Below are 63,573 nucleotides of genomic sequence, written 5' to 3' on the forward strand. Positions count from 1 at the left end.
GAGGTTCACTGATCTGACTCAGGGAAATCTGGGACTTTACTCTTGGTTCTCATTTCAAAGCTCCTAAGTACTTAATATTTCAAATTTAAGTTTTATTCTCAGTCACAGTCCTTCCAATATTAAGGTTATTATCTAAGTGTAGTCAGGACAGCAGACCAAACTAGCATCTGTCCCATCTGCATATATAGAAGGTCAGATCATCAGGAGGGCACACACAGGACACTGCTGAGAGAGGGGGATTCTAGTCTCCTTCCATACAGTCCAGTTTCTCTCTCTGAAGATGGTAAAGTCAAGGATGAAGAAAAGAAGGGATAAAAGAGGAAGGGAAGGAAAAAAAAACAGCCATGAGCATCCAGATCTTCTAGCCTGGCTTCAGCAAAGCTGGGTTCTGTGTGTGCCTGTGCAGACTCCTCTGAGATGTGCAGGTGTGCATTAGACAGTGTCTCCATGTTTGCAGTTGCTGCAGGAAAGACCCTGCGCTGCTGATTGGGACCCTAAGACAGTCTGGTATCATCAGCTCTGCTGTGCAGCAGGGGGCATCCACCTGCAGTGGCTGCTCAGGTGGCCTTGATCACCTGTCCAGGCTGCTTCTCTATTGAGCATGCCTCAGTCCCTTGTGAATGGATGGCTTGACCCAGACTAAAGGACTGCTCTTACCAACCTAACCGAAATCTGAGTCCGTGCACATCCCATGACTGTGCTCTGGCTGTTATATGACCTTTGAACACTGCGAGTTTGCTCCAAAATGCTTTCTTCTGTGTTAAAATACAGATCACTTACCCTAGGGAGCCTCAGAACATCACAACTTATACTTACCCTCTCCCCAGACAGAAAGACACAGCATCCTGAGAGAGTGCCCAGGTCATTTTATTCTTCTCCATAATTCTCCCAAGGCTATTCAGGGAAGTTGGGGCTGTTTTGTTTCAATGACTTACCCTCTACTTGGTCCTCTCTTCTGACCTTTTTGCCACCCCTACACACTTTCCCATCCTTATGTCCCTTTTGCCTTAAATCTGAATCCTTAATGTAGTGTTTATTCCCCTTGAGAAGATCATTTATCCATCACTGTCAGTGAGTTCAAGTTATCCAGCTGTCCCTGTTTCAGTGGAAAAAGACAACTTCAGGGTCCCTGCTGTGTGACTATAATCTTCCTGTTTCAACCATTTCTTTCTTTACTCCTAAGTGCACTCCTTTCTCTTACTGATTGTTCTCCCCACCATGTAAGTTCTTTGAAGGCAAGGGAGATGTCTGGCACCCTGATTCTAAGCACTTGAACTACGCTCATGATAAAGTTTGGGGTTAGAGTGCTCAGTCAACATGTGCCATTTTAAAAGTGGGAATGGGCAGTGCTCAAATTGGAGTAGAGCCCAGAAGAAAGAGGCATTAGTTTGCAGATCCTTAAATAGAGGGCAGAGGTAGTCGAATGAGCTAGGTGGTAGGACTTGAGAGGAAGCAGGACAGAGGACAATTGACAAGGCCACTAAGACCCTGCAGCACCTACACTTGACAGAGATGGATCAGTACAGCTCCAGGACCCCAGCAATAAGATCAGCGTTATTACCACTGTCCAGCCGGGGTTTCTAGTCTGCTCTATAAAGACCCACCAGACACCACCTTTCCTCTATCCCTTTCCTAAATCCCAGGTTCTGGAATTTCATTCCTGTTCTCAGTTTTGTCCTTCTAAAGGGGGCCTCTACATCCCCCACAACCCTGGACTGAGCCAGACACCCTCACCTGCCAATATCACAGTCTCCCAGCACAGTGTTCAAGGCTTCAGGTCCCAGAGTGCTGCTTTGCTGCCTTCCGTGTCCAGGAAGCCTCTTTATTCTCTGCAGGGTGTGGACTTCATGATCAGGGCCCAGGCTAGGGGAGGAGGAAATTACATGACCTCATCCAGGTCTGGCCTCTGCTTGTTTGGGACAGTTGGGGGTTGGGAAACACATGAGTCCTGGAAAAGAAAAATCTAGTGAGAACCTTAGGTCTCTGGTGGGCAGGGTAAAATGGGAGTAAGTTCATAGGATGCAAAGAGCACACAGTGGTTGTCCATGGTTGATCCCAAACCTCTGTTCAGTCCAGGAATTCAGCTGTGAAGGTGTTTGCTCCAGGTGTCCTGTTAAGTCTACCCTAGGGTAGACATACAGAATTCAGATGCTAACTTCTAGAAGGGACTGTTGTAGGATACTTTCATAGCACTCTGATACTCCAGAGACTTCCAATAAAGTTTACATTGAATCAGAGGTTTGAGTTAGCTACTAATTGACCAAAATTAGCCAAAGAGGTTTTGGGAACCAAGGACATATAGAGAGACACAGGAAATAGAAGGGAGGGATTTAGAAAGATTCTTTTCTGGATTGAGGAGAGACGCTTTCTGATCATTCAGGTTCTTACCTCAGTATCTGATTCCTGAGGTTTTATTAATAAAGAATAATTAGACAAATGCTTCAAGAGACTTTGCCAACTATGTGGGGATGGGGAAGTGTAGACTGTTCCATTGGAGGATTCCTCCTTTCAAAATAACAGAAATAGACACTGAGCCAAATTAGTACAGGGCATTGTGTCCTCCATCCCTAGACAGGACACATTGCATTTGCAGGCCCCCAGGAAAATAGACCTCTTCTAATTTGGTATCTTTGGTGTTCCAACTTCTTTAATTTTTGAAATTAAAGTAATATATTTTATATATTTGGATGTTTTGCCTGCATGTATGTCTGTGCACCAGGTACATGAGATCTCATATGTGAGAGTGTTTCTTAGATCCTGGGGATGTTTGTCCACCTGGCCATGCTGATAAAAGCTTAGAAACCCGGTGTCAGGACAGATGCATTTATATCTGAAATCCTTGTTTTTAAGGCACTGATTCATCCTTTCAAGTATATATTCACTGGCTATTAGCTTACTTACTCACATCTGTTTTTTCATTTGAAAAAACAGCCCCCAGAAGGAATGGCATTATTAGGAGGTGTGGCTTTGTTGGAGTATGTGTGGCCTTGGAGGAGGAAGTGTGTCACTGTGGAGGCAGGCTTTGAAGTCTCAGATATGCTGAAGCCATGCCTAGTGAGACAGACCACTTGCTGTTTCCTTCAAGAATCTCAGCTACTTCTCCACCTCCTTAAATGCCTTCAAAATATTGCTTTTGAGGAGAAAATGAACAACAGGAAGTGGAATGGAGCTAAAGCCCATGTTTAAAGAGCTAGATAGATTAAGAAATAGGAGAAACTGAATGGTGAACTCAAGGCAAGATCCTGTTCAGCTAAGTTTCCAACTTGTGAAAAGAAGTTAATGAGAATCTTAGAGCTGGGTGTGGTAGTGCATAACTTTAATACCAGCACTGCAGAGGCCGAGGCAGGCAGATCTATGAGTTCAAGACCAACCTGGTCTACAGATCTAGTTTCAGCCAAGCTTAGGGAGTAAGGGTGGAAACAGAAAGCTGGTGAAGCTGTAATTGAACATGGGGCTCTTTTTATCCCCATCAAACAGCAGAACTTGTGACCTTCAGCCATGTGGTTCTGCCTTTAGAGTTAAGGATAGAAGAAAGGGGATATGCCCCAGAGAACAATGAAAGCCATTGAGACCAGGCACGTGTTAAGGATGTCCCCAAATGGACGCCTAGAGAGAGAATTGTGTGAAGCTTTGAAGGTGAAGCCTGGATTGCCTTCGAAACCCCAAGATACTGGAAATGCCAGAGTTGTGGGATACCTGATGAAGAGAGCTTCTAACAGTGAGTAGAACCAGCCCAAGTGTGTTGCAGTCAACAAAGCTGAATGGAGTTGGAGATCTGAAGAGCATTTTGACATCAGACATGGAGATGCAGTTTTCCCAAGTGGTTTTCAGTCTTGCTTTAGTCCAGTATGCTCCCTTGCCTGTATTTAGAAGGGTAATGCATATCCTGTTCCATTATGTGTTGAAAGTATGTGACCTGTTGTTTGATTTTGATTTTATAAGAGATTACATGAATCTCAGAAGATACTTTGAACTTTAGACTCTTAAGTAACTTTGAGACTGTTTCGTGCTATGGAGACTTTTGAAGTTAACTAAAAGCATTTTTGCATTATGACATTGCTATGAGCCTTTGGAGGCCAGGGAGAGGAATGGGATGTTCTGAAAGAAAATGGGCCCCATAAGGTGTGGCATTATAGGAGGCGTTGCCTTGTTGTAGTAGGTGTGGCCTTGTGACACACTCAGTCTAGAAAGCCTTCCCCTCCTTGTGCTCTCCTTCCCGGGTTATGGGTGCCAAGCCTTCCACCAATCTATTCCTCCCAGAAGCTTCCTGGTGCCATTGACTTTTCCAGGGCGTTCATTTTCTGTGACTTGGCTTCATGTGTCCACAGAGGTTGCTCTCACTCCTTGTCTTCTAACCCCTGGCCCAGCAGGAAATGACTTCAGCTAAAGGGACTTCAGATTGAGGCTTTCTTTCTCATCTTGCTTGAGGGAAAGGTTGGGTCCTTTACGTGCAGCATCTGCTTCTGTCACCCTGTGCTCTCTACCCTAAGGGGATTTCAACATTTTCAACATTCCCTGTCCCTGTCTGTACTTTGACCAACAATTTCTGACTTCTTCTTCTTCTTCTTCTTCTTCTTCTTCTTCTTCTTCTTCTTCTTCTTCTTATTATTATTATTATTATTATTATTATTATTATTATCCTCCTCCTCCTCCTCCTCCTCCTCGTCCTCTTCTTCTTCTTCTTCTTCTTCTTCTTCTTCTTCTTCTTCTTCTTCTTCTTCTTCTTCTTCTTCTCTCCTCCTCCTCCTCTTTCTCCTCCTCCTCCTCCTCTTTCTCCTCCTCCTTCTCTTCTTTCTCCTCCTCCTCGTCCTCCTCGTCCTCCTCCTCCTCCTACTTCTCTTTCTCCTTCTCCTCCTCTCCCTCCTGCTCTTCCCCCTTCTCCTCCTCTCCATCCTCGTCTTCCCCCTATTCCTTCTTCTTGCCATTGTGCTTTCTTTGTGGCAAATCTAGCCATTAGGGCAAGAACCTGCCCCTGCCTCGCCTCCTGACAGTATGCCTTTCCAACTGGGCAAGCAGACACAAATAAAAGTGATTGCTGAACTTTGTCAAGACGGTATGACAGTCCTTAAAATTTTCCTGTTTCGCAAAAAAAGTCTATCAGATGTTCTAGGCCTGTAGCCCAAAGATGGATGCCCCAACATTATAGAGGAATTCTGTCATTTCTCTTAATTTTGGAAGTTGATTGTTATGCATTTCCTACTTACACAGTTAACACTACATCCTTCTCAGGACTTTGATGGGGTTGAAGGCTAGATAGTTACAGTCATAGTTGTTCTGAATCACGGACAAAGGTATTTTAGGTACAAAACTTTGGGTTCTTCTAGAGAAGACAACAAATGGAGTAATCTTTCTAAATTTGCCAGTTACATATGGACTAGACATTGAGTATGTCTTTCTTACTTGATAATTGCTCTTGTTGTATGCAGTTTCATTTGTTAAGGTTATTACCTTTTCTTTCTATTTTGATAATACTTGATAATAATTCTTATAGTATATAGTTTTACTATGTTAGAACCTTTCCCTTTTTATTAGACAAAAAGGGATAATTGTTACAGGATTTCTGCTTATATCACCAGTTCATTGTTCAATTAAGAAGAGTTGGAGTTTCCATTCAGGTGGCTCTGGAATGGACCCGTGAGCCTTGGAGGACCCAGGAGAGCAAGAGTGTGTGGCCTAAAGGGAAAAGGTGGGGCTGGAAGGTGGCATAGGTCCTTTTCAAGCCTGGAGGCCGGTATCAGCAGGTATTCAGGGTAACTTGTGATTTGGTTCAGGTTTTTCAACATGATCTTGTATATGAAACTCTACATTGAAGAGCAAGCCAGCTAGTGTGGCTCAGCATCTTCTCAAGCTGACATGAAAAGATATAGCACACCTTTCTAACTCCTTTTCAGCTTTCAGTATAAAACATGCTTCCTTACCTACTAGTGCAATGGATACCAGATTTCATTGTTTTTACTGCTACAAATATGGCTATAGACAGCATCCAAGGCACTGTACTTTCATGGACTAGAGGGTGGCATCACTAGTATAGTGACACATTATTTGTGTTTTAATAAATAAAGCTTGCCCAAATATCAGCAGGCAAAGCGGTCACACTAGCCAGCCATACAGACCAGGGAGTTGTGGCACACACCTTTAATCACAGGATGCAGGAGAAAGAGGCAGATGGATCTTGGGACTTCAAGGCCACCTAGGCAGCACAAAATTGATTCTGTCTAAAAGAGAAACAGAGCTCACACAAAAGTCACCCCAACACTTGGGATCCCATGCCTTTAATCCAACACTAGGGAGGTGGAGACAGGAGCTCTATGACTAGGTGGAAAGAGGAAGATGAAGGGGGAATAAACAGTAATGCAGGGGCGTGTAGAGTCTGAGGATTCGTGGAGACAGGATCTCATCCTTTTGGTCAGAAGATTTGGTAGAGGTAAAAGGTCTCTCTAGTGGTTGGCTGCTTTGCTTTTCTGATCTTCACACTGAACCTCAAAGTCTGTCTCTGGGCATTTATTATTCATGCTAAATTTGGTGCCCAATATTTGGGGTACAAATTCACACAAAAAAGGTATTTCCCTGTGGCTTTACAGCCAACAGCACAGGCCAGAGCTAAAAGCAGCTAGAGTCATTGCACTGCTGGCTAGGTTTTCCTTTTTTCTCTCCTGGCAGGCTCTTCCTGAACCCTCTTCTCAGGCTGCTGCCAAACTAAGTAGCTGTCTTGAAATCTTGTCAGGCTTTTGTTGATATATGTGTGTGTGTGTGTGTGTGTGTGTGTGTGTGTGTGTGTGTGTGTGTGTAAGACAATTGGGAATTCTTTAAGAGAGAAATTATTTAAAAGAGAGAGTTTTTCCCACATTAAAAATGGAACATATCTCAACTATCCCACTCCCCCAAGCTCTTTCCAATCCTTCCCTTCTCCCCCTACCTCCCCCTCTCTATCCCCCCCCCAGGACAGATATGGGAGCAGGGAAGAAGATATCTTAATTGAGGGAGCCATTTTGGGGTTGGCAAGAGACTTGGCTCTGGAGGGGTTCCCAGGAGTCCATGGAGATGACCCCAGCTAGGACCCTGGGCAGTGGAGGAGAGGGTGCCTGAACTGGCCTTGTCCCATAGCCAAACTGATGACTATCGTGAATATCACCATAGAACCTTTGTCTGGCAAGGGATAGAGACAGAGACAGAGACGCATATCAGAGCACTGAACTGAGCTTCCAAGGCCCAGCTGAAGAGAGGAAGGATGGAGAATAGAAGCAAAAAAGTCAGGACCATGAGGGGTTCACCCACTGAGACAGTGTGCCTGGGCTAATGGGAACTCACCAACTCCAGCTGGACTGGGAATGAATGAGCATGGGCTCAAACTGGTCCCTCTGAATGTGGTTGACAGTTGGGGCACACTTAGGGGCCAATGACAATGGCACTGGGATTTGTCTCTACTACATGTACTGGCTTTTTGGGATCCTATTCTCTTTGGATGCATACCCTACTCAACCTGGATATAATGGGGAGGGCCTTGGACTTCCCACAGGGCAGGGTGCCTTGCCCTCTCTTAGGACTGGAAGGGGTAGGGTGTTGGGGGAATGGGAGGAAAGAGGGAGGAGGGGAGGAAGTGGAAATTTTGATTTATATTATTTTTAAAGTAATAAAAATGGAAAAGAATCATTACAATGGAAGGATTTAGGTTTCTATATGATAATATGCTAGACAGTTTGAAAATGGCACAATTAAATGAGAGTATAACTAGTTTAGATGGATTTTATGTAAAGTCAATTGTAAATATTATTAGCATTATAATTTTTGTTTTAGCATTGAGAAAGCGAGTTAATCTCTGTGCTAAAATATAGACCTTGGGAAAACTTAATTAAAAAAATGATAGATATATTCAAATCCAGACAGGGATTTAATGGAGAACCAACTTGAGTGTGGCATAATAAGAATAGGGAGATCTGCTGTTATGTCCCCATTTTTATTTCTGATTTTGTTAATTTGGAGGCTCTCTCTCTGCCTTTTGATTAGTTTGGATAAGGGTTTGTCTATCTTGTTGATTTTCTCAAAGACCCAGTTCTTTGTTTCACTGATTCTTTGTATTGTTTTCCTTGTTTCTATTTTATTGACTTCAGCCCTCAATTTCATTATTTCCTGTCTTCTACTCCTCCTGAGTGAGTCAGCTTCTTTTAGTTCTAGAGCTTTCAGGTGTGTTGTTAAGTCACTAGTGTAAGATTTCTCCACTTTCATTATGTGAGCACTTAGTGCTATGAACTTCCCTCTTCGCACTGCTTTCATAGGTTGGGTATGCTGTGCCTTCATTTTGTTGATTCTAGGGAGTCTTTAATTTCTTTCCATATTTCTTCCTTGACCAAGGGGGTGATTCAATTGAGCACTTCTCAATTTCTTGAGTTTGTAGGCTTTCTGCAATTAGTGTTTTTGTTGAATTCTAACTTTTTAGCCATGGTGCTGCAATAATATACAGGGGGTTATTTCAATTTTTTGTATCTGTTGAGATTTGCTTTGTTACCAAGTGTGTAGTCCATTTTAGAGATGGTTCCATGGGGTGCTGAGAAGATGGCTTTGACACATACTGAATCTCTTACCCAAGTATTGTTGATTTTATTACATGAAAGAATACAAGGAAAATATTTAAAAATGCACAATAGTAGGTATTACATAAACATTGATAAAATGTTACTGCATTCTTCACTTAAAATTTATTTATTTTTAAGTTTGTCTGTATGCATGTGAGTCTGATTAAAGTCGCATTCACCATATGCATACAGGCTTCCGATTTCAGGAGAAAGAGGGCCTCAGTATCCCTGAAGCCTGAGTTAGAGGAGGTGATGATCTGCCATATAGAGAGTGGCTCCTATGCAACTGCAGCAAGCTCTCCAAAATTCTGAGCCTTCTCTCAAGCCCAATTATGGCACTCTTATATAGGGGAATCATTTATGCCACCTATAAGTGGCATAGCCTGTGTTATATGGCATCCTTAGATATGACCTTAACCACTATGACTATAAGGTCTAGTTAGGTGAGTATGTAACATGTAGAAGGCAAACAGATAAAGTAACCACTGTAAATGACCCAATTAAAATTCAAAAACAACATGGTTGATGAGAAAACAGACTTTATTTTGAAATGACCTTTAAGGGCTTCAAAGAATTATTATTACAGTTGGTTGTGGTGAAGCCCAATTGTCTACAGAAGCGTGACTCCTGTGAGGGAACATGTGGTAGTCCAAGCTAGCTGTCAGGACTTCTAGATAACTTGACAACATATAGAAAAGGCCAGCTGTTAGAGGACCACACTGTGTGCACCTGCCCCCAAGCCTAACACCTGGTGACTGGTGGACAGCAAAGAAAAGTAAAGTTAAAATGTGCATTAAGGGCCAATCACTAGGAAATCTGTGATCATCATCCACAGAAGTATTTACTATGATGTGAACAGGTTAAGGCAAGTGATGGCAAGAGCTGAGGAGCCAGGAAAGCACAGTGTATATAGCAGGCATGGCTTTTCTGTGCAGTGTGTAGGATGTTTATTAGGGTCACCTTAGATAACCCTATAGGCTACCTTGTTGGATTTGTTTGGCTCCTAAAGACAACAAAAAAACAAATAACTCTGTGGTCCCGTAACCTGGCGAAGGGAACAGATGAATGTCAGGATAGGTAGAGAGGAATATCTGCCTCATTAGATGAGGCTGGCAGGAGGATAGTGCTTTCCTACCCCTACATGCCCATCCTCACAGAGTTGTAAACTGTTTCCCAAATGGTAACTGTGCCTTTAGGGAGAGGAGAACCTGCCACAGAACAGGAGGCTATTGGTTTTGTTGTGCCTGATGAAGAAAAGGAAGGGGTGGTCTGCACAGAACGTTGGAACAACATCATCATCATCACAGTCGCAGTAAAATACATCTTTTCCAGCTGAAGATGCTGCAGCCTCGGTGCCGCCTTCATTGACCTCCACAACAGTCTTGTGAACAAACTTGGACAAACATAGGTCTCTCTCTGGAGACATTCCTGATAAATCAGCCTTGCCGCCTTGGAAGACATCCACCATTCCCAAGTGCTGAAACACAGACTTCATGTCATAATCCTCTTGCAGTTTAAATTTTGGAAGGAAAACCTCAACCATAGTGCTCTTCATAAAGTCAGGTTTGGTCCATGTCGTTAACGTCTCAAAAGTGAGATTGTTTTCCACCTGATAAAGCAGAATTAGAGACTGTCAGTTTCATGCTTGAGGTCTTACCAAGAGGCTCATAGTCACTTCCTGCTCAGAGAACATCATCCTACAGGGGGTCCCACTTATTTACATAGAGAGGCATTGTAAGGGTCCCACTGACCTGCTAGTTTGTGTGTGACTTCCCTGATGGGCATGGTGGCCAAGGAGCCCAGGAGTAGGAACACTTAGTTGTCATCTCCTAAATCTCTTCTAAAACATCATTTATTCTGATAGGTGTCCATGTCCAGGTGATAATGGTTTAAATTGTGCTTGCTTAAGTTTTGTTTTGTTTTAACTAGATTTAATTTTGTGCTCTTTTATGCTCTAAAGATTTGTCACTCATATTAGTTTAATAAAACACTGTATGCCCAGTAGCCAGTCAAGAAGTAGGAGCAGGGCAACCATACAAATATGATTCGAATATGAGGAGAGGTAGAGAGTCAGTCACCAGTCAGACAGTAGGAAGCAAGATGAGAATGCCTCACTGAGAAAAGGTACCAAGCCACGTGGCTAAACAGAGACAAGAATTATGGGTTAACTCAAGTTGGAAGAATAAATTAATATTAAGCCTGGTTAACAGACCAAACAGTTTAAAATTAATATAAGCCTCTGTGTGTTTCATTGGCACTCTATGACTGAAAGACTAGATAAGACAGAAGTTTTTAATCTATAGTTTTGAAAACAATAAACCATAGAAACTAAAACCATTAAAAAATGGTCAAGATAGGAATTGGTGTGAGCCATCCTGGAAGGAAATGTCTATCTAGGATTGGGTTCTTTGTGTTTTGTGGGCTGTTGGGGCATGAATATAAAATTACACCAAAAGCCTCATATCTGAACCCTTGTTTGGGAGGCTGCTAAGATTCAGGCATTAGGGGGTCTAGCTAAATGAAAATAGTGCCTGGAGGTATGTCTCTCAAGGTCATTCTCATTCCATATACATTCTTTCTCTGCTTCCTGTTTACTGAAGGTCTGAATTATCTGCCACATGCACCTGCCTTAATAGAAACCAAGGATGTGCAGGGTAACATAAAATGAGCCCTCTGAATCTGTGAGCCTACATAAATACTTCCTCTCCTAGGTTATTCATGTCAGACATTTTGTCAGTGATAAAAAACTAACACCAGAAGTGATGCCACAGTTAGGGAGCTGGATGGGAAGAGCCAGGGGAGCTATTCTGCTTACAAAGACCCCTTATGTCATGCACACTGCACTACCCTCCATTCAGAGTGTGGCTGATACACTACCCTCCATTCAGAGTGTGGCCGATGCACTACCCTCCATTCAGAGTGTGGCCGATGCACTACCCTCCATTCAGAGTGTGGCCGATGCACGACCCTCCATTCAGAGTGTGGCCGATGCACTACCCTCCATTCAGAGTGTGTCTGATGCACTACCCTCCATTCAGAGTGTGGCTGATGTACTACCCTCCATTCAGAGTGTGGCTGATACACTACCCTCCATTCAGAGTGTGGCCGATGCCCTACCCTCCATTCAGAGTGTGGCTGATGCACTACCCTCCATTCAGGGTGTGGCTGATGTACTACCCTCCATTCAGAGTGTGGTTGATACACTACCCTCCATTCAGAGTGTGGCCGATGCACTACCCTCCATTCAGAGTGTGGCTGATACACTACCCTCCATTCAGAGTGTGGCTGATGCACTACCCTCCATTCAGAGTGTGGCTGATGCACTACCCTCCATTCAGAGTGTGGCTGATGCACTACCCTCCATTCAGAGTGTGGCTGATACACTACCCTCCATTCAGAGTGTGGCTGATGCACTACCCTCCATTCAGAGTGTGGCCGATGCACTACCCTCCATTCAGAGTGTGGCTGATGCACTACCCTCCATTCAGAGTGGCTGATGCACTACCCTCCATTCAGAGTGTGGCTGATGCACTACCCTCCATTCAGAGTGGCTGATGCACTACCCTCCATTCAGGGTGTGGCTGATGCACTACCCTCCATTCAGAGTGTGGCTGATGCACTACCCTCCATTCAGAGTGTGGCTGATGCACTACCCTCCATTCAGAGGGTGGCTGACACACTGTGGGTATCCTGCTCCAAGGAAGACCAAGATGTGGCATTATGATGTGCCTGACTTTGTCCTGCCCAGCTGGCACCCCTGCTCTTCCTCTTTCTTGGATAAAAGGGCAATACTTTTTCTGTCTATTTTATCTTCTCTCAAATTAAAATAAATTGTTAACAAAAATTATGATACAGTTATATTTACAGGGAGGTAATTATGATCAAGCACTATGCTAAGCATCTTGCCCGAGTTGCCCTCCTTTCATCCTTTCGGGTACCATCTCCCTAGTGATGAAGTTATGTCATATGACAAGGTCACACCACCCACAATGGGAGTCTTAGACACAGATTTGATCCCAAAACGCAGAGCGTACACAGAGCTGGCAGCTGGGTCTGTAAGCACTAAATACTCAAATGGCAGTTGTCAAGTTGAGAACATTGAGCTCTGCTCTAATGAGAAAGGACACCAGGGACACTGGATTCTCCCTGAAGACATTTTAGTGTGGTGACTGCTAGGGACTCTCTTGCCTCACCTGGCTGAGGTCCACACCATTGTCCGGGAGCAGGACCACAAAGCTCAGCTCCAGGCCCTCATAGGGCATCTCCAGCACCTGTGCCTGTACTTCATTCACGTGGGCGAGGTTAAATCTGTCTTCCTGACGCATCATCTGCACTGGTCTCTCTTCCTTCTGAACACACAAATAAATGGCATAAAAGGTGTTATTCAGAGAGGTCAGAATGTTTCCATGTGAGCAGAAGTTAATGTCAGGAGTGTTCTCAGCACTCACAGTGAAAACACTATATGTGGTCCAGTGAACACTTAGTCAATGTCTGCCAGCCTCTTCCTGGTTTCATTAAAAAATAATTGTTAGGGCCGGGCGGTGGTGGCGCACGCCTTTAATCCAAGCACTCGGGAGGAAGAGGCAGGCAGATCTCCGTGAGTTCGAGGCCAGCCTGGTCTACAAAGGGAGTTCCAGGACAGGCTTCAAAGCTACAGAGAAACCCTGTCTCGAAAAAACCAAAAAAAAAATTGTTAGAAGTAGATATTGGACTGCTCTACATAGGGTTTCTAGAGTTGTGATAAAATAACATGAGCAGCAGTAGCATAAGGAAAAGGGTTTATTTCATCTTACAACTCTCAGGGCACATTGCATCCCTGAGGGAAGTCAGAGCAGGAACGCAGGCTGAAGCCGTGGAGGGGGCCGCTTATTGGCTTGTTCCCCATGGACTTCTTACCCAGCTTTCATACAGAGTCATGACTACCCACAGTGGGCTGGGCCAACACCAATAGCAAATCAAGAAATACCCAACAGAATTTCCTCTAGGTCAATCATATGGAGACAATTTCTCAGTGCAGAGTCCTTCATTTCTATTGGCTCTAGCTTGTGTCAAGGTCAAAACAAACCAAAACTTGCACAGGGATTTACTAGGGAAAGATGATGAATTATCCAGCAGGAAAAATGTGCTGTTAATAATATTAATATTTTAAAGTCACAGTTGGATCTAAAGTGATCTACAAAGGGTCATGTTCCAAAGCCTTTGTCCACACGCTGGCATAATAACACAGACAGTAAATACTCTTTTTTTGTATCATTTTTTGTGGAGTTTAACCTTTCATTCAGAAAATTAAGTTTCAAATGGTTTTCTGTACTTACCTGTTTTCCTTCTTCCTGTACTGAGGTTCAAACCCAGCACCCCACAGGACATGCAGTCTCTGCCACTGAGCCCCAGAGCTACACATTCACAGCCGACTACAACTCTCAGTGTTATTTCTTCATCACACTGGCATGAACTTTTGGATAATGTTACTTACCAGACTTATCTTAAATGGCATTTCACGGGTGTCTTCTGTGTCAAACTCTTTATTCCATCTTCCTTTGAAATATAAGGTATTGACAAGAACCAGCCTGGTCTCTAGATCATCTGAGTCATTTGACAGCAACTCTGGAATTTTCCCTTTCGAGATAACAGAGACTTTATTCAGGTTCATTTAATACATGTATGGGAAATAAGTTGATGTGATATCTGGGCAGATCCAAGCATCATGTTTTCAAATTTTGTGCTTGTGGATAAACATATTTTTTTTAAAAAAACAAATAAAAAAACAATACCCATGTTTGACTTGATGTCATGCCCACATGGCCAAGGTAAGGATTGTGAAAGACTTCTAAGACTGTTGGGAGTTGAGGACACAGGTTAAAGAATCCAAGGCTAACTCCAAAATAAACCAATTATATCTTCTTTATTATAAGGGACAAACTCACGGAACAGAAATGAGAAGTCCAACCTCAGCTGTGTAGCGTGGGAACCAGAGAGAGAAAGAGAGAGAAACTGAATGCTGGGCAGGTTGGCAGTTTTCTCTAGGAACCCAAAAGGTCACCCCCTAATTGATCCAATCCACAGAGGTTCCTCATCACCTCCTCCTTTTGTCTAAATAAGAGAGTTCCAAACCCAATACAAAACTATATACACTAGGAACAGATATCAAGTATAAAATTAGGATTACAACCAGCATAAACAATACTAAGCAAGAAACACATGCTAAATGTTTTAATAAACATTCTATCCTAAAGTCTTGCATCAGAAATGGCTTGGCTAAATCAAACAAGGAAGGTAACCATGATTATCTAATCTTCAAACTCACTGAAGACTGAGAAGGGAGATAATATTACTGGAGTAGGCAGGAAGTACAATCACAACTTCCAAAACATGCGGTATATGACAGAGACAACTGGCTACCTGAGCAATCAGCCAAGGTCTCACTGGTGCATTTGGGTATTTGGGCACCGACCCTTCCCACCTGCGGCTCCAGCCAGCCACCACTAAGGATCTGTAATTTGCACTGACAGAAGGCTCTGGATTTTCTCTTTATCCAGGTCATCAACTTTTGAAATCACTTTGATTGCCTTAATGACTGCTCTTAATTTAAGCATATTTTTCAGTGTCTCATGTGCTAAAACCAATTCGAACTGCTCAAAGCTTACATTTCCTGGGCACATGGCTACAACAGCGCCACCACAACCAGGAAGCTGAGTCTGGAGAATCACTAGAGTCCAGGAGTTCTGGATTACAGTGCGCTTTGTTGATGGGGCGTCTGCACTAATTTCGGCATCATAAGTCTCTCAAAGAGAGCAAGTGTGGGAAAAGCTGAAAAAAATGACTCCAGGATGGAAAACAAAGAAGCAGGAAATGTGGAAGGGGCCACAGGAGACCAAGGTTTCCCCTGGGTGCTAAGGTCAGTTGCCATCTTGATTGGATTTCGAAACGTCTAAGAGACATGTCTCTGCGCAGGTCTGTGAGGACATTTCTAAGTGAGAGGACGCTCCCCAGAGTGGGCAATGCCTTCCTCTGCTGCCCCGACTAAAGGACTGAGGGAGAAGCAGCACTGCTTTTGCCTGCCTGCCTTCAGCCCTCGCTGCTGAGTGCGTCTGCACTGTTCACACCTCTGCACCTGCCATTTTCAGCTGACACTGGAGCCCAGTAGCTTTGGTCTTCATGTGGACCAAGACTAGTGCCTCTCTGGAATCCTCTATGCTTTCCATTCCAGGCTGAGACTGCTGAGGTCTCCAACCCCATAGATTGAGCAGCTACCAGATTCTCAGCCTCTCCACATGCAGATGGTTTTTGTGGGACTACTCAGTCAGTATTTTATATGCTAATCTACTGAATCCCCCTAGTAATACGTATTCATTCTGTTCCTCTAGAATACTCTGACTAATACACTACTGTTAGATACAGTGTCTCATCTAGCTCTCCATAGTCATGCCCAGTTTCAGCATAGCACAACACATCAGAGACTCAAGGACAGAAATAGTTTGTGAAGAAGGTATTGTTATCATATACTTTGGAGTGCTGTCCATCCCTGGAAGAGATAGTGCAGGTCAGAGGACAGATTCCCTTCTTCTGTTTAAAGAGCATCCTTTCAGCGTAGAAGAGAATTCTCGCTAACTTGCGATGTCAAGTGTGCCCAATAGGTAAAGACTACAATAAGAATTGTCAAATATTTGCTGAGTACACATAAAAGAGAGATGGCTCAGAAGTTAAGAGCACTGCGTACTCTTCCAAAGACCCCGAGTTCAATTCCCAGCATCCATGTGGTGACTCACAACTATCTCTAATGAGATCTGGTACCCTCTTGAGGAAGAGACCTGGTAAATGGTAATCATCAATTTAGACCATGAAATCTCATATGGACAAGTTCAATGAACTGCTATATAATGGGCTGCCCATACATGCTTCAGCATGACCAGGGTATATATTTCATTTCATTTCAGAAAAAAGAATGCATCCAGAGGCATCTGAAATGTTCAACTACCAGACAATGATCTCAATGATTTCAAAGACCAATTTTGGAGCATGTCATCTCTAAAATAAAAACAAATAAAGTTCAACCCCTATTGGGAGACTCATTGAGGTTAATGTAAGTGAGCAGGCCTGACAGTATCTCCAATGGAAGTCGTGTCTAGTTTTACCAAAATATAAGTAAGGACTCTGAAGCAGTAAATATGGAAGCAGAAACAGTGGTAGATGTGGTGGGAGCTCAGACAACACAGACTGCAGGAAGAACCAGCTCAGGGTAAAATTATGGGGGAGATCTCCACATGAATCTCCATCTCAGAGGTGGTGGAGTCACATGACCTGCCAACAGTAGGACCACTCCTGTCTTCTATTTTTTATTGTGACATTATATATATATATATATATATATATGATGAATTTCACAGATAGACCGATTCTAGATCCATACCAACAGCTCCTCTTCAAATACATTTTACTTAGGCAAAATGAAATTCATGCATGAACCATTAGCAGCCACACACAATGATATCTTTACACATGCTAATCTCTTCTGGCAAACACCTAAGCCACTACTGCCACATGTTAACTGATGAACTTTTTCCCAGAGTGCCTTCTTTCTGGATGAATGCCAAGCTGGAAAGGTAGGAACATGTTTTTCTCATGCTCTGCACTGCACTAGAATTGCAAATTTAACTGTTTTCATGTCAAGTGTGAGATCTATGCCCTAGTCCACAAGGCTTCAGACTACAAGTCCTTTCCCTGTACATTGACATCCTTTTTCCTCTAAACCTCTTTGAGAAGCCTAGGGTAGCCTCTTTGAGATTTGCCTACCCCAGCTTCCCGAATGTTGGGATTATAGGCATATCCTACCACAGCCAAATAACCCCTTCTTATCACTGCTGACCCCACAGCAGCCACCCTTGCCTTCTAATGCAAACCGCTAAGACTGGAAAGTCAGGCCCATGATTTCTTATGACATTTGTATCAACCACTCTGTCCTGAAGAAATATACAAGTAACTGTATTTTTTAAATCTAAGAGCCAGAATCAAACTTCCATGAATTCACTGACGTCTGAATTATACCACATATAATGATGTTAGTCTGCATTGCTTTAACTCTCTGAAATAACATGAGATTAGTCCATGGGGGTGGGGAGAAGGGAAAGGTAAGAAAGAGGAGGGAAGGAAGAAGAGGGAGGGGTGGATGGAAAGGACAAGAATGTGAGTGTGAAATATCTTGAAATTCTGACCTTTAGTCTGTTTGGAGACCCACATGTTTATGTGCTTCCTGGACTTTTCTGGAGCTTTGGCAAAGGACAGCTGCTCCAGCTCCGAGTGGTAGAATCGAAGACAGGACTCCTTAAAGGTCTTTGGAGAGAAAAGTGATCAGAGAGGTAACACTGAAAATTAAAGTGTCAGCAAGAATCCCAACACTCTGAATACTAAGGCATTAAAAAATAAACTAAAGTGAGTGTAGATATCACTTTAAGTAACAAATGTCTTCATGTACTAGGCCTTTGTTAGTGGGAATGACCAGACATAAATAAATAAAATTTATAAGTGTCAGATTTAAAATATTTCAAAGTATCATTATAGAATTGTCATCTTTGGGGAACGTTATGGAGTTGAGTTCCCCTATATAGCCTACCCTGTCCTGGAATTCATGACCCTCCTGTCTCAGCCTCCTAAATGCAGATGTTACAGATGCACATCATAACATTAGCTAGAACTTGTCTCTTAATTTTTTAAATTTCTCTAGAGTCCTTCAGTAGGAATCTTTAGCAATAAGTATTTGAATACAATTGATGTCATTCTACTGATACAACTTACTGGGAGGAATTCGTAAGTGATCTCTGCAAAGAGCCGGTTGGCCACTCTAAGCAAGTACTTTCTGCTGGGCTTGTTCAGATTACTGAGAAGCCTCTGGAAGCTTTGATGAATGCTGTCTTCTGTGTTTAAACAAAGTGCCTGTGGAGGAAAAGAATAGAACACTGTGAGCTCAGTGAGAAACATTTTGATTTCAAAGGAATTTTCAAGCTAAAGGGATGGCTCACATAATAAATTACATGAGTATAATACATAGGAAATTACATGAGTATCTAATGCAGGGTGGTGTGGGATTTAAAGAGATAGGATTATGAATTCACCTTCCTTGCCAATAAATATTAAAAATATATTGCTTTGAAAATAAGTTAGAACACAGCAACCCATGATTCATCTTTAGTTCCTGCCCCATGAAACAGGGTGTACGTATTCTGACCCTCACTGCTCGGCAACTCTAAGGCAAGTAAAACAGGTGTCAGGTGACAGGGAACTTACCTGAGACATCTGGACTGCAGTGTCTCCCTTCGCCCCCAAGAGGACCATAGCTAGAGCAGAGGAGATGCTCACAGGAGAATAACATACATTTTTCGAAGGGTTGTTTTGACAAAGGATCTTTAAAAGGTGGATGGCAAAGGTGCCGTTTGCTTCAGACAGAGTGTTCATGATGCAGAGTCTGGAGGCAAAGGAGAAATGGTACTCAGTACAGTGCTGGAGGTTCCCTGATCTGACTTGGGGAAATCTGGGACTCTACTCTTGGTTCTCATTTCAAAGCTCCTAAGTACTTAATATTTCAAATTTAAGTTTTATTCTCAGTCACAGTCCTTCCAATATTAAGGTTATTATCTAAGTGTAGTCAGGACAGCAGACCAAACTAGCATCTGTCCCATCTGCATATATAGAAGGTCAGATCATCAGGAGGGCACACACAGGACACTGCTGAGAGAGGGGGATTCTAGTCTCCTTCCATACAGTCCAGTTTCTCTCTCTGAAGATGGTAAAGTCAAGGATGAAGAAAAGAAGGGATAAAAGAGGAAGGGAAGGGAAAAAAAACAGCCATGAGCATCCAGATCGTCTGGCCTGTCTTCAGCAAAGCTGGGTTCTGTGTGTGCCTGTGAAGAATCCTCTGAGATGTCCAGGTGTGCATTAGACAGTGTCTCCACATTTGCAGTTGCTGCAGGAAAGACCCTGAGATGTTGAATGAGACACTAAGACAATCTGGTGTCATCAGCTCTGCTGTGCAGCAGGAACCACCACCTGCAGTGGCTGCTCGGAGGGCAATGATCAGCTGATCCCACCAAGTCTGCTTCTCTGTTGAGCATGCCTCAGTCCCGGATAAATGGACAGCTTGGTCCAGACTAAATGGCTTCTCCTAACTTCCTAACAAAAATCCGAGTCCCTGCACATCCCATGACTGTGCGCTCCCTGTCACATGACCCTTGAGCACTGGAAGCTTGTTCCAGAATGCTTTCCACTGTGTTAAAATGCAGATCACACATCCTAGGCAGATTCACAACATCACAACTCAGACTTCTACCTTCCGCCTATGCAGAAAGACACAGCATCTTGAGAGAGCGCTCAGGTTATTTTATCCTTCCCCTAGTTCCCCCAAAACTCTTCAGGGAAGTTGGGGCTGCTTTGTTTCAATGACTTACCATCTGATCTTCTCATCTGACCTTTTTGCCACCCCTACATGCTTTCCCATCCTTATGTCCCTTTAAATTTAAATCTGGGTCCCCAAAGTGGTGTTTATTCCACTGAGAAAGTCATCTACCCCATCACTATCAGTGAGTTCAAGCTATTCAGTCATCTCTTTTTCAACCTCAGGGTCTCTGCTGTGTTAGTCTAATCCTCCTGCCTCAACCATTTCTTTATTCACTCCTAAGTGCACTCCTTTCTCTTACTGATGGTTCTCCCCACTATTTAAGTTCTCTGAAGGAATAGGAGATATCTGGCACCCTGATGCTAAGTGCTTGAAGCATGTTCAGGATAAATTTTGGGGTTACAATCAACATGTGCCATTTTAAGAGGGAAAATGGGCAGTGCTTAGATTGGAGTAGAGCCTGTAGGGCTAAAAGGGCCCAGAAGTAACAGACAATATTTTGCAGATCCTTGAGTAGAGGACAGAGTTAGTCAAATGGGCTAATTGGTAGAACCTGAGAGGAAGAAGGACAGAGGACAGTGGAGAAGGCCGCTGAGGCTCTGCTGTACCTATTCCTGACTGAGATGGATCAGTACAGCTCCAGAACCCCAACAATAAGATCAGCATTGCTACCACTGCCCAACTGGGGTTTCAAGAGAAGTGACCTCTATAAAGACCCACTAGACACTACCTTTCCTCTATTCCTTTTAATTCTAAGGTCCTGGGATTCCATTTCTGGACTCAGTTTTGTCCTTCTAAAGGTGGCCTCTACATCCCCCACAACCCTGGACTGAGCCAGACACCCTCACCTGCCAATATCACAGTCTCCCAGCACAGTGTTCAAGGCTTCAGGTCCCAGAGTGCTGCTTTGCTGCCTTCCCTGTCCAGGAAGCCTCTTTATTCTCTGCAGGGTGTGGACTTCATGATCAGGGCCCCAGGCTAGGGGAGGAAGAAATTACCTGACCTCATCCAGGTCTGGCCTCTGCTTGGTTGGGACAGTTGGGGATTGGGAAACACATGAGTCCTGGAGAAAGAAAAATCTAGTGAGAACCTTAGGTCTCTGGTGGGCAGGGTACCATGGGAGTAAGTTCATAGGATGCAAAGAGCACACATTGGCTGTCCATGGTTGATCCCAAACCTCTGTTCAGTCCAGGAATTCAGCTGTGAAGGTCTTTGCTCCAGGTGTCCTGTTAAGTCTACCCTAGGGTAGACATACAGAATTCAGATGCTGACTTCTAGAGGGGACTATTGTGGAAATTTTGATTGTATTCTGGTACTCCATAGCCTGACAATAAAGCTTATGTTGAATTAGAGTTTTGAACTAGCTAATAATTGACCAAAATTAGCCATAGAGGCTTTGGGAACCAAGGACAAATAGAGAGACACAGGAAAGAGAAGGGAGGTATTTAGAAAACTTCTCTTTTGAATCAAGGGTGGAGAGAGAAAGAAGCTCACTTGTTCATCTCCCTGCCTGGGCCAGAGGAATATGCACAGAGTCTGGTAGCCCCCATTAGCTCCACCCATGAGCTAGCTAATTAGTGAACTAACTAACCTCAATAGGAATTATCCCAGTCTGTGACTGGTTCCTGCCGTAAGCCCTTTAAAGATTTTCCCACACAGGTAATTCAGTGCTTCCCTCAGTTTGGAAGCCCTCCTACTGCAGAGAGTTCCTCTATTTTCCTTTAGTTACTTGTACAAGTAAGTTTGCCAGGGTGTGTGTGTGTGTGTGTGTGTGTGTGTGTTCATTCTTAGTCATCACAAGCAGCAGATAACATGTGGCAGACTTCTCGACCGGCGAGAAAAAACAACCACCACATCAGAATTTCACTCAGATTACGCTTTACTGGAGTGCCCTTGATTGATGGGGAGCATGAAACAAAAGGGGCAGGAAATGAGGGGCAGGAAGGGAAGGGTAGGGAGAGCATGAAGCGAAGGGGCAGGGAGCTAAGTGGAGAGACAGCATGAAGCAAAAGGGTGAAGGGCTCTTAGGCAGCTGCTTAAATAGGGAAATGGCACACAGGTCGCCCTGTGATTGGCTGCCACCAACAGCTGACATCAGACCGCATCAGGATAGGCTCAAGGATCCTCATCCACCGCGCATGCGGGAAACGGGGGACACGCAGCTCTCAAAGGCATAGCCAAATATGGAGTTGTTTATTTCCAACAAGACAGGATGTCGGCGACATCTTGTAATGGCGATCCTGTCCAGGTCACTACATAACACACTCAAATCAACTGTCCAGGCTGACTTGGTGACAGTTGCTTGTCCAGTACCTGAGTCCTCGGGTGAAGAACATCTGAGCTGAGCCCAACTATTGTCCTCAGAGATCTTCACTTCCGGTTGTAGACGTGTTCTACACACAGCCTTACTGTGCCACAGCTCGTATTATAGCCAGGTATGTTTTTCTTTTGAAATACACAACATACTCCTTTGAAGAGTGACACATGTTCTAATTATCTCCACGTTGTCCAGCATTCCTCATTCCTAGGAGTCACGTGAATTTTGGAAAGCTGAGCAGAGGAGGCTGGGTTCCTGGGCAAAGAACAAGATAAAAAATGAATAAACATAGAACTAAAAGCAGATTATTTTCCTGATAAGCCAGGGACAAGGAGACAGAAAAGTAGAAAACTAACTGACCCCAGTGCTAGGGTTTGGACCTGAATTCTACCCCAAAGGCTTAGTCACCGGCTTGTGGCACAACTGAGTGGTGACAGAACCTTTAGAGGAAAAAATCTGAAGGTCATTGGGGGTATGCTGGAAGGACTGTTAGATCTGGGGCTTCTTCCTCTCATGTTTCATAGCCACTGTGAAGGCACAGCTTCCTACACCCTGCACCTCTGCCATGATGCTCTCCTGTACTGCGGGCCTCCAAACTACTGAAATCACAGATCCGGACCTCTGAAACTGCGATTCACAGTGAGCCTGGCCTTCAAGTACAGTGGTAGTTTTGTTGATTGTTTTTGTTTTAATCGTTGATTCTGTCACAGCAGAGAAAGTTGACTTCCTTTTGTAAGAGTCAAAGCAGAGGGACTTCGTGGCTGTGCAGATTTGGGAAACTTGGCTGTTATCTTTCTCTCCTGCCTTGTCTGAAGGTCACAAGGCAACTTAGATTTGACTTGGTAGCTTTGATTACTGTGATGGACTCCATCTAGATTTTTCATCTGCTCGGTTAGGATGGGGACTGGAGGAAGTCTTGTGTTAGTAGAGCCCCGAATGAATGAGTATTGTTGACATAGGCATGGCTAGGTGTCAAGGACCCCAATGTCTCAGTCCCATGATAGGGGCAACGCTTTACCTGGATGAGGCTTAGAGGAATGGCAAAGCTTTCCTCCTGGGCTTGTGTGTGACATAAGACCACGGTGTACAAAAACAAACAATGGCAGCTTCTTCCTGCCAGGGAATTGCAGCCTGAGACTGCTTGCCTCATACCTACACTAGCCAACCCTCTCCCTGTGCTGTACATGATAAAGATGCTGAGGTTCTGGGTTGCCATGGTAGCTGGTATGGTTCCATCAGAGTACCCATACCCTACTGGACAACAGCTTTTATGAACATGTGTCTGTATTTCTGTCCTTTCTTCATTCCCTTGCAGTCCCCAATCTCGGTTCCAGGACCCAGGCCACTCAGGTGAAGGTAGTTAGGGCCTAGACCGAGAACTCACTCCTCCCCAATAGGCAACAACCTGGAATTTTATTAGCTGTTAAATAACCTCTAAGTAGAACTTTCCTCTCTAACCCCGGGAAACAAATTTTTTTAAAAAAAAATTTGGATTCTGCATACACTTTCTATATTTCCCATCAGTCTCTCCAAGTGAACCCAGTTCATGAAGGTTCAAATATGCTCCCTAAAATTTTAATGTGCTTTGTGGTTTATTGTTTCCGTTTTAAAGCAAACTACTCCTAATCTTCATGAGCAAGTGGCAAGAAGGCAGCATTTTCCAGGGGGATACATGGGCCCAGTGCCAAGGAAGTCTCCTGAGTCGGGACCTGAAACCTGAGCCCCTTGACAAGAGATCTGGGTTGGAGTGCTCATTTAAAAGGAAGCATAGGACAGGGTAGAGGGGGACAGGGAGGAAGGGAGGGGAGCAGAGAAAAATATATAGCACAATAAAAAAGAAAACAATTAAAAATGAAAAGAAAGACTAAAAATTTACCATTTATTAAAGATGAAAGAAAAACTGCATGTTAAAAGAAGAAGACATATCATGAAAAAAAAAAAGGAAGCAGATGTTACTGAAAACAAGAAGGAGGAGGTAGAAAGTTCAACTCACTGAAACATGAACTTGATTCAGGATTTTCACACACCACCAAAGGGAAGCCAGGCTCTGGTGTTTGGCTATTTGTTTACACCGAAAACCCTAGGGGAATGATTGTGACTCTCAACTTCTATGTCAGTGGTAGTGTGGCCTCTGTACCAGAGCACCACCATCGAAAGTGACACAAGAGGAACTGGGAATTTCATAGTTCTGGCAACCTATCTCTCGATGGTCATCCAGGCCGATTCCATTTCCTTGATATTATGAATACGTAGAGTCCTGTAGGAATAGGCCCAGGAGTTGCATGGTCGCTCTGTTTAGCTCTTTGAGGAAGCTCTGTGCTGATTTTTTTAGTGGCTGCTCTAATCACACAAACAGTGAGAGCATATGGGCTCTTCTTTCCCCATCCTCACCAGTACTTGTTGGCATTGGTTTTATTCATGGCGGTCATACTGATAAGGAATTTCAAAGTAGTTTTAGCTGCATTTCCCTGCTATCCAAGTATGTTTAAAACCTCCAGATGTATTCACTGACTGCTCATCTGACTTTCTTGAAAACTCATGTTCAGCCCTTTAGTTCATTTTTAAAGAATTCTTTTCTTGTTTAGCTTTTGAGTTCTTTATTCTGGGTATTAATGCTCTGCCTCCCATTCTTAAGGCATTCTTCACTTTCTTTTCCAGAAGTTTCAGAGAATTAGGTCTTACACTAAGGCCTATTTGGAGTTAATTTTTGTGTAAGGTCAAAGAAAAGGATCCGCTGTCTCCTTTCTACATGAAGAAGTCCCGAAGAAACACAAAATAAAAGAAACCTATCTGGACATAATAAAGCCTATAGGAGATGAACATTTCACACTGTAGACGCTTCCAAAGAGCCTGAAAGAGTACTAGACATCTTCTAGTGTCTTCTTCAGTTTCCCTTTTGAGTATTTTAAAGGTTTCATTACAGAGGTTGTTGAAGTCTTCCGTTGGGCTTATTCAGAGTCATTTTCTTAGGCTGTTTTGAATGGGATCCTTTGCTTGGTTTTTCCCTCAGCATGTTTATTATGATGCTGATTTTCTATGCTAATTTCTTAATCTGCCACTTTGTTTAAAGTATGCACAGGCTCTAGGAATTTTCTGGGGGCGGAAGAGATTGCTCAATGATTAAGAATGCCGGATACTCTTCTAGAGGACCCAGGTTTGATTTCTATCACCCACATGGTAGCTCATAACTGTCTGTAACTGCAGTCCCAGGGAATCCACCAGGCATATACTTGGTGCAAATACATACATGCAGGTAAAACACTCATGCACCTACAAACAATGAACAAGTTTAAAAAAGAACATTCTAGTGGATTCTTTAGGATCTCTTTCACACAGAATCATTTCATCTGCAAATAATAATACTTTAACTTCTTCCTTTCCTATTTATGGCCTTTCTATTTGACTGTCTTCTATTGCTTTATTAGTATTGTCAACACTGCATTGGCATGATGCAGCAAGTGGACACCTTCATCATTTTCCTGATTTGAGTACAAATACTTTTTCCTATACTATTATTAATATTCTCAAGCATAATACTAGCTACATGTCCAGCAGATATAGGCTTTATTATATTCTGATATGTTTCCTTTATTTCGTGTTTCTTCAGGACTTTTATCATGAAGGGATATAGGTTTTTGTCAAGAGCCTTTTCTGTATTTATCCGGATGATCACATGATTGTGTCCCTGGGTCCATTTATGTCATGGATTATAACTGTTGATTTGAATGTATTGAACTACCTGCTCTAGCTTGCTCTCTGTCGCTTTGATAAAGCACTGACCACAAGCAATTTGGGGGAAAGAACTTACTTAAGTTCATAGGTTACATGGTTACATCATAAGAGAAGCCAGAGCTGGAGCTCAAAGCAGTTTCTTCTGACAGGAACTGAAGCAGAAACAATGGGGGACACTGTTCACTGGCTGGTTCCCCACGACTGGCCAAGCTTCTCACTGGCTTGCTACCCATACCTGACTAAGCCTGCTTTCTTATACAATCCAGGACCACATTGTCAGGGATAGCATGTCCCCTAGTGCTCTGGGCTTTCCCACATCAATTTTTAATTAAGAAAATGTCCCGTAGAGGTAAAAGGGACACTCCTCCATTCCTGGTGGGAGTGAAAACTGGCACAACCACTTCAGATATAACTATGGTAATTTCTCAGAAAATCGGGAAACAACCCACCTCAAAACCCAACAATACCACTTTTGGGTGTATACCCAAAGCATGCTCAATCATACCACAAGGACATGTGCTCAACTATATTCATAGCAGCATTATTTGTCATAGCCAGAGCCTGGAAACAACTTAAGTGCCCCTCAACTGAAGAATGGATAAGGAAAATTGGTACATTTACACATTGGAGTACTACATAGTGGAAAAAAAAATGACATCTTGAAATTTGCGGGCAAATGGATATATCTAGAAAGCAAAATATTAAGTGAGGTAACCCAGACCCAGAAAGACAAATATCATATGTACTCACTCATAAGTGACTTTCAGACAGAAAGCAAAGAAAAACCATCCCACAATTCACAATCACAGAGAACCTAGACAACAAAGAGGACCCTAAGAGAGACATACATGGATCTAATATACGTTGAGGGTAGAAAAAGACAAGATCTCCTGAGTAAATTGGGATCGTGGGGATCATGGGAGAGGCTAGACACTGAGGGGAGTGGACAGAAATATATACAGCTCAATAACTCAATAAATACGATTTTAAAAAGGGAAAATGTCCAACAGAGAAGCTCACAGGCCTATCTGATGGGGGTAATTCTTCAACTGAGGGTCCCTCTTCCTGGGTGATTCTGGTTTCTGTCAAGTTGATGCAAACTAATCAGCATACCATCACCAATCTCTGGAACAAACCTGCTAATCCTATAAATGGTCTTCTTCATATTTCCTGATTGCAAGGATTTTGTTCAGGTTTTTGTTGTATGGTTTGTTTTTTGTTTTGTTTTTCTTTGCATCTGCGTTCACCTATGTAAAGGGAGATTTGTCCATAATTTGCTTTTTTATATCTGTTTTCTCTCTTGATCTCATTTTGGTATCAAGATAATGCTAGCGCTGAGTAAAAGCTTGGTAGAGTTCCTTCCTTTTTTTTTATTTACATAATAGTTTGAGGAACATTGGTGTTCCAGTTCTTTGAGGGTCCGGAAGAACTCAGCAGTGATTCAATCAGAACAATTTTCCGGCACCTATTCAGTATTTAGTGTACATCTTTCTGTATCGACTGTGTTTGTTGCACACCTGGGTCCATTATTTGCTGCTACAAATGTGGTAACAGAGAACATCCAACTAACTCACTGTCCTTTCATGGACTTGTGTGAGACATGACTGGGATATGTCCTAGAGTGAATCTTCTGGAACCCATGACACATGCTGACTGAGGATAGTGCCAGAGTATGTCGTGGGTTAGCCTTACCACTTTCATGATCCCATGGGCCTCTATAACCCTACTTTCCGGCTTCTGGTAAGATTAACTTCATGACAGGAAACTGATGATGCTTTATGTGTATTTTTCTGATTATGAACTTACTGATTCATTTTATCTGACTTACCGTAATTATTTGTGTGTGTGTGTGTGTGTACAAGCTGTGGTGCTCACAGTGAGGTTAGAGGTCAGCCTGCTGGAATCAGTTCTCTTCTTCCTCCATGAGCATTCCAGCAATCACTCAACAGTCAGGCATGGCAGCAAGCACCTTCAGCTACTGAGTCAACTTGCAGAAATTTTTATCTGTCCCTGTTCGTGTCCTACTGATTTCCGATATTTTTTTCAGTCTTACAGTGTTGTTCAATATAAGTAAATGAGGAACTTCTACCCTACCTCATGACTTGAAGCATTACTTTTTCTTTTCCTTGGTCATCAATGCTTTTTCTTCAACTCAAAAACAATCACAAGTCCTGGGACAACCTGATGTTCATATACAAAAGAATCACATTGGGCTCTTACTTCACAACCTTTATAAAATTTAATTCAAACTGGATCAGTGATCTAAATATAAAGGCACAAGCCATGAAAGCCTTGGAGGGAAAGAGGGGCAGGTCTTTGAAACCTTGAGTTTGGCTGTGGGATTCTTAGCTGAGGCACAGAGAGACTGAGTGACAAAAACAATAGGAAATGAGTGGAACTTCACTGAAAAAAGAAATCTGTGGGCATCCAGAGCACTATGAAGAAAACAAAGACACAATCTATATAAAATTTCAAAGTCAGTAAACCTACAGACTCGGGGAGTTTGATGGTTACACAGACAGAAGAAGGAAGAATGGAAAGGAATTTCTTGATGGTGACACAGTGTGTTTGAAAGGGGATGACAATATGATAATAGAATGTCACTGACAGACATGGATGCTTACCCATAAAGTGCTGATTTTGTTACAAGAATAACCGCAATAAACATAAAGAGTCATAGTAGTAGATATTATCCAACCATTAATAAAACTTATGGCACTTTTGTTTAAAAATTTTCTTTATTTTTAAATTTACTTGTCTGTGTATGAGTCTGAGTGAGGATAAATGCACTATATGCATACAGGACCCAGGAGTCTGAGTGAAGTTACATACACTATATGTATACAGGATCCGGGAGTCTGTACTATATGTATACAGGATCCAGAAGTCTGAGTAAGGATACATGCACTATATGTATACAGGATTCAAGAGTCTGAGTGAAGATACATGTACTATATGCATACAGGTTCCACGAGTCTGACTGAAGATCATGTACTACATGTATACAGGATCCAGGAGTCTGTACTATATGTATACAGGATCCAGGAGTCTGAGTAAGGATACATGCACTATATGCATACAGGAGCCAGTAGAAGCCAAAACATCTGAGCCAGCTCTCCAGTCCCACATGGCATTATTACACACAGTGAAATCACTTATAACTGCCTGTAAGTGGCTATACAGCAGAGTAAGAGATAATCCTGGCCCTTGGTGACTATAGCTTCTAGCTGGGAGGTTTTCTAAGATGCAGAAAGCTAACAGATAAAGCAAAAACTCTAAGTGGTCCAATTAATGTTCAAAATGCATACATGGTTGGTGAGAAAAATAATTTTATTTTGAAATAGCATTTAAGGACTTCATAGAATTTAACTATAATAGATAGTGAGGGAGAAAGACAATAGTCTACAGAAGCATGACTTCTGCAAGGGAACATGTAGTAGTTCAAGCTAGCTGTCATGACAGCTAGATAGATAAGTTGAAAGCAGATATTCAAGGTTATCAATTGAGGACCACACTGTCCGCACACACCCCCAAGCCTAACACAGTGGTGGGCATAGACCTGGTGAGCAGCAAACAGCAAAGCAACTAAAGTTACAATGAGCATTAAGGACCACTCACTTGGAAAACTGCAGTAGCCGTCATCATCCACAGAAGCATTTACTAGGATGCAAGCAGGTTAAGGCAAGCGATGGCAAGAGGTGAGGAGCCAGGAAAGCACAGCTTATATAGTTGGCATGGCTTGTCTTGCAGAAAGTGGCGGTGTTTGTTTAGGGTAACCTTAGAGAACTTTATAGGCTATCTTGTGGGATTAGTTTGCCTTCTTTGTTGTTCCCATAACAAAAACCAAAGCACTCCATAGTCCTGTGACAAAGGGCACAGATGAAAGTCGGGAGAGGGGGAGACTAATGCTGTCATTGTAAGATGAGACTGGCAGGGGAGGAAAGTGCCCTCATCTTGGGACTTGGTGTCCCTCATACATCATCCTCACAGCTGTAAGAGCGGTGAAGATACTGAAGAGATAATTGTTCCCCCACATGGTACCTGGGCCTCTATGGAGAGGAGAACCTGCCACAGAACAGGAGGCTATTGGTTTTGTTGTGCCTGATGAAGAAAAGGAAGGGGTGGTCTGCACGGAACGTTGGATCAACGACACTGCCGCAAGCTCGAACCATCATTGAAGAAGCTGCTGCAGCCTCGGCGCCTTCTTCATTGACCTCCATAACACACTTGTGAACACACTTGGACACACACAGGTCTCTCTCTGGAGACATTCCTGATAAATCAGCCTTGCTGCCTTGGAAGACATCCACCATTCCCAGGTGCTGACACACAGACTCCATGTCATAATCCTCTTGCAGTTTAAATTTTGGAAGGAAAACCTCAATATAAGTGCTTTTCATAAAGCCTGGTTCGGTCCAGGCCATTAACTTCTCAAAAGTGAGACCGCTTTCCACCTGATAAAATAGAATTAGAGACTGTCAGATTCACAGTTGAGGTCTTACCCAGAGGTTCATAATAACTTCTTGCTCACAGAACCCTCTATCATCCTACTTGGGGCACTGCCTATTCACAGGGCCAGACAGTGTGAGTGTCCAACTATCTAGCTAGTTTGCGCGTGACTTCCCTGGTGGGCATGGTGGCCAACAGCCCAGAGGTAGGAAGACTTGGCTATCCTCTCCTAAATCCCTTCCAAGATATCTTTTATTCTGACAGGCGTCTGTGTCTAGGTGTTCATGGTTTAAGTTGTGTTTGCTTTTGTTCTCTTGATCTAGACCTAGTTGTGAAGGCAATAAACCACAGATGCTAAAACAAAAATTATAAAATAAAATTGAAAAAGACTTTTGGTGTGAGCCACACCAGAAGGAAGGTCTATCCAGGTTGAGATGCTATGTATTTTGTGAACTGTTGTGGCTTTAATGAGATATTCCATCTAAAGGCTCACATAGTGAATTCTTATTCTGAAGCTGGTAACAACATTTTCAGAGGATTCTATTATGTATGCATGAGGGCTCTAGCTGACTGAAGGAAGTAGTTACTGGAAGTGTGCCCATGAAGGTCATCCTTGGTCCTCAGTCCATATCTCTTCTCCTTTCTCCGCTTCCTGTTCACTAAAAAGTCTGAAATCTCTGCCACATGCACCTGTTACAGTGGAAACCAAGAATGTGCCAGGTAACTTAAAATGGTCCTCTGAATCTGTGAGCCTGAATAAATGCTTCCTCTCCTAGGTTATTCATGTCAGGCATTTTTGTCAGTGATGGAAAACTAACTAACACCAGAGAAGCAATGCCACAGCTAGGGAGCTGGATGAGAAGAGCCAAGGGAGCTGTTCTGCTTACAAAGACCCCTTGGGTCATGCACACTGCTCTGCCCTCCTTTCAGAGGATGGATGACAGACTGTGGGGTATCCTGCTGCAAGGAAGACCAAGATGCGCCATTATGGTGTGCCTGACTCTGTCCTGCCCAGCTGGCACCTCTCCTCGTCCTCTATCTTCGGTGAACTGCAATACTTTTTCTGTCTGTTTTACGTTCTCAGACATTAAAACACTGGCATAGACCACCATACCATTCTATTTACAGAGAGGGACTATTTTCTAAGCACTGTGTTAAGTTTCTTGCTCGAGTTGCCCCCATTTCATCCTATCAGGTACCATCTTCTGTTCTAGTGATGAAGTTATGTCATATGACAAGGTCACACTGCCCACAATGGGGGGCGGTCCCCAAACATAGAACCTGCACACAGCTTGAGGCTTAGTCTGGGAATACCACTTGCTCAAATAGCAGTTGGAAAGGTAAAAACAATGAGTTCTGTTATAATAAGGAAGGATAATGGTGGTCCTGGATTCTTCTAGGAGACATTTAGAGTGGTAACTGCTAAGGATTCTCCTGCCTCACCTGGCTGAGGTCCACACCATCATCCGGGAGCAGGACCAACAAGCTCAGCTCCAGGCCCTCATAGGGCATCTCCAGCACCTGTGCCTGTACTTCCTTCACGAGGGCGCATTTAAATGTGCCTTTCTGATACATCATCTGCACTGGTCTTTCTTCATTCTGTACAGAAGAATCCAAAGCATAAAAGATGTTGTTTAGAGGGGTCAGAAGGTTTCCAGATGAGCTGAAGTTAATGTCAGCAGTGTTCTCAGCACCACAATGAAAACATTATTCATAGTCCAGTGAACACTTAGTCAATGTCTGCCAGCCTCTTCCTGGTTTATTTAAGAAATCGAGTGTAAGCAGATAGAGGACTATTGCAGATAGGATTCTACAGTGGTGATAAAACACCTTGACCAAAACAACACGAGGAAGAAAGGGTTCATTTTGCTCTTACAGCTCTCAGGTTAACATTCATAACACTTCAAATGGCATTAAATTATATTTTATAGGGATTGGGAAAAGTATTCTAATATCTACTTTAATTCAAATTATACTCTAATTAAAATGGAAATCTTAATCACTCAATTTCAATATTAAAATGCTATAGTGTTAAATAATGATAAATTGACCAATAATTTAAAACGAACATTTTAATTAAAAATTACTCTATTACATAAATGTTTGTATATTCTTTTCTACTCTACCTCATGATCCATACATGCATTATTGTACCTTAACACATAAGTTTCTGTTTTCTTGAACTTACAGGAAAATTTAGTTTCTAGAGTGAGTTAGAAGCAATGATTTTATGAGGATTTATCAGAATACGTAAGAGCCAGAAACAATGTAAAATAACACAAGTATTAAATATTCTTTATTCTTATCATTTTTCAATGGAGCTAGCATTTCTTTCAGTTTCAAACATTTTCTGTGCTTTCCTATGCTCTTTCTTTCTGGACTGAGGATCGAGCCAGCAGCCCACAGGACATGCAGTCTCTGCCACTGAGTCCCAAAGCTACACATTCACGGTTACACATTACCATGCAGGTTCTTCGTCACAGTGGCATGAATTTTTATCCTGCTCCTTACCTTGTTAATTTTAAAGGGCACTTCTATTGTGTTTTCTTTGTTAAACGTTTGATCCCACTTTCCTTTGAAGTATAATGCGTTGACAAGAACCAGCTTGGTCATTGAATTAACTGAGCCTCCTGACAGCAACTCTGGAATTTTCCCTTTTGAGAAAGCAGAGACTTCATTCAGGTTCATTTTATATATGTGTGAGAAATAAGCTGATGTGATATCTGGGCAGATTCGAGCATCATGCTTTCAAATTTGCTGAATGTGGATGAGCATGAAACAAATAAGCCAAAACAACATATCAACACCCATGTTTGACTTGACGTCATGGCCATGGGAGTCACATGACCCAGGTGAGGGTGCTGAAGGACTTCCAAGTCCCTCAAGGAAAGCAGGTTTGGGAAAAGCAGAGAAAGGCACTTCAGGCTGGAGAACAAAGAAGCAGGAGATGTGGAAGGGATCTCAGGGGACCAGGGCTCCCCCTGGGTGCCAGTGTCAGCTGACGACTTGATTGGGTCTGGAGTCAACTAAGAGACATGTCTCTGGGCAGGTCGACAAGGACATCTCCTAGAAAGATGTCTCCCAGAAAGTAATGGAGTGGGCAATGCCTTCCTGTGCTGCCCCGACTAAAGCCCTGAGGGAGAAGCAGCACTGCTTTTGCCTGCGTGCCTTCAGCCCTCGATGCTGAGTGCGTCTGCACTGTTCACACCTCTGCACCTGCCATTTTCAGCTGACACTGGAGCCCAGTAGCTTTGGTCTTCATGTGGACCAAGACTAGTGCCTCTCTGCAATCCTCTAGGCTTTCCATTCCAGGCTGAGACTGCTGAGGTCTCCAATCCCAAGGACGGAGCAGCTACCAGATTCTCGGCCTCTACATGCAGATGGCCATTGTTAGACTATACAGTCTGTATTGTATATGCCAATCTACTAAATCCCCTTAGTAATATGTATTCATTCTATTCCCCTAGAATAATCTGACTAATGTTAGATACAGTATCTCATCTAACGCTCCATGGTCATGCCCAGTTCTAGCGTAGCACAACACGTCAGAGACTCAAGGACAAAAGGTAGTTTGTGGAGGAGGTATTGTTATCATATACTTTGGAGTGCCGTCCATCCTAGGGGAGATGATGCAGGTCGGAGGACAGATTCCCTTCTTCTGTCTTAAGGAGCATCCTTTCAGTAGAGAAGAAAATCCTCGCTAACTTACAATGTCAAGAGTGCACAAGAGGTAAAGACTACAACAAGAATTGTCAAATAATTGCTGAGTCTTTATTTTAAAAAAATCTAGCTGGGCGGTGGTGGCACACGCCCTTAATCCCAGCACTCGGGAGGCAGAGGCAGGCGGATCTCTGTGAGTTTGAGGCCAGCCTGGTCTAGTAGAGCTAGTTCCAGGACAGGAACCAAAAAGCTACTGAGAAACCCTGTCTTGAAAATCAAAGAAAAAAAAATCTCATTTTATACTTTCTGTTAGTAGAAATAGGAATGTATCCAGTGGTACATAAGCATCTGAAGGGTTCAACTATCAGATAGTGATTTCAATGGTTTCAAAGACTAATGCTGGAACATATCATCTCTGAAATAAAAATAAATAGGGTTCAACCTCAAATGGGAGGTTCTTGTAGGCCAATCAATGGAACTGAGCGGCCCTGAGAGGAAATCAAGTTTAGTTTTACCAAATGTAAGCGAGGGATCTGAGGCAGGAAGGGTGGAATCAGAAACAGAAATCCTCTTCTACATAATGATAGTGGGGGCCAGGGCAACACAGAGCGTAGGAAGAAGGAGCCCATGGAAGAATTATGCGGATGGCCTCCACATGAATCTCCACGGTGGAGTCATCTGACCTGCCAACACTGCAGACCACCCCGTCTTCTATTCTAAGCTGTTAGACTGGAAATCAGGCCCATGAGTTCTCGTGACATTTGTATCATCGCCCTGTCTTGAAGAAATATACGAATATCTCTATTGTTCAAATCTAAGTTTCCGAATAAAACCTCCATGAATTATACCACATATAATGATGTTAGTCTGCATCCCTTTGACTCCCTGAAATAACATGCAATTAGTCCATGGGGGAGAAGGGAAGTTAAGAGCAAGAACAGGGAAGGAAGAAGAGGAAGGGGTGGATGGAAAGGAGAAAATTGTGGGGTGTGAAATAACTTGAAATTCTGACCTTCAGTCTGTTTGGAGACCCACGTGTTTATGTGCTTCCTGGACTCCTCTGGATCTTTGGCAAAGGATAGCTGCTCCAGCTCCGAGTGATAGAACTGAAGACAGGACTCCTTATAGGTCTTTGGAGAGAAAATGTTCAGAAAATTAACATTGGAAAATAAAGTGTCTGCAAGCTTCCAAACCCTCTGATAATATGTCAAAAACAAAACAAAACAAGAAAAAACTAAAGTGAGTATAGATGTCACTTTAAGCAGCAAATATCTAAGTCTTCGTACATGGCAATAACCAGACATAATTGAATAAAAATAACAAGTAGTCAAATTTGAAATACTTTAAAGTATCATTATAGAATTGTGGTCTTTCGGGGGAAGTTTAAGGAGTTGAGTAGTTGAGTTTCACTATTTGGCCAAGGCTGGACTAAAACTTGTGATCCTCCTGTCTCAGGTATTTAGATGTGGGTCATCACACTGACTAGAACTTGATCCTTAATTTCCTCAAGTTCTCTAGGTTCCTTCTCCTGGGATCTACATCAACAAGTATTTTAAATACAATTGATATCCTTCTACTGACAGAACTTACTGGGAGGATTTTACAGGTATTCTCTGCAAAGAGCCTATTGGCCGTTCTAAGCAAGTACTTTCTGCTGGGCTCGTTCAGATTACTGAGAAGCTCCTGGAAGCCTTGATGAATGTCTTTCTCTGTGTTTAAACCAAGTGCCTGCGAAGGAAAAGAATGAAACATTATGAGCGCAGTGGTGAAACATTTTGGTAGCAAAGAGGAGCTTGCAAGCTGAAGGGATGGCTCAGGGGGCGAAGTACATGAGGCTCTGAGCTGGATCTCACTATGCACATAAAAAGATGGGTTCCATAGTGTATGGCTGTAATCCCAGCGCTGGGGTAAGAAGACACCTGCATTTACTCCTGTCCTCTGCCTAAAGAAGCACACATGGGCATGTAAACACACATACACACACGTGCATACACACACTTGCACATGTATACCTGCTATATGCATGCACAATCTCTCTGTGTTTGTTAAAAGACTAGAGAGAATAATTATGAAGAAGACCCCTCTATGTCCTCATGCCCTCACTACATTTGGAAATGATAAAAATGAGCAGTTATACCTGAAAGGCTCTTCATGGGAAAGAAAAATCTGGCAAACCTCAGAGCAACAGTGACTGCTTCCCGCTGTGACAGTGAAGCAGAGGGCTTTTCCTCAGGCCAATACCTCCTGCCTGCCCTGGAACCCCTGAGGTCAGAGACCCATCCTTCATCACCTGCAATGCTTATAGGATGCTTCATAAAGTGACCAACGCAGTGCCTGGTCAGGATGAGGACCAGCCACACACATTTGCCCAGTCAGTATCTCAGCTGATGCAAGGCAGGTTGGACACAGTTAAGAGAGGAATTAACCTTTCTTGGCCAATGAATAATTACAAAGTCTGCTGCTCTAAAAATAGATCTTAGCAACCTATGTTTCAAATAATCTCCTCCTTTTTTTCCCATCGCTGTACTTGGGGCTGCCCCCACTTTTTAAAAAACTCTTTCTTATTTGAAACTAAGTTGCCCACGCTAGTCTTGAACTTGCATCCTCCTGTTTCAGTCTCCTTAGTAGTTAGAATTAAAGGTCACCAGGTCTAGCATGAAATTATTTACACCCCATTTTCTAAGTGAAGTCTGGACAAAATTTTGAGAGTTTCTTTAAGTTATTACTGAGGGAAACTCATTGTCCCATCCTCTTTAGCCCCTGCCCCATGAAACAGGGTGTGCATAGGCTGACCCTCCCTTCTCAGCAACTCTTAGGCAAGTGAAACAGGTGTCAGGTGACAGGGAACTTACCTGAGACATCTGGACTGCGGTGTCTCCCTTCGCCCCCAAGAGGACCATAGCTAGAACAGAGGAGACGCTCACAGGAGAGTAACATACATTTTTCAAAGGGTTGTTTTGACAAAGGATCTTTAAAAGGTGGATGGCAAAGGTGCCGTTTGCTTCAGACAGAGTGTTCATGATGCAGAGTCTGGAGGCAAAGGAGAAATGGTACTCAGTACAGCGCTGGAGGTTCACTGATCTGACTCCGGGAAATCTGGGACTCTACTCTTGGTTCTCATTTCAAAATTCCTAAGTACTTAAAATTGGATTTTACAAATTCTTTCTCAGTCACAGTCCTTCCAATTTTAAGGTTATTATCTAGGTGTGGTCACGGCAGCAGACCAAACTAGCATCTGTCCCATATGTGTAGGTAGAAGGTCAGATCAGGACTGCACGCACAGGACACAGCTGAGAGAGAGGGACTCTAGTCTCCTTCCATACAGTCCAGATCCTCTCTCTGAAGATGGTGGAGTTGAGGCTAAAGAGGAGGAGGAAGAGTAGTGGAAGGGAAGAAGAAGACAGCCATGAGCATCCAGGTCCTCTGGACTGACTTCAGCAAAGCTGTGTTCTGTGTCTGCCTGCGAAGACTCTGAGATGTCCGGGTGTGCACTAGACAGTGCCCCTGCATTTACAGTTGCTCCAGGAAAGACACCGGGAGGCTGAAGGACACACTAAGACAGGCTGGTGTCATTAGCTCTGCTGTGCAGCAGGAGGTGTCCACCTGCAGTGACTGCTCGGCTGGCCTTAGATCCGGGGGTGGCTCCTAGGCTGTTTCTCTGTAAAGCTTGCCTCTCTCCCAGGTGAATACACAGTTTGGCTCAGACTATCTCACTGCCCCAGGCACAATAACCCCAATCTGAGTTTCTGTACATCCAATGGCTGTGCTCTCGCTGTCATATGACCTTAGTGAGGTCCAGCATTTTTTCTACTGTGCTTAAATGCAGATCAAATAGCACAGGGAGTCTCAGAACAGCACAACCCATACTTCTTCCTACTCCCCAGACAGAAGGACACAGCATCCTGGGACTGTGCCTAGATCCTGTGACTCCTCCCCTTAACTCCCTTCAGGAATGGTGGGGCTGCTTTATTTCAATGACTTCCCTTCTGGAGGGTCCTCTCATCTAAATCTGCTTGTGACCTCTATACGCCTGCCTATCCTGATGTCTTTTCAAGTTGTTTCTAGTCTTGAAGAACTGTTTATTCCATCTAGAAGGTCATCTACCCGGCAACTGTCACTGAGTTCAAACTACTCACCCCTTCCCTCCCTCACTGGGACAGGACAACCTCATGGCCTCTGCTCTGCTCAGCTAGGACTGCGGCTCCAGCCCAGTCCTTTCACCCCTCCCAAGTGCACTCTGTGTCTTACTGACTGTGGTCTCCACCACACCCAGAGCTCTCTCAAGGGCGGAGAGATGTTTGGCACCCTGATTTTCAGCACCTGGAAGCATGCTCTGGATAAAGGTGGCTCTGGATAAAGGGGGCTTTATCAACACGGAGTGAATTATTTTATAAGTGGAAATGAGGAGTGTTCAACTTCCTCTAGAGACTGCTCATTTTAAAGGACCCAGAAGTAGGACAGACACATGTTTTAGATCCGCCAGGAGAGAGCAGCAGCAGTCAAATGTCTAGGGTAGTAGAACCTGAAAGGAAGCAGGAAAGAGGCCAGTAAAGAAGGATGCTGCTGACCCCTGAAGCCATGGTTGAGGAGAGGCCAAGGCAGCTCTAGGACACCAGCCCTAAAACCAGCCTCGCTGCCATTGGCCAGCTCGGGTTTTCTAAAGATCACCTTTTAAATGTCCATCAATGCTGTAGGAGCCAGCCATGATAAGCTAAATATGAAAGATCACCCAAAGGAAGTTCTTTACTTCCAATCATTATCACCTGCCAGTGTAGGACTCAGCCATCAATAAGTTTAATAGAGGCCCGAGTCTCAGTAGTTCACCCTGAAGCAATACCTGGTTTCAGGAAGGACCATAAACTAGATTACTTGAGCACCACACAAGAACAGACCATCCAAAGGAAATGCCTAACATTCCAACTGCTGTAGATAGGATCACCAGCCAGCACACACTCACCAGGACACCCCTAGACAAATGTCAGCCAGTCAGGGGTCCTGAACCTCAGAAACCCCTCATCCCCACCTTTACTACTATAAAAACCCAACTCTAAATGAGATCGAGGCTCTCTGTTTATTCCAATACGTCGGACACGCGGAGAGACCGAGTTTGAAAACTTGCATAAAATAAAGGCTCTTTGCTTTTACATATGGGGACTCGGTCTCCTTGTTGGCTTTTGGGGGAACTTCGCGGATTTGGGAGTAACAAATACCACCTGCTTACTCTTGTCCTAACTGCAATCCTGGGCTTCCCTCCTGAACTCAATCTGGACCTTGTAAACCTCGCTCACCTCTGTGGTTCCCAGGGTCCCAGCCTGAGACAGGAGCCTTCACTTAGCACCTTCGTGGCCTCTCAATGCAGCTTTTGCAGCCTGAAAGTCCCGCTGGTTTAGCTGAGCAGCCTGGCCAACTCTGCTGAGGGCCTGGAGACTAACAGCTGCTTTCTCTGGCCTCTGCAGGGAAGAGGATAGGCAAATGAAAATGAAAGTATTTGTAGGAGAGGAGAAGAAGGGAGAGGGGAGGGGGAGGAGGAGGGAGGGGATAGGGGAGGGATTGGGGGAGGAGGAAGGGGAGGAGGTTTACCAGGATTTTAAGAGCTCCCTGGGGCAGGGGGCATGAGCAGGGGAGGTGGGCGCGGAGCAGGGAGCGGGGTGCCTATTACCAATATTTATTTTCCACCCCCACCCTTCTTTTCTGGAGGAAAAACAGCAGTCCTTTTTCTGCCTATATTGCCCAGTCACAAGCATTTCTTGTGAATGAAATGTGTGGTCCTGTATTGCCCAGTCACAAGCATTTCTTGTGAATGAAATGTGTGGTCCTGTGAGGTCCTCTTATGAGCCTGATTTTTCCAAGGCTTAGCATAAGGGTTCAAGGCATCAAGGACTGGGGCACGGGCCACATTCATGCTACACAAGGCCTCCTGCAGGGACTGAGTTCTTTTCAGAGACCTCAACTCAGGTGAAGCTACAATTTTTGACTCTGCTGCAAAAAGGGACTTCAGGATGAGCTAGTATGAAGTAGAGCTGGATTTATTAAGAAGCAAAAACCTATATATTTAAACATAAGTAATACGCAAAAGGAGGCCTAGTAAGGTGAGACACACCTAAGCATGCAGATGTCTCAAGGGAGAGCGTGGCTTTGGTGTCTTAGTGGTAGCTACACACGTGGCTTTGGTGGCTCTCAAAAGTTACATCTTACAAATCTGCTAGAACCCCCCACACACACACACACTTTTCCATTTTTATTTAATAGAGGTTCAATTTTTTATTTATTTATTTAAGGAGAAGATATTAGTACTACAATGAATGAAGCTGAGACCAAGACACAAAAACAGAACTTCACCATAGGAAGATGCCTTGCTGGGAAACAGGACCACTAAAGACTTGACAGACACAAACATGATCAGCTCACACCATCTACAGGAGCACAATCTAGTTCTCCCCAAGATTCAAGGTTTTATTTGCTGAGCCCAAGAGCTCACTCAATTCCCCACTCCCTGTGGCACACTCGGCCTAGAAAGCCTTCCTCTCCACATGCTCTCCTTCCTGGCTTATGGATGACTAGCTTTCCACCAATCTCTTCTTCTCAGAAGGTTCCTGGTGCCACTGGCTTCTCCAGGACGCTCATTTTCTGTGGCTTGGCTCCATGTGTCCACAGAGGCTGCTTGCACCTCTTGTCTTCTAACCCCTGACCCAGCAGGAAGTGACAGCAGCTGAAGGTACATCAGCTTGAGGCTTTCTTTCTCATCTTGCTTGAGGGAAGGGTTAGGTCATTTACTTGCACTATCTGCTTCCTCAGTCACCTTGTGTTCTCTGCCCTGAAGGAGATTTCAACTGTCCTAGGTTCCCTGCTTTGACCAAAAATGAGATCATCTGTCTTACTTATTGTTCTTGGGGTCACTTTTGGCTCTGATACCACATCATTGAAGCAGTTGGCCCATAGTTACGGTCTATCTTTATCCTTGTATTTTCTGACACAGTGTCTCCTTCTGTAGGCAGAGAATGCTTATTTGTTTTCCAGACACCCAGATCCGAGAAATAACATAGAAATTACATTAGTTAAAACATTGATTGACTTATTAGCTCAGGCTTCTTGTTAACTAACTCTTACATCTTAAATTAACCCATTTCTTTTATTTTTTATTTTACCACAAGTCTCATGGTTTACTGGTAAGGTCCTGGGGTGTCTGCCTATTTTAGCAGCTATGTGGCCTCTCCTTGACTCTGCTTTCTTTTCTTCTTTATCTCTGCTTGGAATTCCTGCCTTGCTCTATTCTGCCTGGCCATAGGCCCAAAGCTGCTTCTTTATTAACCAAATGTAATAAAATATGTTCACAGCATACAGAGGGAAATCCCACATCACCCCATTTTGTATGCTGAGGCTGCTTCTTCATTTCCTGGCCACCTAGACCTGGAATAATCACACAGAAACTGTATTAATTACAACACTGCTTGGCCTATTAGCTCAGGCTCCTTATCAACTAACCCTTATATCTTAAATTAACCCACTTATGTGTATCACTACAAGGATGTGGCTTAAAAGGTAAAGTTCTTGCATCTGTCTCCTTTGGCAGCTACAGGGCATCTCCCTGACTCTCCCTTCCTTTCTTCTCTATCTCTTGTGGAATTCCTGCCTTGCTCTATTCTGCCATTCCATAGTCCATAGCATCTTATTTCTTAATCAGTGGTAATGAAACATATTCACAATACTGAGGGGTATCCAACATTATCCTTTCTATTATACTTCTCCCTGTTCCTTACTTCTGCTTCCTCCATAGTCTTCCCTGCCATCCTCCTCTTCTTTTTCTAACAAGTCTACAATATTTTTGCTTCTGTTCTTGAATGTTCTCACTTTTGAGCATTTTGTTTTCTATGTATAGTCTGTTAGAAAATGGTCTTGTACTTTAAAATAGTGATCACTTTTAAAAACAGAGATCCTAAGTAATACAACTAGCCATCTACTTTATCTTCTCCATCCAAGTCATTGGCATCATGTTCACTGTAATTTCCACTTGATGGCACATAGTCCCTATCATTTTTTATTCTAAAGTATCATTTGAATTCAGGTTTTTGTGTGTTGCTTTCACTTAGGACTTGGAAGCTACCAGACTACAGGAACTGCCTATCCCCACCATCATCAAAGTTCTAAACATATATAAAATTCAATTCAAACTGCATCAGTGACCTAAATAGGTTAGTTACAAGCCAGGAAATCCTTGGAGGAAAAGATAGAAGCAGTTCTTTGTGACTTTAAATTTGGCAGTAGGGTTCTAAGTTGTGGCAGGTATAGACTGAGTGACAAAAACAATATTAAATGAGTGGGACTTCATTAAAAAAATTAATGTATGTGTAAGGATATTACCAAGAAGCAAAAGAGAAAGTCTATTTAAAATGACTAGAATAGGTAAATATACAGACACCGAGAGAAGAGGTGGTTACACACACAGAGAGAAAGGAAGGATGGAGAGTGATTGCTTGATGGTTATACAATGTGTTTGAAAGGGGATGAAAAATGACAATGGCATGTCACTGACAGGCACTTAAATTCCTCCCTCAATACTATTGGTTTTCTTATAAAAGTAGATGCAATAAAATGATAAAAGGATGCAATAATAGGTGCTATCCAACCACTAATAACAATCACAGTACTTTTTATTGAAAGTTTATTTTAAAATTGATTTGTATGTATGTGAGTTTGGTTATGGATGCGTGCATCACGAGCATACAGGGGCCCACTGAAGCTGAAGAGAGCATCAGCATCTGTAAAACTAGAATTCAAGAAGGTTGTGAGCAGCCAATGGATAGTGGAATGTTGACTTGGGTCCTCTGCTAGAAAAGCAAGTTGCCTGAACTTCTAAACCATCCCGCTGGTGTGTGAAGCCCAAAAGTGGCTCAGTTTCCATCTGGAATCTATTCTGACTTATAAGTCATTTGAGTTCAAGCTGGCTTGATTCAGTCTCCTTGAGAGCTGTGAGAAAGTTCTGATTAAACCCATGGGAAAGAACTCATGATCTATTACACAGGTTGGTGAATGCCAGCTGGAGGCACATTCAGATAGAAAGAGAAACTGCTTGCTGCTACCAGGACTCACATGGTAGGTAGTGAGTCTGCTTGTGCTTCCTCCAAGGAGAGTGCAGGGGGGTGGTTACTGGACTGCTCTTTGTTGGCCTTCAGCCCTTAATCTGAATAAAGGAAAGTTCTGAAATAAACTCTGGGCTTTTTGGTGTTGGCTAACAGACCTCCCAGATCTATCCTGTGTCTCTATCTCAGTTTCTTCTTCTTCCATCTGCAATTTCCTCAATCCTTGCTCCTTGTGCCTTTTTCCAGGTACCCATTAACTCATTGACCGGCTCTGACAGGTGGCATCCATTGTGGGGCTAGATATGGAAGATTTTCATGAAGGACTCAGTTTCTTTCATCTTCTATTTCCTCAATACTATTTCTACACCCCCCCCACACACACACACTGCCAGGTACCCAGGAGGCAGGCTCCAACACTCCAGCCCCATTATGTCTTTCTTACATAGTAAAATATTGAAAACTTTCATGGCCTGCCTTAAACGTCTTCACTCAGGGTTCAAAAAGAAAAGCCACAATAAGCATAGTAACTAAAGTCTGAACACTATAGAAAAAGAATTTTCTCATATACATTCTTTCTATTCGTGTGCACTTTATTTTTTCTCCTGATTCTACTGCTTCTACCATAATTATTTTGCCATAATTGTTTATAATTTCTTTGCTCTAATTCTCTGTCTCAATTCTCATTCCAATTCTCTGTTACAATACTGTTCTGAATTATTATTGTTCTAATTACTCTACGTTCTCTTTCTTCTTTTTTTACTTCTCCATCTTATTTCTTCTCAATCTATTTCTTACACATTTTGATTTCTATCACTATATATTTATTCTACTTCTCTTGACATTACAAATTCCCAAGCATGTGTATATATATACATGCTACACACACACACACACACACACACACACACACACACACACACAGAGAGAGAGAGAGAGAGAGAGAGAGAGAGAGAGAGAGAGAGAGAGAGAGAGAGATTCATTAGCAACTTGATAGTAAAAAAAAACTACAAGGAAAATTCTCAAGGACATGGGTATTATTTGAAGATATATAGCAAAACTTAACAGCCAGTTTGTAGGTCTTCTCCTTTAAATAGGAGACTATAGCCTTTAGGAGCATGGTTATTCATAAAGTATTATAATTTATCCTGACAAAAAAGCGCAGCTCCAAGATACAGAGCCCAAAATGTATCTCTCTCCATTAATCTCTCTTCTTTATAGAGATCAGCAGTCAGTGACGGGCTTAAAGCTTCTTCTTCCCAGATGCCTAAGACAGGAGCTTGCATATGTGAATGCCTGTTCCAAAGATGGGAAAATTTGGGTAAATGAAGAGGTCTTTGCCCAAGCCAGGCGTGATATGTCTGTCATATTGCAGAAGCACAGGTTTTATTAAAATTCATAAGAGAGAGTGGATTGTAGGCCCATATTTTTATATGGCATGGCAGCCAAGTTATAGGCCACACCTGAGATGGGTCATGTATCCTGACAAGCAGGCTGTCACTGCCCTAACAAAGGGTCAGCGTGTTGTTGCTCCTTTATTTGTATTTTGGAGGATGTGTTATAGAGATGCTGATTCAAGCCTGCATGACAGATAGCACACAGAGCAGACAGGTAGATGCAGACATGACAAAAAGCCACTCACCTGGTTACCTAGGAGACAGAATGCTAATGTATTTCCCCTAAGTTAAGTTTTGAAATAAAAGGCTGTCTGGAGAATAAACAGAGAAATTCTTCAGGACGCAAACCCAGGACTTCATGAGGGACTACTGAGAATCTCCCTCCTGATAAAGCCATGTGAGTCATGTCTTTGTTCCTCTCTCCTCCAGGCCAGTCCAGAGAGAGATAGTTTATGTTGGCATCTGGTAGAGAAATAATTTATGGTCCGGGCTAGCACTGGACCCTGACAACCATCCACAAATATGTGTGCCCATAAGATCGAGATATAATCATGAGATTACATTTACACATTACATGAAAATGCATGGTAATGGGGAGATATCATAGCTGTTATTGCACAAGCAAAATTACAGATGAAAACAACCTGGCTTTGCCAGGCAGGATTCCTCCATCTGAGAATAATTTCTCAAGTGGGTTGACATCTGAATTATCAATTGCTACAAGTTGTAGTTGCCTCGTGGCCCACACTAGCTCATGATAAACACTCCTGACAGTGAAATCCACTTATAACTGCCTGCAAGTGCCGTAGCCTGGCTTATGTGGCATAGTTAGATATAACCATGCACACTGATGACCATGGAGTCTAGTTGAGGGAGTATTCAAAGAAAACCACCTTAAGAACTCCAAATAAAATTCAAAATGCTACATGCTTGGTTGAGAAAACAAAATTTACTTTGAAATGGCCTTTACATAGAAATTAGTTGTCACAGTTGGTGTTGGAGAAGCACAATAGTCTACAGAATTACAAGTTCTGCAAGGGAAGCATGTAGTAATCTAAGCTAACTGTCAAGACAGCTAGATAAGTTGAAAACAAGACCACACTATTTCTATCTGTCTCCAAACCCAACACAGTGTTGGGCTCATAGCTGCTGAGTAGTGGACAGCAAAGAACACAAATTGAAAGTGTATCTTACAGGATAATCACTAGGAATTCTGCACTGGCATCCACAAAAACATTCTTTTATGATTCAGACAGGTTATGGAAGGTGGGAACTGGAGTGGAGGAGCCGAGGAAGCACAGTGTATTTAACTGGCATGGACTGTCTGTGCAGAGAACTTTCTTGGCTAGGTTGTGGAATTTGTTTGTCTCCTAAATACAACAGGATATGCGAACCTGCCACAGAACAAGAGGCTATTGGTTTTCTTGTGCCTGATGAAGAACAAGAAGGGATGGTCCGCACAGAAAACTGAGGCAATGTCTTCCGGACGCAACACTGGTCTAATTACATTGAAGGAGGTTGGTGCGGCCATGCCGTCTCCAATGACCTCCACAACACTCTTGTGAACAAACTTGGACACACACAGGTCTGTCTCTGGAGACATTCCTGATAAGTCAGCCTTGCCGCCTTGGAAGACATCCACCATTCCCAAGTGCTGAAACACAGACTTCATGTCATAATCATCTTGCAGCTTAAATTTTGGAAGGGAAACAAAAACTTTAGTGCTCTTCATAATGCCTGGATTGGTCCAGGCTGTTAACTTCTCAAAAGTGAGGCTGTTTTCCACCTGACAAAGAAGAATTAGATACTTTCAGATTCACAGCTGAGGTTTTACCCAGAGGCTTATAGGCATTCCTCACTCACAGAACCCTCTATCACCCTACAGGGGCACTGCCTTTTCACATGGCCAGGCAGTGTGATGATCCACTTTCCTGCTAGCTTGTGTGTGGCTTCTCTCATGAGCATGGAGGCCAAGCAAGGAGAGGGGTAGGAAGATCCGGTTGTCCTCTCCTAAATCCCTTCTAAGACATCTCTTATTCTGCTAGTTGATTGTGGTTTAGATTGTGTTTGCTTTTGTTTCTTTACTAGACTTAGTTTTGAAGATGTAAATCATGGCTGCTAAAATAACTATTGGAAATTGGGGGAAAAAAGATTTGACGTGAGCAACACCAAAAGGGATATCTATCCAAGGTTTGTTCCTTTGTGTTACTGTTTCTTAAATATGAAACTACACCAAAAGCATCATATTCTGAAACCTTGTTTGGGAGGCAGCTAAAATTTTAGGTAAATTTAGCTGCATGAGTGAAGTAGATACTATTTGTGTTCCTCTAAAGGTCATTATCGGTGTTTTGTCCTTTTCCCTTTCTCTGCTACTGGTTTATGTCCTGTAGACTCTCCTACATGTACCTGTCACCATGGAAACCATTGGTGGGCCAGGTAACTTGAATTGAGCTCTCTGAAAATGTGAGTCAAAAGAAATACTTCATCTCCTATGTTATTCATGTTGGGCATTTTGCCAGTGATTAAAACTAACTAACACCAGAGAAGTGATGCCACAGTTGGGGAGCTGGATGGGAAGAGCCAGGGGAGCTGTTCTGCTTCCATAGACCCCTTAGGTCATGCACATTCCACTGCCCTCCATTCGTCAGATAGCTGACACCATGTGGGACACCCTGATACAAGACCAAGTTGTGTCATAATGATGTGCCTAACTCTGCCCTCCCCAGCTACATCCCTCCTCGTCCTCTTTATTGCTTTAATTTTTTATCTGTTTATGTTCTCAGATAATAAAATAATATATTAACAAAGATATGAATCAGTTAATATTTGTGAATGGGGGGACCAAGTTCCAAGCACTGTGCTAAGTTTACTACCTGAGTTGCCTCCATTTCATCCTATCAGGTATCCATCGCCCATTCTAGGATGATGTTATGTCACATGGCAAGATCACACTGCCCACAATGGGAATATTAGACACAACTTGGATCACATATCCCAGGACCTGAACACAGCTTGGAGTTGAGTGTAGAGATATTTCATTTGTGCTTTAATAAATGACGCTTACCTGAAGATCAGAAAGTAAAATGGCCAGTAGAGACACACACCTTTAATCTCAGCACTAGAGAGGAATATATGATAGAAGGAGACAGGTCTCAGTCAGTCTCTTTCTGAGAATTCATGGAGGCAGGATTGCCATTTCCATCTGAGGTAGAGATAAGAACCAGTGGCTGGCTGTTTTGCTCTTCTGATCTTTAGACTGAACCCCAATATCTGTCTCTGGGATTTTATTATTCATGCTACAGCTGAGTTTATAAATCCATGCTCTCAGATAGAAGTTGGGAAAGTAAAAGCATTGAGTTCTGTTGTAATGAGGAAAGACAATGGGGACATTGCAGTCTTCTCACAGACATTCAGAGGGGTGACTGCTAAGGATTCTCTTGCCTCACCTTGCTGAGGTCCACACCATCATCCGGGAGCAGAATCACCAAGCTCAGCTCCTTGCCTTGATAGGGCATCTCCAGAACCTGTGCCTGTACCTCATCCACGTAGGCGTGGTTAAATGTGTCTTTCTGACACATCATCTGCACTGTTTCTTCCTCCCTCTAAACACATAAAAGATAATTGAGAGAGGTCAGAGTTTTTCCAAATGAGCTGCAGTTAATGTCAGAAATGTTTTTAGCACTCACAATGAAAAGAGTATTCACATTCCAGTGAACCCTCAGTCAATGTCTGCCAGCTGCTCTGTGCTTTTATAAAAAGTAATTGTTGTAAGCAAATATGGAACTGTTGTAGATAGGGTTTCTATAGTTTTGATAAGACACCATGATTTTGGGGAAGAAAGGGTTTATTTTCTCTTACAACTCTCAGGTCACATTCCATCCCTGAGGGAAGTCAGAGCAGGAACTCAGGCAGAAGCCATGGAGGAGTGCTTCGTATTGGCTTGTTCCCCATGGATTTCTCAGCCTGCTTTCTTGCACAGCTATGACCACCTTCCCAGGGTTGGCACTGCCCACAGTGCGATGTGTTCACACCAATCATTAAATAAGAAAATGCTAAACAGACTTGCCTCTAGGCTATTGTAGGATATTGGAACCCTATGTGAAAATGTATTGTGATGATTAGCGCAATAAAAAGCTAAATGGCCAATAGCTAGGCAGGAGGTATAGGCAGGATATCTGGGCAGAGAGAGAGAATTCTGGGAAAAGGAAGTGGTCACTAGCCAAGAGAGAAAGGAAACAGGAGGTAAGAGATGTAAGAGGTGCACCATCACGTGATAAAACATATATAAATGGGTTAATTTAAGTTACAAGAGATAGTTAAGAACAAGCTTGAGATATAGGCTGAGCTCTCATAATTAATAAAAAAATCTCCATGTCATTATTTGGAAGCTGGCTGAAAGGACAGAGAAATACTTATTACACTAGACAAATCTTATGGAAGCCTTTTCTCAAAGTAGATTCTTTCTTTTCAAATGGCTCTTATTTGTGTCAAGTTGCTAAAACAATAACCAGGACAGCGATTTACTTGGGAAAAATGATACGTTATTCAGAAAAAGACATGTGTCATTCAAACATTAATATTTAAGTACTAGTTGAATCCAGGGTTCCACAAAGGCCTTTCTCTACAGGGAAATTCTCTATTGGGAATTGGACAAATCTTTAGGGTGTAGGATCTCATGGCAGAAAATTAAATATTGAAGAAGGGGAACTCTTGGAGGGGATATTGAGACCATGGCCCCTTCTTGTTTCTTTCTTTTGCTTCCTGACTGCTGTGAGGTGAACAAGCCTCCATCATGCATTTCCACTACCACCACAATTGGTTGATGAGACCAACTGACCCAGACTGAAACCTCTGGAACCATGAGCCAAAATAAATATTTTCTCCTTTTACATTGTCTAGCTCAGATAGTTTGTTACTATAATGGAAAGGTGACTATTATATCACATGTAGGATTTTGATCATTTAATAGGGTCAACAATTATATCTAATGAAACAGCATATAAATAACAGAAAATTTTGTCTCAACCAGACTGGAATACATTCATAATGGTTTCAGTGGGACTGCAGGCAGAAGCATCCTCTCAGAAAGTACCCTGGCAAGAGGCGCACACCAGCGCAAAGGTTCATGATGGCTCAGAACCTTCTAATCCAACACCAAGCAGAAAGCTCCAGAGCACAGAACTCACAGGCTTAGGGTGGAGCTACATCCTGAGAGCCAATCAGAAACAAAATCCTAGTTAAATTACAAGCTGTGGGCTGTCTAGACAGATTTTCATGTATCTTTGTGAACGCTTTTACAGTCTGATGACCCATCACAGAAAGAAAGTTCCTGCCAGCCCTTTAAAAGTTAGTGACCCTCTGGAAGAACCTCATGTGTCTTTCTGTGATTTAATCCAGTTCTTTCAGTTCTTATAGTCCTTTGGTATATTTTAACTATAGAGGTAGTACACATGGAAAGATTTTAATTACAGTGGTACATTAAATACACAGATTTGATACAGATCATCCATAATAAAGATTAAATTAAGAGAACCACTTTTTTTAAACGAAGTTTTTTGTTTTTGTTTTGTTTTGCTTTGGTTTGGTTTGGTTTGGTTTTTTGAGACAGGGTTTTTCTGTAGCTTTGGAGCTTGTCCTGGAACTAGCTTTTGTAGACCAGACTGGCCTCGAACTCACAGAGATCTGCCCGCCTCTGCCTCCTGAGCGCTTACAAAGTTTTAAAAATACTGTTGCTATTAAAAAGGAAATAGGAATTTTAACATTCATAAGGTTCCAGTTATACTTGTATAGATATTGAGCAAACTATTCTAATATCTCCTTTAACTCAACTTAAACTCTAATTATGACTGAAATTTAAATCACTATGTTTCAATATTAGAAAGCTATAATTGACAATTAATAATGATAACTTGACTAATAATTTATAATCTTTATTTTAATTAAAATTACTCTATCAAACACATTTTTGTACATTTCTTTTTACTTTGCATATCATATTGCATACATAAATTGTATTCCCTTAAGTTTTGGCATTCTTGAAGCTAATGGAAAACTTAGTTTCTAGATGAGGTAGAAACAATGGTTTTATAAGAAATTATCAGATGCTGTACAAACAGCAACAGAAAGCAAAAAAACCATTGACAGTAAATATCCTTTATTCCTAACATCTTTAACTGAGCTTAACCTTCCATTCATAAATATAAGTTTCAAATGATTTTATATACTTTTTTGTTTTCTTTCTTTCTGGGCTAAAGGTCAAGTCCAGCACCCAACACAGAACATATGATTTCTACCAACGAGCCCCAGAGCTACAAATTCCTGGTTACACATTTTCATGCTACTTCTTTGTCACACTGGCATGGACTTTTGTATCCTATTCCTTACCTGGTTTATTTTAAAGCGCATTTCCCTTGTGGAAATCAGGTTAAACTGTCGCCGCCACCTCCCTTTGAAGTATAAGGCATTGACAAGAACAAGCCTGGTTTCTGAATTAAGTGAGTCTCTTGACAGCAACTCCAGAATTTTCCCTGTTGAGAAAGCAGAGACTTCATTCAGGTTCCTTTTATACACGCATGAGAAATAAGCTGATGTGACATCTGGGCAGATTCGAGCATCATGCTTTCAAATTTGCTGAAGTGGGATGAAAATATGTTTAAAAGCACATAAAAAGCGACAGCGGCACTCATGTATGACTGGAGGTCATGCCCCCTGCAGGTCCACGGCAAAGTGAGGGTGGCGAAAAACTTCCACATCTCTCGGGGAGAGCAGGTTTGGAAAAAGCAGAAAAAGTGACTCCAGGATGGAGAAGGAAACAAGCAGAAAATGTGGAAGGAATAGAATAGGTAGGGGGATAAAAGGAATTGATTACCCACTGGGTGCTCATGTTGGTTGTCTGCTTGATTGGGGTTTATAATCAACCAAGAGACATATCTCTGGGCAGGTCTACAAGGACAATTCTCAGAAAGAGTAACTAATGGGGAGGACGCTCCCAGAGTGGGCAATGCTTTCCTGTGCTGCCCATCTACAAAGGACAGAGAGAAGCAGCACTGTTTTTATCTACCTGTCTTCAGTCCTTGCTGGTCAGTGCATCTGGTTATTTTCACATCACTGTCCCTGCCATTTTCATCTGATAATGGAACACAATTGGTTTGGCCTTCTTGTGGACTAAGACTAGTGTCCGTCTGGGCTTCTCTTGCCTTCTTATGCCAGATTAAAACTGATAAGGTCTCCAGCCTCATAGACTGAGCAGCTACCAGTTCTTGGCTTCTCTCCACGCAGACAGCTACTGTCTGACGACTCAGTCTGTATTGTGTGTGCCAATCTATTAAATCCCCTTAATAGCATGTACTCATTCTGTTCCTCTATAGCACTCTGACGAATACACTAGTGTTAAATACAACATCTCATCTAGCACTCCCTGCTATGTCCCGTTATTTGGAGGAGGTATCACTACTCTATACATTGGAGTGCTGTCTATCGCTGGAAGAGATAATTCAGTAAAAGCACAGATTCCCTTCTTCTCTAATGAGGGATAACTATTCAATGGCCAAGAGAAACCTTACTAACTTATGGCATCAAGATTGCATAGGGGGTAAAGACTCCAACAAGAAAGTCACAAACAATTGCGGAATCTTTAAGAAAAGATTCTCAATCTTACTGTCTCTCTATTAGCAGAAACAGGAATATCCCTAATAGTACAGAGACATCTGAAAGGCTTAAATATCAGACAATGATCCAAATGATCTCAAAGACAAATGCTGGAACATGTCATCTCTGAAATAAAATCAAAAAAGATTCAACCCCAAATGGGAGGTTCTTTTAGGTCAGTGTAACTGAGTATCCAGACAGAGTATCTTCAGTGGAAGTCAAGGCTAGTTTCACCAAGGAATCTGAGTCAGGATATGAGGAAGCAGAAACAGGAGTCCTCTTCAGAGGTAAATGTGGTAGGGACCACAGGAACACATTGTAGGAAGATGCAACCCCAGGTCAAGATTATGGGGAAGGTCTACTCGTGAATCTCCATCTCAGAGATGGTGGAATCCCTTGACCTGCCACCAACTTGTGTCTTTTAATATGAATTGTTAGACTGGAATTCAAGCCCATGAATTCTGATGAGATTTTTATCAGCCCCTCTGTCCTGAAGAAATATACAAATAACTCTGTTTTTAAAATCTAAGTGTCTGAGTAGAACCTCCATGAATTCACTAAGGTCTAAATTATACTATGTGGCCTAGCTAGTCTGCATCACTCTGAGTCTCTGAAATAACAGTGAGATAAGTCCATGGCAGGAGAAGGGAAAAGTTAAGAGAAAGAAGTGAAAGGGGTGGATGGAAAGGACAAGAATGTGAGTGTGAAATATCTTGAAATTCTGACCTTCAGTCTGTTTGGAGACCCACTTGTTTATGTGCTTCCTGGACTCCTCTGGATCTTTGGCAAAGGACAGCTGCTCCAGCTCCGAGTGATAGAACTGAAGACAGGACTCCTTAAAGGTCTTTGGAGAGAAAAGTGTTCAGGGAGATAACATTGCAACATATAATGTCACCAATCATGTCAACATTCTGAATACTGGGGCATGAAAAAATACCTAAAATGTGTATATATTATTGCACTAAGCAAGAAACATCTATGTATGCTAGGTCTTTGCAAGGGGATAAACTAGACATGAATAAATAAAATAACAGCAGTCAATTTAAAAATATTTCAAGGTATCATTGCAGAATTTGTCTTTGAAGAAGTTTAGGTAGTTGAGTCTCGCTATATAGCCTAGGTTGTTGGCCAAGTACTCATGGCCTTCCTGTCCCAACTCTCTAAATGCAGATATTATAGATGTGTACCATCACAATAACTAGAAGTTGTTTCTTAATTTTCTCAAGTTCTATAGGGTCCTTCTCCTGGGATCTATAGCAAGAAGTATTTGAATAAAATGGTTATCATTCTACTTGGTACAACTTACTGGGAGGAATTCACAAGTATTCTCTGCAAAGAGCCTGTTGGTCATTTTAAGTAAGTACTTTCTGTTGGGCTTGTTCAGGATATGGAGAAGCCACTGGAAGTTCTGATGAATGTCTTCGTCTGTGTTTAAACCAAGTGTCTGTGAAGAAGAAGAATGAAATATTATGAGTACAGTGATGAAACATTTTGGTTGCAAATGGAATTTGCAAGCTGAAGAGATGGCTCAGGCAGAGATAGCTCAGGCAGACAAGGTTCTGATCCAAGATAGGTTGGTGTTGAAACAATTTAAGACAGGAATTAACCTCCCTTGCTATTTTAGTTAGGGCTTTTATTGCTGTGAAGAGACATCATGATCACACCAATTCTTTTAAAGGAAAACATTTAATTGGGGGTGGCTTGCTTACAGTTCTGAGGTTCAGTTCATTATCATCATGATAGGACATGGCAATGTGCAGGCAGACATGGTACTGGAAAAATATCTGAGTCCTACATCTTGCAGGCAACAGGAAATGGACTTGTGACAATGAGTGAAATTAACAAACGAAATCTCAAAGCCTGACCCCACAGTGAAATACTTCCTGCAAGAAGACCACGCCTACTTCAACAAGGCCACACCTCCCAAAGTGTGACTTATAGTGGCATACTTATAGTGCTGCTCCCTCTAAGTTTATGGGAGCCAATTATGTTCAAACTACCACACTTGTCTGATGTGAAATCCCCCTCTGTATGCTGTGAATATATTTCATTGTTATTGTTTAATAAAGAAGCTGTTCCGGCCAATGACATAGCAGAACAAAGCCAGGTGGGAAATCAGAACAGTAGAGAGAGTAGGCAAAGTCAGAGAGATGCCATGTAGCCACCAGAGGAACTTTGCCAGTAAACCACGAGCCTCATGGTAAAATATAAAATAATAGAAATGGGTTAATTAAGGTATAAGAGCTAGCTAGAAATATGCTTAAGCTATAGGACAAACAGTATTGCAATTAATATAGTTTCTGTGTGATTATTTTGGGTCTGGGCAGCCGCGAAATAAACAAGCAGTCTTTGTCTACACTTGCCAATGAATAATCACAAAGTCTGTTCCTCTAAAAATAAGATAGATCTCAGCAATCTGTATTTAAATAAATTCAACAACTTTTTTTTTCTCATTTCAGATTTTAGACAAAATCTATGGCCTCAAGCATGTTATCTCTACCACTGAATTATAATCAATCACAGCACACTTCTTCCACACACACACACACAAAAAAAAAAAAACCAACAAATTTTTATTTGAAACTAAGTTACCCAGGTAAGCCCAGGACTTGGTATCCTCCTGACTCAGTCTCTGTAGTAGCCAGAGTTAAAGTCCTATACCACCAGGCTTAGCAATAAATTATATTTCCATTGTTATGTAAGTGAAGTTTGGACACACTTTTCAGAGTTTTCTCCAAGTTATTACTCAAGAAATGTATCACCTTTAAAGAAAACATACTGGGGAGGCAGGAGAGATGGCTCAGCAGCTAAAATCACTGGTTGCTTGTCCAGAGGACCAAGGTTCATTTCCCAGTTCACACAGGGCAGCTCACAATTTTTTTGTAACACTTGTTCCACGGTATCTGATGCCCTAATGCAGATACATTCAAGCAAAACACCAAGGTACAGAAATAATAAATAAATAAGTAAGTCTCACTATAGGATGTAACACGAGGAGCAGCAGGCTGCATCCCGCCACCAGGCTAGCTTATACCCAAAATAATCACACAGAAATTGTATTAATTAAATCACTGCCTGGCCCATTAGCTCTAGCCTCCTATTGGCTAACTCTTACACCTTAATTAATCCATTTCTATTAAATCTGTGTATCACCAAGGGACTGTGGCTTACTAGCAAGATTCTAACCTGCATCAGTCTCAGGCAGGAGATTCATGGCGTCTGTCTCTCTCTCTGACTGCTTACTTCCTCCCAGCATTCAGTTTTCTTTTCCGTGCCTACCTAAGCTCTTCCCTATCAAAAGGCCAAGGCAGTTTCTTTATTCAACCAGTGAGAACAACACAAATACAGAAGGACCTCCTACACAAATAGGAGACTTTTTCTTAATGCCTCATTAGCCGCAGGCCCGTGAAACAGTGTGTGAATTTTCGGGCCCTCCCTTCTCAGCAACTCTTAGGCAAGTAAAACAGGTGTCAGGTGACAGGGAACTTACCTGAGATATCTGGACTGCAGTGTCTCCCTTTGCCCCCAAGAGGACCATAGCTAGAGCAGAGGAGATGCTCACAGGAGAGAAGCATACATTTTTCGAAGGGTTGTTTTGACAAAGGATCTTTAAAAGATGGATGGCAAAGGTGCCGTTTGCTTCAGACAGAGTGTTCATGATGCAGAGTCTGGAGGCAAAGGAGAAATGGTACTCAGTACAGTGTTGGAGGTTCACTGATCTGACTCGGGGAAATCTGGGACTTTACTCTTGGTTCTCATTTCAAAGCTCCTAAGTACTTAATATTTCAAATTTAAGTTTTAATCTCAGTCACAGTCCTTCCAATATTAAGGTTATTATCTAAGTGTAGTCAGGGCAGCAGACCAAACTAGCATCTGTCCCATCTGCATATATAGAAGGTCAGATCATCAGGAGGGCACACACAGGACACTGCTGAGAGAGGGGGATTCTAGTCTCCTTCCATACAGTCCAGTTTCTCTCTCTGAAGATGGTAAAGTCAAGGATGAAGAAAAGAAGGAATAAAAGAGGAAGGGAAGGAAAAAAAAAACAGCCATGAGCATCCAGATCTTCTAGCCTGGCTTCAGCAAAGCTGGGTTCTGTGTGTGCCTGTGAAGACTCCTCTGAGATGTGCAGGTGTGCATTAGACAGTGTCTCCATGTTTGCAGTTGCTGCAGGAAAGACCCTGCGCTGCTGATTGGGACCCTAAGACAGTCTGGTATCATCAGCTCTGCTGTGCAGCAGGGGGCATCCACCTGCAGTGGCTGTTCAGAGGGCCTTGATCACCTGTCCAGGCTGCTTCTCTATTGAGCATGCCTCAGTCCCTTGTGAATGGATGGCTTGACCCAGACTAAAGGACTGCTCTTACCAACCTAACCGAAATCTGAGTCCGTGCACATCCCATGACTGTGCTCTGGCTGTTATATGACCTTTGAACACTGCGAGTTTGCTCCAAAATGCTTTCTTCTGTGTTACAATACAGATCACTTACCCTAGGGAGCCTCAGAACATCACAACTTATACTTACCCTCTCCCCAGACAGAAAGACACAGCATCCTGAGAGAGTGCCCAGGTCATTTTATTCTTCTCCATAATTCTCCCAAGGCTATTCAGGGAAGTTGGGGCTGTTTTGTTTCAATGACTTACCCTCTACTTGGTCCTCTCTTCTGACCTTTTTGCCACCCCTACACACTTTCCCATCCTTATGTCCCTTTTGCCTTAAATCTGAATCCTTAATGTAGTGTTTATTCCCCTGAGAAGACCATTTATCCATCACTGTCAGTGAGTTCAAGTTATCCAGCTGTCCCTGTTTCAGTGGAAAAAGACAACTTCAGGGTCCCTGCTGTGTGACTATAATCTTCCTGTTTCAACCATTTCTTTCTTTACTCCTAAGTGCACTCCTTTCTCTTACTGATTGTTCTCCCCACCATGTAAGTTCTTTGAAGGCAAGGGAGATGTCTGGCACCCTGATTCTAAGCACTTGAACTACGCTCATGATAAAGTTTGGGGTTAGAGTGCTCAGTCAACATGTGCCATTTTAAAAGTGGGAATGGGCAGTGCTCAAATTGGAGTAGAGCCCAGAAGAAAGAGGCATTAGTTTGCAGATCCTTAAATAGAGGGCAGAGGTAGTCGAATGAGCTAGGTGGCAGGACGTGAGAGGAAGCAGGACAGAGGACAATTGACAAGGCCACTAAGACCCTGCAGCACCTACACTTGACAGAGATGGATCAGTACAGCTCCAGGACCCCAGCAATAAGATCAGCGTTATTACCACTGTCCAGCCGGGGTTTCTAGTCTGCTCTATAAAGACCCACCAGACACCACCTTTCCTCTATCCCTTTCCTAAATCCCAGGTTCTGGACTCAGTTTTGTCTTTCTAAAGGGGGCCTCTACATCCCCCACAACCCTGGACTGAGCCAGACTCCCTCACCTGCCAATATCACAGTCTCCCAGTGTTCAAGGCTTCAGGTCCCAGAGTGCTGCTTTGCTGCCTTCCCTGTCCAGGAAGCCTCTTTATTCTCTGCAGGGTGTGGACTTCAAGATCAGGGCCCCAGGCTAGGGGAGGACGAAATTACATGACCTCATCCAGGTCTGGCCTCTGCTTGTTTGGGACAGTTGGGGGTTGGGAAACACATGAGTCCTGGAGAAAGAAAAATCTAGTGAGAACCTTAGGTCTCTGGTGGGCAGGGTACCATGGGAGTAAGTTCATAGGATGCAAAGAGCACACAGTGGCTGTCCATGGTTTATCCCAAACCTCTGTTCAGTCCAGGAATTCAGCTGTGAAGGTGTTTGCTCCAGGTGTTCTGTTAAGTCTACCCTAGGGTAGACATACAGAATTCAGATGCTAACTTCTAGAAGGTACTGTTGTAGGATATTTTCATAGCACTCTGATACTCCAGAGACTTCCAATAAAGTTTACATTGAATCAGAGGTTTGAGTTAGCTACTAATTGACCAAAATTAGCCAAAGAGGTTTTGGGAACCAAGGACATATAGAGAGACACAGGAAATAGAAGGGAGGGATTTAGAAAGATTCTTTTCTGGATTGAGGAGAGACGCTTTCTGATCATTCAGGTTCTTACCTCAGTATCTGATTCCTGAGGTTTTATTAATAAAGAATAATTAGACAAATGCTTCAAGAGACTTTGCCAACTGTGTGGGGATGGGGAAGTGTAGACTGTTCCATTGGAGGATTCCTCCTTTCAAAATAACAGAAATAGACACTGAGCCAAATTAGTACAGGGCATTGTGTCCTCCATCCCTAGACAGGACACATTGCATTTGCAGGCCCCCAGGAAAATAGACCTCTTCTAATTTGGTATCTTTGGTGTTCCAACTTCTTTAATTTTTGAAATTAAAGTAATATATTTTATATATTTGGATGTTTTGCCTGCATGTATGTCTGTGCACCAGGTACATGAGATCTCATATGTGAGAGTGTTTCTTAGATCCTGGGGATGTTTGTCCACCTGGCCATGCTGATAAAAGCTTAGAAACCCGGTGTCAGGACAGATGCATTTATATCTGAAATCCTTGTTTTTAAGGCACTGATTCATCCTTTCAAGTATATATTCAGTGGCTATTAGCTTACTTACTCACATCTGTTTTTTCATTTGAAAAAACAGCCCCCAGAAGGAATGGCATTATTAGGAGGTGTGGCTTTGTTGGAGTATGTGTGGCCTTGGAGGAGGAAGTGTGTCACTGTGCAGGCAGGCTTTGAAGTCTCAGATATGCTGAAGCCATGCCTAGTGAGACAGACCACTTGCTGTTTCCTTCAAGAATCTCAGCTACTTCTCCACCTCCTTAAATGCCTTCAAAATATTGCTTTTGAGGAGAAAATGAACAACAGGAAGTGGAATGGAGCTAAAGCCCATGTTTAAAGAGCTAGATAGATTAAGAAATAGGAGAAACTGAATGGTGAACTCAAGGCAAGATCCTGTTCAGCTAAGTTTCCAACTTGTGAAAAGAAGTTAATGAGAATCTTAGAGCTGGGTGTGGTAGTGCATAACTTTAATACCAGCACTGCAGAGGCTGAGGCAGGCAGATCTATGAGTTCAAGACCAACCTGGTCTACAGATCTAGTTTCAGCCAAGCTTAGGGAGTAAGGGTGGAAACAGAAAGCTGGCATGGGGCTCTTTTTATCCCCATCAAACAGCAGAACTGGTCACCTTCAGCCATGTGGTTCTGCCTTTAGAGTTAAGGATAGAAGAAAGGGGATATGCCCCAGAGAACAATGAAAGCCATTGAGACCAGGCACGTGTTAAGGATGTCCCCAAATGGACGCCTAGAGAGAGAATTGTGTGAAGCTTTGAAGGTGAAGCCTGGATTGCCTTCGAAACCCCAAGATACTGGAAATGCCAGAGTTGTGGGATACCTGATGAAGAGAGCTTCTAACAGTGAGTAGAACCAGCCCAAGTGTGTTGCAGTCAACAAAGCTGAATGGAGTTGGAGATCTGAAGAGCATTTTGACATCAGACATGGAGATGCAGTTTTCCCAAGTGGTTTTCAGTCTTGCTTTAGTCCAGTATGCTCCCTTGCCTGTATTTAGAAGGGTAATGCATATCCTGTTCCATTATGTGTTGAAAGTATGTGACCTGTTGTTTGATTTTGATTTTATAAGAGATTACATGAATCTCAGAAGATACTTTGAACTTTAGACTCTTAAGTAAGTTTGAGACTGTTTCGTGCTATGGAGACTTTTGAAGTTGACTGAAAGCATTTTTGCATTATGACATAGCTATGAGCCTTTGGAGGCCAGGGAGAGGAATGCGATGTTCTGAAAGAAAATGGGCCCCATAAGGTGTGGCATTATAGGAGGCATTGCCTTGTTGTAGTAGGTGTGGCCTTGTGACACACTCAGTCTAGAAAGCCTTCCCCTCCTTGTGCTCTCCTACCCGGGTTATGGGTGCCAAGCCTTCCACCAATCTATTCCTCCCAGAAGCTTCCTGGTGCCATTGACTTTTCCAGGGCGTTCATTTTCTGTGACTTGGCTTCATGTGTCCACAGAGGTTGCTCTCACTCCTTGTCTTCTAACCCCTGGCCCAGCAGGAAATGACTTCAGCTGAAGGGACTTCAGCTTGAGGCTTTCTTTCTCATCTTGCTTGAGGGAAAGGTTGCGTCCTTTACGTGCAGCATCTGCTTCTGTCACCCTGTGCTCTCTACCCTAAGGGGATTTCAACATTTTCAACATTCCCTGTCCCTGTCTGTACTTTGACCAACAATTTCTGACTTCTTCTTCTTCTTCTTCTTCTTCTTCTTCTTCTTCTTCTTCTTCTTCTTCTTCTTCTTCGTCTTCGTCTTCGTCTTCGTCTTCGTCTTCGTCTTCCTCCTCCTCCTCCTCCTCCTCCTCCTCCTCCTCCTCCTCCTCCTCCTCCTCCTCCTCCTCCTCTTCTTCTTCTTCTTCTTCTTCTTCTTCTTCTTCTTCTTCTTCTTCTTCTTCTTCTTCTTCTTCTTCTTTTTCTCTCCTCCTCCTCCTCTTTCTCCTCCTCCTCCTCCTCTTTCTCCTCCTCCTTCTCCTCTTTCTCCTCCTCTTCCTCCTCCTCCTCCTCCTCCTCCTACTTCTCTTTCTCCTTCTCCTCCTCTCCCTCCTCGTCTTCTCCCTCTTCCTTCTTCTTGCCATTGTGCTTTCTTTGTGGCAAAAGCTAGCCATTAGGGCAAGAAACTGCCCCTGCCTCGCCTGCTGACAGTATGCCTTTCCAACTGGGCAAGCAGACACAAATAAAAGTGATTGCTGAACTTTGTCAAGACGGTATGACAGTCCTTAAAATTTTCCTGTTTCGCAAAAAAAGTCTATCAGATGTTCTAGGCCTGTAGCCCAAAGATGGATGCCCCAACATTATAGAGGAATTCTGTCATTTCTCTTAATTTTGGAAGTTGATTGTTATGCATTTCCTACTTACACAGTTAACACTACATCCTTCTCAGGACTTTGATGGGGTTGAAGGCTACATAGTTACAGTCATAGTTGTTCTGAATCACAGACAAAGGTATTTTAGGTACAAAACTTTGGGTTCTTCTAGAGAAGACAACAAATGGAGTAATCTTTCTAAATTTGCCAGTTACATATGGACTAGACATTGAGTATGTCTTTCTTACTTGATAATTGCTCTTGTTGTATGCAGTTTCATTTGTTAAGGTTATACCTTTTCTTTCTATTTTGATAATACTTGATAATAATTCTTATAGTATATAGTTTTACTATGTTAGAACCTTTCCCTTTTTATTAGACAAAAAGGGATAATTGTTACAGGATTTCTGCTTATATCACCAGTTCATTGTTCAATTAAGAAGAGTTGGAGTTTCCATTCAGGTGGCTCTGGAATGGACCCGTGAGCCTTGGAGGACCCAGGAGAGCAAGAGTGTGTGGCCTAAAGGGAAAAGGTGGGGCTGGAAGGTGGCATAGGTCCTTTTCAAGCCTGGAAGCAGGTATCAGCAGGTATTCAGGGTAACTTGTGATTTGGTTCAGGTTTTTCAACATGATCTTGTATCTGAAACTCTACATTGAAGAGCAAGCCAGCTAGTGTGGCTCAGCATCTTCTCAAGCTGACATGAAAGGATATAGCACATCTTTCTAACTCCTTTTCAGCTTTCAGTATAAAACATGCTTCCTTACCTACTAGTGCAATGGATACCAGATTTCATTTTTTTTTTACTGCTACAAATATGGCTATAGACAGCATCCAAGGCACTGTACTTTCATGGACTAGAAGGTGGCATCACTAGTATAGTGACACATTATTTGTGTTTTAATAAATAAAGCTTGCCCAAATATCAGCAGGCAAAGCGGTCACACTAGCCAGCCATACAGACCAGGGAGTTGTGGCACACACCTTTAATCACAGGATGCAGGAGAAAGAGGCAGATGGATCTTGTGACTTCAAGGCCACCTAGGCAGCACAAAATTGATTCTGTCTAAAAGAGAAACAGAGCTCACACAAAAGTCACCCCAACACTTGGGATCCCATGCCATTAATCCAACACTAGGGAGGTGGAGACAGGAGCTCTATGACTAGGTGGAAAGAGGAAGATGAAGGGGGAATAAACAGTAATGCAGGGGCGTGTAGAGTCTGAGGATTCGTGGAGACAGGATCTCATCCTTTTGGTCAGAAGATTTGGTAGAGGTAAAAGGTCTCTCTAGTGGTTGGCTGCTTTGCTTTTCTGATCTTCACACTGAACCTCAAAGTCTGTCTCTGGGCTTTTTTATTCATGCTAAATTTGGTGCCCAATATTTGGGGTACAAATTCACACAAAAAAGGTGTTTCCCTGTGGCTTTACAGCCAGCAGCACAGGCCAGAGCTAAAAGCAGCTAGAGTCATTGCACTGCTGGCTAGGTTTTCCTTTTTTCTCTCCTGGCAGGCTCTTCCTGAACCCTCTTCTCAGGCTGCTGCCAAACTAAGTAGCTGTCTTGAAATCTTGTCAGGCTTTTGTTGATATATATGTGTGTGTGTGTGTGTGTGTGTGTGTGTGTGTGTGTGTGTGTGTAAGACAATTGGGAATTCTTTAAGAGAGAAATTATTTAAAAGAGAGAGTTTTTCCCACATTAAAAATGGAACATATCTCAACTATCCCACTCCCCCAAGCTCTTTCCAATCCTTCCCTTCTCCCCCTACCTCCCCCTCTCTATCCCCCCCCAGGACAGATATGGGAGCAGGGAATAACATATCTTAATTGAGGGAGCCATTTTGGGGTTGGCAAGAGACTTGGCTCTGGAGGGGTTCCCAGGAGTCCATGGAGATGACCCCAGCTAGGACCCTGGGCAGTGGAGGAGAGGGTGCCTGAACTGGCCTTGTCCCATAGCCAAACTGATGACTATCGTGAATATCACCATAGAACCTTTGTCTGGCAAGGGATAGAGACAGAGACAGAGACGCATATCAGAGCACTGAACTGAGCTTCCAAGGCCCAGCTGAAGAGAGGAAGGATGGAGAATAGAAGCAAAAAAGTCAGGACCATGAGGGGTTCACCCACTGAGACAGTGTGCCTGGGCTAATGGGAACTCACCAACTCCAGCTGGACTGGGAATGAATGAGCATGGGTTCAAACTGGTTCCTCTGAATGTGGTTGACAGTTGGGGCAGACTTAGGGGCCAATGACAATGGCACTGGGATTTGTCTCTACTACATGTACTGGCTTTTTGGGATCCTATTCTCTTTGGATGCATACCCTACTCAACCTGGATATAATGGGGAGGGCCTTGGACTTCCCACCGGGCAGGGTGCCTTGCCCTCTCTTAGGACTGATAGGGGTAGGGTGTTGGGGGAATGGGAGGAAAGAGGGAGAAGGGGAGGAAGTGGAAATTTTGATTTATATTATTTTTAAAGTAATAAAAATGGAAAAGAATCATTACAAT

The 63,573-nt window shown here is 42.9% G+C and overlaps 3 protein-coding genes across 3 annotated transcripts; all 3 read right to left on the minus strand.

Annotated features, from left to right (window-relative positions):
• Positions 1–9,710: 9,710 nt before the first annotated feature.
• LOC142848793 (serpin B9-like) lies at positions 9,711–19,022 on the minus strand. The gene is made up of 6 exons (XM_075970970.1): positions 18,849–19,022; positions 18,360–18,497; positions 17,780–17,897; positions 14,044–14,186; positions 12,764–12,919; positions 9,711–10,179 (listed from the first exon to the last, which is right to left on the minus strand). The coding sequence occupies exons 1-6, from the start codon at positions 19,014–19,016 to the stop codon at positions 9,763–9,765; spliced, it is 1,140 nt and encodes a 379-aa protein (XP_075827085.1). The 5' UTR covers positions 19,017–19,022; the 3' UTR covers positions 9,711–9,762.
• Positions 19,023–28,721: 9,699 nt separating this feature from the next.
• On the minus strand, positions 28,722–39,573 carry LOC142848206 (serpin B9-like). The gene is made up of 7 exons (XM_075969944.1): positions 39,400–39,573; positions 36,964–37,141; positions 35,702–35,839; positions 35,124–35,241; positions 32,963–33,105; positions 31,895–32,050; positions 28,722–30,456 (listed from the first exon to the last, which is right to left on the minus strand). Exons 2-7 carry the CDS (start codon positions 37,129–37,131, stop codon positions 30,052–30,054), a joined length of 1,128 nt encoding a protein of 375 aa, XP_075826059.1. The 5' UTR covers positions 37,132–37,141; positions 39,400–39,573; the 3' UTR covers positions 28,722–30,051.
• On the minus strand, positions 39,439–55,887 carry LOC142849046 (serpin B9-like). Its single transcript, XM_075971162.1, has 7 exons — positions 55,720–55,887; positions 53,536–53,673; positions 52,956–53,073; positions 50,967–51,109; positions 48,029–48,184; positions 45,961–46,368; positions 39,439–39,561 (listed from the first exon to the last, which is right to left on the minus strand). Exons 1-7 carry the CDS (start codon positions 55,885–55,887, stop codon positions 39,439–39,441), a joined length of 1,254 nt encoding a protein of 417 aa, XP_075827277.1.
• Positions 55,888–63,573: the final 7,686 nt, after the last annotated feature.

The sequence above is a fragment of the Microtus pennsylvanicus genome, chromosome 4 (genome assembly GCF_037038515.1).
Source record: "Microtus pennsylvanicus isolate mMicPen1 chromosome 4, mMicPen1.hap1, whole genome shotgun sequence".
In the NCBI taxonomy this organism is placed as follows: domain Eukaryota; kingdom Metazoa; phylum Chordata; class Mammalia; order Rodentia; family Cricetidae; genus Microtus; species Microtus pennsylvanicus.

Coding starts and splice junctions, on each gene's coding strand:
- LOC142848793 (XM_075970970.1), bottom strand. CDS start 19,016: ATGAACACTCTGTCTGAAGCAAACGGCACCTTTGCCATCCACCTTTTA. Junction 18,498..18,848: donor CTGCAGTCCAGATGTCTCAG/GTAAGTTCCCTG, acceptor TTTCCTCCACAG/GCACTTTGTTTAAACACAGA. Junction 14,187..17,779: donor GGTCTCCAAACAGACTAAAG/GTCAGAATTTCA, acceptor TTATCTCGAAAG/GGAAAATTCCAGAGTTGCTG.
- LOC142848206 (XM_075969944.1), bottom strand. CDS start 37,131: ATGAACACTCTGTCTGAAGCAAACGGCACCTTTGCCATCCACCTTTTA. Junction 33,106..35,123: donor GGTCTCCAAACAGACTGAAG/GTCAGAATTTCA, acceptor CTTTCTCAAAAG/GGAAAATTCCAGAGTTGCTG. Junction 30,457..31,894: donor ATGGTGTGGACCTCAGCCAG/GTGAGGCAGGAG, acceptor CTATTTTATCAG/GTGGAAAGCGGTCTCACTTT.
- LOC142849046 (XM_075971162.1), bottom strand. CDS start 55,887: ATGAACACTCTGTCTGAAGCAAACGGCACCTTTGCCATCCATCTTTTA. Junction 53,674..55,719: donor CTGCAGTCCAGATATCTCAG/GTAAGTTCCCTG, acceptor TCTTCTTCACAG/ACACTTGGTTTAAACACAGA. Junction 39,562..45,960: donor GCAGGTTCGCATATCCTGTT/GTATTTAGGAGA, acceptor TCTTCCCTGCAG/AGGCCAGAGAAAGCAGCTGT.